This window comes from Bufo gargarizans, chromosome 4 (genome assembly GCF_014858855.1).
Source record: "Bufo gargarizans isolate SCDJY-AF-19 chromosome 4, ASM1485885v1, whole genome shotgun sequence".
NCBI classification, from domain to species: domain Eukaryota; kingdom Metazoa; phylum Chordata; class Amphibia; order Anura; family Bufonidae; genus Bufo; species Bufo gargarizans.
This window is the reverse complement of record NC_058083.1, coordinates 516,342,914-516,415,002: the sequence shown is the minus strand read 5'-3', so window position 1 is coordinate 516,415,002 and position 72,089 is coordinate 516,342,914. Positions and strand designations below refer to the sequence as shown.

General features: G+C 44.4%; 2 protein-coding genes across 3 annotated transcripts in view; both read left to right on the top strand.

The window, feature by feature from the left end:
- LOC122934035 (gastrula zinc finger protein XlCGF49.1-like) overlaps positions 1-11,979 on the top strand; it is a 179,858-nt gene extending 167,879 nt beyond the window's left edge. The window contains exon 6 of one of the 2 annotated variants that reach the window (XM_044289177.1): positions 9,693-11,979. In XM_044289177.1, coding sequence (XP_044145112.1) covers positions 10,264-11,028 — 765 coding nt within the window. In that variant the 5' untranslated portion in view covers positions 9,693-10,263 and the 3' untranslated portion in view covers positions 11,029-11,979. The remainder of the gene's footprint in view (positions 1-9,692) is intronic. The other variant, XM_044289178.1, reaches the window with a different exon arrangement.
- A 9,790-nt stretch (positions 11,980-21,769) lies between these two features.
- Positions 21,770-67,947, top strand: LOC122935528 (zinc finger protein OZF-like). The gene is made up of 3 exons (XM_044291298.1): positions 21,770-21,831; positions 23,357-24,304; positions 67,551-67,947. The coding sequence occupies exons 1-3, from the start codon at positions 21,770-21,772 to the stop codon at positions 67,945-67,947; spliced, it is 1,407 nt and encodes a 468-aa protein (XP_044147233.1).
- The last annotated feature ends 4,142 nt before the right edge of the window (positions 67,948-72,089 follow it).

Genomic DNA, 72,089 nt, shown 5'->3' with positions numbered 1-72,089 from the left:
CTGTGCTGGATTCGTTGTCTGGATACAATGTCAGAGCCGGATGATTCACGACGCGCTGATCCCTTGGAACCCTCGAGGCCTACAAACCCGGTACTGGACCTGATACTGGAGTGGGGAGGTTAGCTCTACATATGGTGAGAGATATCCTCGTCTAATATTTATGGATTGTTTGCTTTTGCTGTTATAGGTATCAAAAACACCTAAGAAGTCATCTAAGCATAAAGAATGTAGTGGATATAGAGTAGCTTTACCAGCATCCTATGTTACACCACTATGTCAGGCTGTGTGGATCTGGTTCTGGAAGAGTCACAATCTTTATCTAAAAGTATTAAGGCTTTGGTGAGATTGCAAGTTAAATCATCTGTTGTCCCTGAAACGAAATCGTCCACGGTCACCAGAAAGGGCCGGTTACAGTAGAAAGACTGATTCTGAAAACTCTGGGGAGGATTATTTAAATTCTGAACTTTTTTTAAAGCCTGTTTATAGCTACCATGCAGTTAGAGGATGTAAAACGGCCTAAAACAATAACTGACCAAGTTTTTGAGGGACTGTGTCCCTAAACATCATAGAGTATTTTCAGTGCATAAAAATATGGAAGCTCTTATTATAACAGTGGAAAAATCCTAATAGGACATTTTTTATACCAACTACAGTCAAGAGAAAGTATCCCTTTTAAGAATTTGTATCTGAGGTATGGGATAGGGCTCCCACAGTGGATGCACCAGTTGCTAAGATAGCCAAAAAATCTGCACTTCCATTCGAAGACCTGGGATGCCTGGGAGATCCGTTGGATAAAAAGCTGACATTTATCTTAAAAGAACATGGGATTCAGCATCCACTAGTCTTAGGCCTGCTATTTCCGCCTCCTGGGGCTCTAGGTCTTTAAGGTTATGGTTAGATCAGCTTTAGTCTCATATTAAGGACAAGAATCCTAGAGAAGAATTACTTTCTTCTCTTCCTACCTTCCTTAAAGCGGTTGTCCTAGCAGATGCATCCACTGGTGCAGTGCATTTTTTGGCCATGTCAAATGCTGCCAGACGCACTATCTGGTTAAAGTCGTGGAAAGGAGACCAGGGCTTTAAGGCTAGACTTTGTGTAGTCCCCTGTGTCGGTTCTCTGCTTTTTGGTTCTGGTTAGATGATATTCTGGAAAGAGCTTCTGATAAAAAGAAGGGGTTGCCAGTTCCCCAGAAGCCTACATTTTTTGTAAACCCCAGTCCAATTTCAGAAAATAAAGGGAAAGGCAGGGTGATACAATAGAGAGATTTCCTAAAAGATCTAGCTTTTTTTTTTTTGTTCAAGCCCCAAGAAAGTAGACCTAAGGACAAACAGCAATGACGCCAGGAGTCAGGTAGGGAGGAAGGTTGTCACAGTTGTCGCTGGGGGTCCATTTCCCAGAACAGATGGATTCTAGAGGTTATAAAACATGAGTATCGAGTAGAATTCCTTTCTCGTCCACTCGACTTTTTTGTTCAAACAATATGCTTCACGGATCTCCAAAAAATAGATACTTTATAATTGGAAGTTATGGCTCCATTAAGAAAAGGGGTGGTTTGCCCGATTCCCAAAAGAGAAGTAGGAAGGGTTTCTATTCCCCTCTTTTCTTAGTAAGAAAGGCAAATGGATCGTTCAGAGTAATACTACATCTGAAGAGACTAAACAGATCCCTAACTTACAAGAAATTCCATATGGAAACAATAAAGTCAACGACAAATTTAGTTTTCCAGAATTGTTGGTTGGCGAGCTTGGATCTGAAGACTCTTATTACCACATTCCGATTCATGCCTCGTACCAGAAATTCTTGAGAACAGCAGTTTGGATCAGAGGAAAGTTGTTACATCTTCAGTGCAGGGCGCTCCCCTTTGGCATATCTCAGGCTCCAAGACTTTTTACAAAGGTGGTAGCAGAGATAGCGGCCTTTGTAAGAGTAAGAGGTGTACCCTTAGTACCTTATCTAGACGATTTTGTTGATTTCCCATTCAAAGGAAGAGTTGGAGAGAGACATAGATCTTCTATGTTCCACCTTAGGAGATTTGGGTTGGAAAATAAATTGGGAAAAATCAAACCTTGTTCCCTCTCATATTTGTGTGTTTTTAAGAATCCAGTTGGACTCCTGCCAACAAAAGAATTTCCTTCCCCTAATAAAGAGGGAATCAATCAGGGACCAGATTTTGTAAATTTTTCACTCCTACCTGTGTACTTTTAGAGAAAGCAATGGCTGTGTTGGGTCATATGACGTCCACTATTCCAGCAGTAACATATGCACAGATTCACTCCAGAGAGCTGCAGACGGATATTCTGTGATCCTGGGACGGCTCCCCTTACTCTTTGGACCGAAAATTCCACCTTTCATCAAAGGCCAGGTGTTCCCTGTTATGGTGGACAATACCAAAGAATCTGTCTGCAGAAGGCCCATGGTCTTTCATATGGGTAAATTACCACGGACCCCAGTCCTTGGGGTTGGGGAGCTCATTCTACAGCATCCTGGAGAATAGATGAAAAGCTAATACAATTCCATGGTAGTTTCAAGGGTCACAAGGCTTCTACTAGTGCCATTGCTAGATGGGTCAAAAATGCCATTTCCCTTCCCTATTCTTTTTTGAACTTGTCTCCCCCAACTGGGGTTGGAGCATATTCAATAAGAGCAGCCACTTGGAGTTCTCCTCATACCTTTTTTAGACACTATATGATGCATCTAAATTCAGATTCAGCCTTCGGGAGGAAAGTACTACAGACTGTATTCCCCTTTGGCTCCAAAAATAGTGATTTATTGGTTATTTAAAACATAACTTTTACTTTTGAAATTAAGAAAATAGGTCCAAAATATAAGTATAATAAATTATCAGAGCGGCGGTATAACAGGTCAATGTACACGGCGGCACCCAAACAATATGTGAAAAAGAGGTACCCGGCGGCACCCAAATTGAAACCCGTACTCCTACCGCTCTGTCGTCAAAGTCCAGGGTGCAGGATGCGTCCAGATGACACTGAAGTGAATGGCTCCAAGCCGGATTTGACCCTATGAAAAAGTGGTCTAAGGCTTGCCCTAATAACTAATTAGGGGTAGCAGCCTAACCACAGGGCACTCGTCCTTATAAGGGCAACCCCGTCCGGAACCTCTCCCTGTGACCTGGCCCTATGTGGCCCTAATCTAGTCCCGCTCCCTACATGCACGTTTCAAAGAAATCATCAGGGGAAATTTAACTAGGACTTGTTTAAATAAGACGATCGGGTGATACCAAGTATAACACACCCATATAATCGTCTATGAACTATGTGGACTGCTGGAGGGAGTACTAGATGACGCTCCTCAACCATAGTAAGGGCATCCTCTGAATAGCCGCGGGCAATAGGTTGCACCTGCGCTAAGTTTAGCGCCAGTTTTTAAATGCCAGGTAAGGCAATCACCTGTCCTGCGTGCCGCGTCATCTCCTCGGAGCGTATGACGAAACAAAGACCTCTGCGCATGCGCACCGGCCCAGCCGCTCGGCAGGGATCACTAAGGACGCCGCTCAAGCTAGATGACGTAAGCGTGTCCTAAGTGCCACCGGGATAGAACTAGTAAGACAACCAATAAGAGGAGGTGACTGGGACTGTACACTCTTGCAGCACGAGACCCAATGGATCTTTAGGCTGCGTACAGTATCACTTACAGGTTTGAACGAGCAACTCAATTTCAGTTGTTTCGTTTGAAATCTCCTAGTCATCCCTACAGTAATAATGGAAGTAGAACCAGATGTCCAACTATGCCTTAACAAAGAGGCATCATAAATGCACGTATTGTTATCCTATACATCTCTTATTCACACTATACGTGCATACATACTATCATCTCCTTCTATAACGGACACTATAATGTTCAACTATAATTCATATTTGAGTGTGTTATGTCACTGTACCCCACTTTCAGTTTGACCCTCTATAGCAGTGATGGCGAACCTATGGCACGGGTGCCAGAAGGCGGCACTCAGAGCCCTCTCTGTGGGCACTTGCACCCTGGAAAAGTCTATGGTGTACCAATATGCCTTAGGCCTCCTGCACACGAACCCTGTGGCCGTGCATGCGGGCCGCAATGCAAGAACACTGACCATGGGGCAGCTGCAGAGGATCACGGACCCATTCACTTTAATGGGTCCACGATCTGCAAAAAGATAGGACATGTTCTATCTTTTTTCGGAATGGAAGTACGGGATGAAACCCCATGTAACCTCTCCGAAGGGTTCCGTTCTGTGCTTCTGTTCCGCACCATTCCGCATCTCCGGATTTGGCAGACCCATTAAAGTGAAAGCGTCCGCATCCGTGATGCGGAATGCACGTGGAACGGTGCCCATGTATTGCGGATCCGCAAATGCGGTCCTCAATATGGCAACGGGACACCTACAGTCATGGGCAGGAGGCCTTAGACTTTTCCTGCCATTCATCAGCGCAGGCGCTACTATGAACACCACAGGCAGCGCACTGAGTGTAAACAGGCTTTTATAGCGAAAAGTACATGGAAGATATACTATACTGGACTGTAGTATTCAGGGGAAATTCCCATGTTGGCACTTTGTGATAAATATGTGGGTTTTGGGGTGCAGTTTGGGCACTCAGGTCTCTAAAAGGTTTGCCATCACTGCTCTATAGGATCTGAGTCTTGTGTGTCCTGGGTTTTGTGCAGACTGGTTGCTAAGGGCTGAATCTTATTAAATATGGGGTAAGTAAATCTAATGGTTATTGATTCGGGAATATCCTGTTATTAGTAACTACATATCTGAAAATTGAAATTTTGGTCTAAATGTGACAGTTATCCTTTAAGCTCGATGTTTCTTATGAAAGAAGCGCAGGCACAAACTGTAATGGCAATTCACATGCGCAGTAACTATTAGAATGCAGGCGGCCATCTTTCATGTTATTCTCTATCTGTATATGCAGCTCACGCTGTGATGTGTATACATGGTGGCGGGGCATGCGCAGTGAAAATACAGGGATGGCAGCAGAGTGATAGATCCACATGGAGTCCGGGACAGGGGGAGCCATGTACATGATTGTTTATTAATCAGCACAGATGCACTTTATGTATTACCACTAATCATGCAATTTACCCATATACTGAGATGACAAGATCAAGATATGAATTTCACGGAATTATGGACAATGATATATGTCTGTATAGTTTGTGCACTGATTGAATCATGATGACTTTTGTTACTGTACTATTCTTACCACACTTTATTAACCCTTTAAAGACCGGCCCTATTTTTATTTTTGCATTTTGAATTTTTTTCTCCCTATGTTCCAATAGCCATAACTTTTTTTTTTTTTTTTCCATTCACATAGCCTATTTTTTGCGGGACAAGATACATATTTTTTTTTTTTATGCCACCTATGTGTTGTATTGGCAGACGGGATAAAAATCTTTGTGCTGTGAAATTGAAAAGAAAAACAACAGAGTTCCACCAAGGTTTTTGGGGTTTTGACATCACGGCGTTCCCTGTGCACTAAAAATGACCTGACGTCCCTATTCTGCGGCTCAATATGATTGCGGCAATACCAAACTTGTATAGTTTTTTTTAGTTTTTTTTAAAGAAATTAAAATAAAACTTTTTTTCTTTTTTTAATAACATTTTCTTTGCATCGCCATATTCTGACAGCTTTAACTTTTGTTATATTTTGGTCTACAGAGCTGTATGAGGGCTTGTAGTTGTTATTGATACCATTTTTGTGGTATGTGCGACTTTTTGATCACTGTTATTCAAGCAATTTTTTTTATATTTTAATAGTTCAGACATTTTTGGATGCGACGATACCTATTGTTTATTATTATTTTTTTTCTTTGTATATTTTTATATGTAAAATTGGGAAAGGGGAGTGATTTAAACTTTTTAACATTTTGGTGTATTTTATTTTTCTTTCACTTTTTTTTCTTTCACTTTTTAAATAAAAATAAAATTATTCCCCCCCCCCCCTTCCCCTTAGGGGACTAGAACGTGGTATCTTGTGATCCCTTCTCCTATACACCCTAGTAGAGCTCTATTAGGGTGAATAGGATTTTTACACCGTCCATTCTGAGCTGTGCCTCGTGCATAGCTCAGCACGGAGATTACCATGGCAGGCCTGGAACACTTCCAGGCTGCGATGGCAACCGATCGGAGCCCCATGATTTCACTGCGGGGGCTCCGATCCGAAGGCAGAGGGAACCGCATTTGTCTGCCTTAACTCACAGGTGCCACAATCAGCAGTTGATAGCGGCACCTAAAGGGTTTAGTGACGGATGCGACCACTGCTCTGTCATTACAGCCGGGTGTCGTCCGCGTATGGAGCAGGGTCACTGCAGAGTGTTAAGGGGTTAATTTAGAGGATAATTACCACGTGTGTTTTTATATATATAAATATAAATATATACTGTTTGGCACATGACACTTTGCTTGACAAAGGCTCCATTGAGTTGAGCTGAAATATTGCAATAGCATGGGCGAATAGAAAGTCCACATTTTTTACTATTTTGGAGTGCTGCCTCTTTTTCAATTTTTTTTCAAACTTTGTGGATTCTGGTCAATGATCCTGAGAGGGATTGTGCCTTCCACTTTTGATTGTGCGGCTTTCCTTCTTTTCTTTATACTATATGTGTGTGTGTGTGTGTGTGTGTGTGTGTGTGTATACAGTATTTTTCGCCCCATAAGACGCCCTCCCCCCCCCCCCCCAAATGTGAGGGGGAAATGGCAGTGCATCTTATGGGGCGAATGCTGCCATTTTTACTCTGCTAACACTGAAACATCGCCGTTCACGATGCTTCACAGCGCGGCCTGTGATGTATCAGCGGAGAGGGAGGAGGGGCTGGAGGCAACTCGCGGCGGGGCCCAGTGCAGTCACTGTACTTTATTACACCAGGCCCCGCTCACACTAGTATTCATATATAAAGTGTGGCCAGTCCATATGTAAAGTGTAGGCAAGGTAGCACAATCCACTACTCACTATGAAACTCCCGTACTAGCAGGCACTGCAGGCTGGCCGGTCACTCACTTTGTCACGGCGCATGCTCCACCTGCTTCATTGAGACAGTAGGAGGAGCATGCGCGTGAGGAAGTGAGTGACCGGCCAGCCTGCAGTGCCTGCCAGTACGGGAGTTTCATAGTGAGTAGTGGATTGTGCTACCTTGCCTACACTTTACACATAAATACTGGTGTAAGCGGGTCCTGGTGTAATAGAGTACAGTGACTGCACCGGGCCCCGCCGCGATTTCAACACCAGTTGCCGGCCTCCACCCCCTGTATTGGGGTCACTATACACAGGGACACTGTTATGGGGGGAACTGTGGATGACACTATAGCATAAGATGCTATATCTGTCATCCACAGATCTCCCCCCCCCCCATAACAGTGTCATCCACAGATCTCCCCCCCATAACAGTGTAATCCACAGATCCCCCCCCCCCCATAACAGTGTCATGTGTCATCCACAGATCCCCCCCCCCCCTTTACAGGGCGTCATCCACAGATCACCATTGGTTCAAAACTCGCCAAAAGCACACCTTTTGGGTTAAAAAAAAATTTCTTCTTATTTTCCTCCTTAAAAACCTAGGTGCATCTTATGGGCAGGTGCACAATGTTGTGTGTGTGTGTGTGTGTGTGTGTATATATATATATATATATATATATATATATATATATATATATACACACACACACACAAACAGTATAAGCATGTAATGTGTATGAGTAGTGCTCATGTGTACAGTATATTTATGTAATTTGTGTATGTGTCTATGTAGTATGTACTTACATGTGTGTAATTTAATGACGGACCTTCATGTGTGTGAGTGAATCTATCTTATTATATAGGCTGGGATCACATCATGGTTGTGATATATGTTTAGTTTGTACATTGGGAAAACTGCCAACATAAAAGGTAAATGTGTCCAGAGGCTTTTGGTCTCCACCTGGCTTCTATACATCAGTATTCCATACAACTGTATCCAGTAAAAAAGTTAAATGTCACTGTCTGGTATCTGCCATACACATCAATTCAATGTATACCTCCTGGGTGTATATATTAGAGCCCATAAGTGTGATATGAACAGAGCATTATATGTACAGTACATGCCGGTATTATTTATATGTATGTGGTATATGAGCAATAATATATTTACTACATCTGTGAGAAAGATAGAAGGTGGGCTTTCAGCTTCAATTTCTGGTGTGTTTTGTGCTTAAGTGCAGTTAGTGATCAGTGTGTGAGACGGACACCAGCTTATAGCACTGACTCACAGGTCCCTTGTGAACCTATGAAGATGCTGGCTTCAGCACAAGAGAATACAAGTGACCAGCCTGGTGACATAACATCATCATCTATTGGTCCAGGCTACTTATCTACTTAGGAATATGTGAGGAATATGGATTAATATTTATTGTCAGCCATGTCCTCACACCCCCATTTGCTGACAGATAGCAGAGGTAGTGAACTCCACAGGAGGGCCCTGCTTCAAAGCCCCAGCCCTGATTGTCATTTGATTCACCCTTTGGCATGTTCATCAGTGTACATGCAAAATAAGTTCCCACCCCCCAGCCATCTGATTGTCAGCTGGCAAGGAAGAAAGGCCCATGGGTCCAGGCTTCAAGGAGGCCCCAGGTGGAGAAGGTCACGTGCCCGTGTACGTGCCCATGTGCTTTGTTTGATGGGGGCATGCCAGGGAACGGAAATATCCATATCTCCCCACAAAAACCAAATACCGGTACCATGTTTGGACTCTAGTTGTAGCCGGAACTCAGGCGGATCAATTGGGCCCGGAACCATTTTCCTGCGACATTCTGGTCTGGGGCTATGAGCCCTATGGATCATTTGCTCCTAGCACCAGAGAAGGAGGGGTGGACCCTACCCATAGGCGGGGAGGGGAGCAGCCGGCTACAGGTCATAAGCCCATGCAAGCCAGAGGGCGGTCTCTTTTCTGAAGGGGGTTACATCGTGCCAATGTGTTTGGAGAGACCAGGAACCAGCTGACCTCACTGCCCCCACGTGACTGCAGCCAAGGCCTATTCCACCCTTATGACCCAAAGGAACTTTCATCTACCCGGTAACTGACTTTTACTCTGCTTAACCCTATTGTACTCATATAACCTGTATCTGTAACCTCAGACACCTGTATATATTCCCTGTGTATATTGTGTTATATCTAGTGTGCCCTTACGGGGATTAAATATATAATTTAATCTTGTGCTGTCTTGTATCTCGATCGCGAATCCCCACGTCCGTGTTTTGGCCTAGTTATAAGCTACCGCGGGTTGGTTTCTCACCCTGTATAATCCCGTTAGCGGACTGGGCTTTTATCAAACCAGAGCTGGTGGCAGATACCCAGGAGGAGACGGCGCTGTTTTCACTGCAGCAGTGAAAAGGCTCTCTCAGCTTGTTGCCTCTCTGTGCCCGCATGGACAGGAGGTGTATGTGTAAACTGTACCACCCTGACCTTACCTGCTCCTCTGGAGGGCGTAACGTCACGTTTTTGGTAACTCGTGACCATACCGCGCCTCGAGTTCGACGTAGGCGACGTTAAGCAGGCATGAGGTGTGGTATTCGTCACACCATAGTTAGTTGATATTTGAATTTTGCTCCATGATTTGTAATTTGTATGGATTTTTTTTTAATATAGAACTGTTGTAAAATATATATAATTTTAAGGTTCTATTATTTAAAAATGATAAAAGTCAGATTTATTGGCAGATGACTGTACCAGGAGCTCAGAAAAACACGTGATGTCAGATTTTAGAACAGATGATTGGGGTGTCACAGAAGATACACATGAAGAGCATACCATTATCTCAGATGTACCCTCAGCTGTTCACAGCAAAGATCTATCATCTGATCCTTTGGATGGATTTCAATCTTCTGATTCATCACAGACCTGTTAAGCAAAATAAAATTCACAGAAGAAGTGTTCATCATCAAAGAAGTCACACAAGGGGAGAATGCTATTTCATATTCAGAATGTGCGAAATGTTTTCAGCAGAAATCAGATCTTAACCATCAGAGAATTCACAGAGTTGAGAAGCCATTTTCTTGTTTAGAATGTGGGAAATCTTTCATAAAGAAATCAAATCTAGTAGTACATCACAGAATTCACACAGGGGAAAAGTCATTTTCCTGTTCAGAATGTGAAAAACATTTTAACTCTAAATCACATCTTGTTAGACATCAGAGAATTCATACAGGGGCGAAGCCATTTTCTTTAGAATGTGGAAAATCTTTTATAAATAAATCAAGTCTAGTTGCACATCAGAGAATTCAGACAGGGATGAAAACATTTTCTTGTTTAGAATGTGGGAAATGTTTTACTGATAAAGCAACTCTTGTTAGACATCAGAAAATTCACACAGGGGAGAAGCCATTTTCTTGTTTAGAATGTGGGAAATCTTTCATAAATAAATCAAATCTAGTTGCACATCAGAGAATTCACACAGGGGAGAAGCTATTTTCTTGTTTAGAATGTGGGAAATGTTTTACTGATAAATCAACTCTTGTTAGACATCAGAGAATTCACACAGGGGAGAAGCCATTTTCTTGTTTAGAATGTGGAAAATCTTTCAAACGGAAATCATATCTTACTATACATCTGAGATATCACACAGGGGAGAATCCATTTACTTGTTTAGAATGTGGGAAATCTTTCATAAAAAAATCTAATCTAGTTGCACATCAGAGAATTCACACAGGGGAGAAACTATTTTCATGTTTAGAATGTGGGAAATGTTTTACTGATAGATCAAATTTAGTTGCACATCGGAGAATTCACACAGGGGAGAAACCATTTTCTTGTTTAGAATGTGGGAAATGTTTTACTGATAAATCAACTCTTGTTAGACATCAGAAAATTCACACAGGGGAGAAACCATTTTCTTGTTTAGAATGTGGGAAATCTTTCCCACGGAAATCATATCTTACTGTACATCAGAGATATCACACAGGGGAGAAGCCATTTTCTTGTTTAGAATGTGGGAAATCTTATGCACAGAAATCCGGTCTTGTTATACATGAGAGAATTCACACTGGAAAGAAGTGATTTTAATGTTCAGAATGTGATAACTAGAGATGAGCAAACTTTTGAAAATTCAATTCTGCAGCTTTGTCAAAGTTCAACAAGAAATTTAATTTGTTCCAAATTAATTTGTCACGGATCAATAGGTTAAAACCCCATTTAGCCTATCAATCAATGAGACCATTTTTAACTGCCTTTGACAGAAGTGCACCCGTCTAACAGCCATTAAACATGTTAATACACTTATATGCACATATGGCCTTTTGGATAAAAATGAATAAATATCTCACCTTATCTGTAATGACCCGGAGTGCCATTACCACTCCTTGGCACCTCACTACCATTTCCTATAGGCTAACATAAATGTAATCTAATGCAGTAGTGTACTTATCTTCACCATGTGCATATGTATTTCCTGTAGCTGTTAAATGTTAATGTAATTACCTGGTCTGCCAGCAGGTGGAAGCAAACACTTGGCAGTGCTAGTTGCAGGGAATGGACTGGATTGTCCATTCCCTCCCTCTAGAGGGAGAAGGAGAGGAGGAGTTTAGCTAGTTAGCAGGCAGTCTAGCTTTCCCCCTCCTGGGGAGAGGTTGTGTGAGGAGCCTGAGAACCCCCTCCTATGGGAAGGCAGCAGGCATAGTCCTGTCTGGACAGGTTCTGTTTGTCCTGGCCAACCTTATCACTGGAGGTTGTGCATATTGGTTGCATGTCCCCTTCTGGGCTTGTATTGCCGAAAACCAAGCTAGAGCTTGAGGTACTGACAGCCAGGACAGAGTTTCCTAGGATTATCTATAGTAAGAAACTCACATAGCTGAGATAAGAGAGCTACAGAGAGGATACAGCAGAGAGGAGTTTGTTGCAGAGAAAGTATTTGCCTGCCATTCGCCTGCTGAAACCTATTGGAAACCAAGACAAGTCTGGAAACTGTTTGGATTACCGTTTATTAGATATAAAGCAACTGTTTAACGTTTGACCAAGTCTGGACTCCATGACTCCATTTATTCTACTTATTTATCATCCACGTTACCCACCCCTTTAGCACTTGCTTTAGACCACCACGTCTGAGATTCCAACCATAGCCAAAGGTAGGAGCACTGTGACACATGCTACATAACATCTTCAGGGATATAGTGGCCTATTTAACACCACTCTGGCCTTCCTACATTTGGGTACATTCCATCATCTAAATGGAGCCCTGTGCTACCGCAGCTGGCGTCACAATTCTTTGCTCTATAAGAGGGACATATTTTGTAGAAACCTCCTATGGGGCAAGGGATACCCAAGACGTTGCTAGTGGGCCACTGCACATCCATTTGCTCGCACAAAGGCAGTCTGCTCCTCTGTTGATTAAAAAAGACCTGCTTAAGTACCTGCGCTTAGCGTGATGACTTTACCATGTGATCATGCTGAGAGAGCACGATGACATTATCACACTGAGCGCAGGTCCTTCTACTTGTCTTTTTTAGTAAAGTGCGGACTGCCTCTGTGCGAGCAAGTGGATGAGGTGGATTCCCGTTTTTTCTAAGACAACTCCAGCCGCCTTTTTAGGAAAAATGATTCATTATAATGAAGCCCAAGGAAATTTAGCTTAATTTAAAATCGATTATTTTTATTTTTTTCCTAAAATTCTGACTGAATTCCACTTGGTTTACTTCGCTGAAAACTAGTGCTAACCATATTGTTAGACATCAGAGAATCCACACAGGGAAAAATTATTTTCATGTTCTGAATGTGGAAAATGAAATAGAATGCAGTCAAGTCTTATCACACATAAGTGAATTCACACAGGGCCGAAGCCGCTGTCATGTTCAGGATGTCATCTGTAATTGCACAGCACAGAGCCTACAGAGGAAAAATTTTAATTTGTCAACTTCCAAGAGCTACAACTTTGATATATTTTATGTAGCCGTATGAAGATTTGTTTTTTGCGTTCCAAGTTATAGTTTTTATGGTGCCATTTTGGGGTACACATGAACCCCTGATTAACTTTTATTAACTCTGTCTAGGAGAAAGATGGGGGAAAAAGATCAGTACTGTTTTTATGCTATAAAATTTGTGGCGTTTATTTTTGGCAAAAATTACATGATATCTGGCATCTCTAGTGACAATGGAGTGGGAGCTGGAGCAGGACTGCCAATACCTTCTCAGCTCAATTCGGCCCCAATATACACTGCAGGAGAGCTTGGTGGCAGTCCCAGACCTACAAACCTACAGCTGGGAAGACCCGACTGAGGTATCCCCTGCTTCACTACCAGCTGCGAAGGTAGGGGACCTCATAGACTGGTCCTAGGAGGACCCCCAGTCGGAAGGTGGAGATGGGACCGAGGTCTCTCTACCGTTCCTTCAGGGATGCTGGGCAGCCGGCCCAGATCCCCAACTACAGCCAGAGTTCCCGAGAGTAGGGACAGTCTGTCCTACTCCCCAGCGGCCAAGTATGTTCTTGGGAGAGCAGACAACCAGTCTCTCTTCCCAGCAGCAGTCTGCGTTACAGGGAGGGGAGATTGTAGGTCCCTCGCTCCTATAGCAACAAGTATCACTGAGAGTGGAGACGGTCCCTTGCCCCTATAGCAACTAGCATCACTGAGAGTGGAGACGATCGTACCACTACCCAGCACCAGGCAGCATTACCGGGAGTCGGGATGAGTCAGCTTACCCTACAGTGAGGAGACAACTGGTCTCTCCCCCTAGCGGCAGCCTGAAATCTCAAAAGAGAAGACAGTGGTCCCTCTTCTCAATTACAGAGGGACCTCATAGACTGGTCCTGGGGAGAACCCCAACTGGCAGGTGGAGATGGGACTGAGGACCAACTGCAGTTGGAAGTATCAGGAGGGAGGACAGTTGGTCCTACTCCTCAACAGCAGCTGCCCAACCGGGTTCTGGGGGTAGTGGAGGAGACTGCAATACCCACTGACCCCATTCCAGTGGAAAAGCTGACATCTGGGCAGAGAGCAGTTGGCCTCTGCCCACCAAGTAGCCACAGCTCCAAGCTAGCAAGCAACAATGCAGCAAGGAGTAGCAGACGCCCACTAAACAGCTTGGGACATACAGAACAGAGCTAGGCCTTAAAGTTCAACAGGACCAGTGTTTGTTTATGGGTGGGTGTCATGGATGAAGTAGGGGAGAACACCAAAAGACAATCAAGAAGCAATGGGAAAGACACTAGGCCTCACCACTAGGGAAGGAAAAGGGTCACCACCTATAAAACCCTGCTCTTGGCCCTAACTCCCATCCGTATGGGCACCTCTCGATGGTAGAGATACCCATACACGGGAACCTAGATAACCTTGGTGACTCTCGGATGCCCTAAAGATAATGACTGGGCAGAGACCATCTGTTCCTTCCCTGGTGAAGGAACTAGCGTCGCACTGAGGCCTAGTAAACAATCGGGAAGGGGGGAAATACAAAACACGACAAGGATAATACTTAACTTCAGAGGATGGAGGATGAACAGGACTTCAACACGAACCACACTCCAGCTCTTCCAAGACTAAATGAAGCTATCCCAAGCAAGGAGTGATGGGAAAAGTCAGACTAAATAGGGTGTGGTAGAGGTCACATGATCCACACCTAAACAGGAGGTGTGAACATACCAGCAACACACAGACAAAGTGAAACCAAAAGAGGCTGTCAGATTACTAATGCATAGATAATCTTTCAGTCCTTCTGGGACCTGTCACAGATGTAACAGTACCCCCCCCCCTTCTACGGGTGATCTCCGGGCACCCAGGACCAACCTTATCAGGATGAGCTCTGTGGAATGCTCTCACCAGACGACTAGCATTAACATCGGTTGCTGGAACCCACATCCTCTCCTCTGGTCCGTACCCTCTCCAATGAACGAGATACTGGAGGGATCTCCGGAGAACTCGGGAGTCCACAATCCTGCTGATCTGAAATTCTAAATTGCCGTCCACCATTACAGGAGCGAGAGGCAAGGAGGACGGCTCAACAGGTTCGACACATTTCTTTAGCAACGATTTATGAAATACGTTATGGATTTTCAATGCTTGAGGAAGTTCAAGACGGAAAGCTACAGGGTTAACAATGGCAGTGATCTTATATGGACCAATAAATCTTAGGCCCAACTTCCAAGAAGGTACCTTAAGTTTAATGTTTCTTATAGACAACCACACAGAATCACCCACTCTCAGGTCCGGACCACTCATACGTCTCCTGTCAGCCACACGCTTATACCTGTTGGCCATCTTTTTCAGGTTATCTTGGATTTTCTACCAAATAGAAGACAAAGAAGAGGAAAATCGTTCCTCCTCCGAAATGCCGGAATTTTGAGCACCAGAAATTGTACAAACCGGATTCCAAAAAAGTTGGGACACTATACAAATCGTGAATAAAAACTGAATGCAATGATGTGGAGGTGCCAACTTCGAATATTTTATTCAGAATAGAACATAAATCACGGAACAAAAGTTTAAACTGAGAAAATGTACCATTTTAAGGGAAAAATATGTTGAATCAGAATTTCATGGTGTCAACAAATCCCCAAAAAGTTGGGACAAGGCCATTTTCACCACTGTGTGGCATCTCCCCTTCTTCTTACAACACTCAACAGACGTCTGGGGACCGAGGAGACCAGTTTCTCAAGTTTAGAAACAGGAATGCTCTCCCATTCTTGTCTAATACAGGCCTCTAACTGTTCAATCGTCTTGGGCCTTCTTTGTTGCACCTTCCTCTTTATGATGCCCAAATGTTCTCTATAGGTGAAAGATCTGGACTGCAGACTGGCCCATTTCAGTACCCGGATCCTTCTCCTACTGCAGCCATGATGTTGTGATTGATGCAGAATGTGGTCTGGCATTATCTTGTTGAAAAATGCAGGGTCTTCCCTGAAAGAGATGACATCTGGATGGGAGCAGATGTTGTTCTAGAACCTGAATATATTTTTCTGCATTGATGGTGCCTTTCCAGACATGCAAGCTGCCCATGCCACACGCACTCATGCAACCCCATACCGTCAGAGATGCAGGCTTCTGAACTGAGCGTTGATAACAACTTGGGTTGTCCTTGTCCTCTTTGGTCCGGATGACATGGCGTCCCAGATTTCCAAAAAGAACTTCAAATCGTGACTCGTCTGACCACAGAACAGTCTTCCATTTTGCCATACTCTATTTTAAATGATCCCTGGCCCAGTGAAAACGCCTGAGCTTGTGGATCTTGCTTAGAAATGGCTTCTTCTTTGCACTGTAGAGTTTCAGCTGGCAACGGCGGATGGCAAGGTGGATTGTGTTCACTGACAATGGTTTCTGGAAGTATTCCTGAGCCCATTCTGTGATTTCCTTTACAGTAGCATTCCTCTTTGTGGTGCAGTGTCGTTTAGGGGCCCGGAGATCACAGGCATCCAGTATGGTTTTATGGCCTTGACCCTTACGCACAGAGATTGTTCCAGATTCTCTGAATCTTCGGATGATGTTATGCACAGTTGATGATGATAGATGCAAAGTCTTTGCAATTTTTCGCTGGGTAACACCTTTCTGATATTGCTCCACTATCTTTCTGCGCAACATTGTGGGAATTGGTGATCCTCTACCCATCTTGGCTTCTGAGAGACACTGCCACTCTGAGAAGCTCTTTTTATACCCAATCATGTTGCCAATTGACCTAATTAGTGTTAATTGGTCTTCCAGCTCTTCGTTATGCTCAAATTTACTTTTTCCAGCCTCTTATTGCTACTTGTCCCAACTTTTTTGGGATTTGTTGACACCGTGAAAATTTGAATCAACTTATTTTTCCTTTTAAAATTATACATTTACTCGGATTAAACGTTTGATCTGTCATCTACATTCTATTACAAATAAAATATTGACATTTGCCATCTCTACATCATTGCATTCAGTTTTTATTCACAATTTGTTTAGTGTCCCAACTTTTTTGGAATCCGGTTTGTATATACTGTTTGGCACATGACACATTGCTTTAGAAAGGCTCCATTGAGTTGAGCTGAAATATTGCAATAGCATGGGCGAATAAAAACTCCATATTTTTTACTATTTTGGAGTGCTGCCTCTTTTTTTCTATTTTTTTCAAACTTTGGATTCTGGTCAATGATCCTGAGAGGGATTGTGCCTTCCACTTTTGATTGTGCTGCTTTCCTTCTTTTCTTTATACTATATGTGTGTGTGTGTGTGTGTATACCGTATTTTTCGCCCCATAAGACGCCCTTTTTCCCCCAAAAAGTGGGGGGGAAATGGCAGTGCATCTTATGGGGCGAATGCTGCCATTTTTACTCTGCTAACACTGATACATCGCCGTCCACGATGCTTCACAGCGCGGCCTGTGATGTATCAGCGGAGAGGGAGGAGGGGCTGGAGGCAACTCGCGGCGGGGCCCAGTGCAGTCACTGTACTCTATTACACCAGGCCCCGCTCATACCAGTATTCATATGTAAAGTGTGGCCAATCCATATGTAAAGTGTAGGCAAGGTAGCACAATCCACTACTCACTATGAAACTCCCGTACTAGCAGGCACTGCAGGCTGGCCGGTCACTAACTTCATCACGGCGCATGCTCCACCTGCTTAATTAATACAGTGGGAAGAGCATGCGCGTGAGGAAGTGAGTGACCGGCCAGCCTGCAGTGCCTGCTAGTACGGGAGTTTCATAGTGAGTAGTGGATTGTGCTACCTTGCCTACACTTTACACATGAATACTGGTGTTAAGCGGGTCCTGGTGTAATAGAGTACAGTGACTGTACCGGGCCCCGTCGCAATTTCAACACCAGTTGCCGGCCTCTACCCCCTGTATTGGGGTCACTATTACACAGGGACACTTTTATGGGGGGAACTGTGGGTGACACTATAGCATAAGATGCTATATCTGTCATCCACAGATCTCCCCCTAAAACAGTGCAATCCACAGATCCCCCTTAACAAAGCGTCATCCACAGATCCCCCTATAATAGTGTCATCCACAAACCACCATTGGTTCAAAACTCACCAAAAGCACACCTTTTGGTTCAAAATATTTTTTGGGTTATTTTCCTCCTCAAAAACCTAGGTGCGTCTTATGGGCAGGTGCACAATGTGGTGTGTGTGTGTGTATATGTGTGTGTGTGTGTACAGTACAGACCAAAAGTTTGGACACACCTTCTCATACAAAGAGTTTTCTTTATTTTCATGAATATGAAAATTGTAGATTCACACTGAAGGCATCAAAACTAGGAATTAACACATATGGAATTATATACATAACAAAAAAGTGTGAAACAACTGAAAATGTCATATTCTAGGTTCTTCAAAGTAGCCACCTTTTGCTTTGATTACTGCTTTGCACACTCTTGGCATTCTCTTGATGAGCTTCAAGAGGTAGTCCCCTGAAATGGTTTTCACTTCACAGGTGTGCCCTGTCAGGTTTAATAAGTGGGATTTCTTGCCTTATAAATGGGGTTGGGACCATCAGTTGCGTTGAGGAGAAGTCAGGTGGATACACAGCTGATACTCCTACTGAATAGACTGTTAGAATTTGTATTATGGCAAGAAAAAAACAGCTAAGTAAAGAAAAACTAGTGTGCTTTGCACACTCTTGGCATTCTCTTGATGAGCTTTAAGAGGTAGTCACCTGAAATGGTCTTCCAACAGTCTTGAAGGAGTTCCCAGAGATGCTTAGCACTTGTTGGCCCTTTTGCCTTCACTCTGCAGTCCAGCTCACCCCAAACCATCTCGATTGGGTTCAGGTCCGGTGACTGTGGAGGCCAGCTCATCTGGCGCAGCACCCCATCACCCTCCTTCATGGGGTCATTGTCCTGTTGAAAAATAAATGATGGTCCAACTAAACGCAAACCGGATGGAATAGCATGCCGCTGCAAGATGCTGTGGTAGCCATGCTGGTTCAGTATGCCTTCAATTTTGAATAAATCCCCAACAGTGTCACCAGCAAAGCACCCCCACACCTCCTCCTCCATGCTTCACGGTGGGAACCAGGCATGTAGAGTCCATCCGTTCACCTTTTCTGCGTCGCACAAAGACACGGTGGTTGGAACCAAAGATCTCAAATTTGGACTCATCAGACCAAAGCACAGATTTCCACTGGTCTAATGTCCATTCCTTGTGTTCTTTAGCCCAAACAAGTCTCTTCTGCTTGTTGCCTGTCCTTAGCAGTGGTTTCCTAGCAGATATTCTACCATGAAGGCCTGATTCACACATTCTCCTCTTAACAGTTGTTCTAGAGATGTGTCTGCTACTAGAACTTTGTGTGGCATTGACCTGGTCTCTAATCGGAGCTGCTGTTAACCTGCGATTTCTGAGGCTGGTGACTCGGATGATTTTATCCTCCGCAGCAGACGTGACTCTTGGTCTTCCTTTCCTGGGCCGGTCCGCATGTGAGCCAGTTTCTTTGTAGCGCTTGATGGTTTTTGTGACTGCACTTGGGGACACTTTCAAAGTTTTCCCAATTTTCCGGACTGACTGACCTTCATTTCTTAAAGTAATGATGGCCACTCGTTTTTCTTTACTTAGCTGCTTTTTTCTTGCCATAATACAAATTCTAATAGTCTATTCAGTAGGACTATCAGCTGTGTATCCACCTGACTTCTCCACAACGCAGCTGATGGTCCAAACTCCATTTATAAGGCAAGAAATCCCACTTATTAAACCTAACGGGGAACACCTGTGAAGTGAAAACCATTTCAGGTGACTACCTCTTGAAGCTCATCAAGAGAATGCCAAGAGTGTGCAAAGCAGTAATCAAAGCAAAAGGTGGCTACTTTAAAGAACCTAGAATATGACATATTTTCAGTTGTTTCACACTTTTTTGTTATGTATATAATTCCACATGTGTTAATTCATAGTTTTGATGCCTTCAGTGTGAATCTACAATTTTCATAGTCATAAAAATAAAGAAAACTCTTTGAATGAGAAGGTGTGTCCAAACTTTTGGTCTGTACTGTATATACACACACACACACACACACACAAACAGTGGAAGCATGTAATGTGTATGAGTAGTTCTTATGTGTACAGTATATTCATGTAATTTGTGTATGTGTCTATGTAGTATGTACTTACATGTGTGTAATTTAAAGGATAACTATCACACTTAGACCCTAATTTCAATTTTCATATATGTAGTTACTAATAACATGATATTCCAGAATCAGTTACTATTAGACTGACTTACCCCATATTTAATCAGAATCAGCCCTTAGCAACCAGTCTGCATAAAACTGCAATTTCACTATTCAGTTAAGATGGCCGCCACTGCCCTCACCCTGAGGCTAATCCCGCCTGCCCTCACTAGCCAGTAACAATAGCCCCCCAAAAGTGTCAGTAACCAGAGCCCTCCCCCCTAAAGGGTTAATCTCCTGCAGCACAAAGGGGTCCTCTTACTACGTTGCTTTCATTTATACACTGAAGCAGACGGCAGATCTCCCTTCCCTGGTCTGCGCTGCTTCAACTCTGCATTCTCCAGCTCTGCTGAGTGAGGGAGCGTCTGCCAAGCGCAGGGACAGGGAGAAGTGCACACAGCCCAGGCACTGTTATCAGCTGCTGGGGAGGACCTGGCTTTAATCATTTACACACAGTCCCTGGCTGTCAGTAATCTGACCTTGCAGGCTGCGTGCTCCGTCTATGATAGACGGACCATGCCTACCAACCCTATTTTAAGTACAGGTAAAAGTAGGCAGTACAGGGAACAAAACTGTGGAATTAAGGGGTAATTGAATACACAGTGAAAAGTTGAAATAGGGCCACCAAGGAGATATTAATCACCACAATCTAATACTCAAAAAAAAATATATATATATGACAGTTATACTTTAATGATTGACCTTCATGTGTGTGAGTGAATCTATCTTATTATATAGGCTGGGATCACATCATGGTGGTGATATATGTTTAGTTTGTACATTGGGAAAACCGCCAACATAAAAGGTAAATGTGTCCAGAGGCTTTTGGTCTCCATCTGGCTTCTATACATCAGTATTCCATACAACTATATCCAGTAAAAAAAAAAGTTAAATGTCACTGTCTGGTATCTGTCATACACATCAATTCAATGTATACATCCTAGGTCTATATGTTAGAGCCCATAAATGTGATATGAACAGACCATTATATGTACAGTACATGCCGGTATTATTTATATGTATGTGGTATATGAGCAATAATATATTTACTACATCTGTAAGGTAGATAGAAGGTGGACTTTCAGCTTCAATTTCTGGTGTGTTTTGTGCTTGAGTGCAGTTAGCGGTCAGTGTGTGAGACGGACACCAGCTTATAGCACTGACTCACAGATCCCCTGTGAACCTATGAAGATGCTGGCTTCAGCACAAGAGAATACAAGTGACCAGCCTGGTGACCTAACATCATCATCTATTGGTCCAGGCTACTTATCTACTGTCAGATTGGTATCAGTTTTTTCATATGTGAGGAATATGGATTAATATTTATTGTCAGCCATGTCCTCACACCCCCATTTGCTGACAGATAGCAGAGGTAGTGAACTCCACAGGAGGGCCCTGCTTCAATACCCCAGCCCTGATTGTCATTTAATTCACCCTTTGGCATGTTCATCAGTGTACATGCAAAATAAGTTCCCAACCCCTAGCCATCTGATTGTCAGCTGGTAAGGAAGAAAGCCCCAGCGGTCCAGGCTTCAAGGAGGCCCCAGGTGGAGAAGGTCACACCTCAATCAACCAGTTTGGAGGCAAGCTAAATTCTGCAGGAAAACCCCCCAGCAGGAGGTATCAGCCCTTGTCAGGATCAAGGATACCTTCCAGACATGTTGGCACCTACATTTCATAAGGAATTATGAATCGCTCGGCCATTGCAGGTGCAAACCGGAGACATATTTGTGTCCCGGTGGCCACGATGTACGTGCCCATGGGCTTTGTTTGATGGTGGCATGCCAGGGAAAGGAGATATCCATATCTCCCCACAGAAACCAAATACCGGTACCATGTTTGGACTCTAGTTGTAGCCGGAGCCCAGACGGATCAATTGGGCCCGGAAGCATCTTCCTGCGACATTCTGGTCTGGGGCTATGAGCCCTATGGGTCATTTGCTTCCAGCACCAGAGAAGGAGGGGTGGAGTCTAACCATAGGCGGGGAGGGGAGCGGCTGGCTACAGGTCATAAGCCCATGCAAGCCAGAGAGCGGTCTCTTTTCTAAAGGGGGTCACATCGTGCCAATGTGTTTGGAGAGACCAGGAACCAGCTGACCTCACTGCCCCCATGTGACTGCAGCCAATGCCTATTCCACCCCTATGACCCAAAGGAACTTTCATCTACCCGGTAACTGACTTTTACTTTGCTTTACCCTGTTGTACCCATATTACCTGTATCTGTAACCTCAGACCACTGTATATATTACCTGTGTATATTTTGTTATTTCTAGTGTGCACTTCTGACGATTAAATATATAATTTAATCTTGTGCTGTCTTGTATCTCGATCGCGAATCCCCACGTCCGTGTTTTGGCCTAGTTATAAGCTACCGCTGGTTGGTTTCTCACCCTGTATAATTCCGTTAGCGGACCGGGCTTATATCAAACGAGAGCTGGTGGCAGATACCTGGGCGTAGACAGCGCTGTTTTCATTGCAGCAGTGAAAAGGCTCTCTCAGCTTGTTGCCTCTCTATGCCCGCATGGACAGGAGGTATATGTGTAAACTGTACCACGCTGACCTTACCTGCTCCTCTGGAGGGTGTAACGTCACGTTTTTGGTAACTCATGACCATACCACGCCTCGTGAGCTCGACGTAGGCGACGTTAAGCAGGCATGAGGTGTGGTATTCGTCACACCATAGTTGATATTTGAATTTTGCTCCATGACTTGTAATTTGTATGGATTTTCTTTATATAGAACTGTTTTAAATATATATAATTTTAAGGTTCTATTATTTAAAAATTATAAAAGTCAGATTTATTGGCAGATAACTGTACCAGGAGCTCAGAAAAACACGTGATAGCAGATTTTAGAACAGATGATTGTGGTGTCACAGAAGATACACATGAAGAGCATGCCATTATCTCAGATGTACCCTCAGCCGTTCACAGCAAAGGTCTATTATCTGATCCTTTGGATGGATTTCAATCTTCTGATTCATCACAGACTGTTAAGCAAAATAAAAGCCACAGAAGAAGTGTTCATCATCAAAGAAGTCACACAAGGGAAAATGTTCTTTCCTGTTCAGAATGTGGGAAATGTTTTCAGCAGAAATCAGATCTTAACCATCAGAGAATTCACACAGGGGAGAAGCCATTTTCTTGTTTAAAATGTGGGAAATCTTTCATAAAGAAATCAAATCTAGTTGTACATCACGGAATTCTCACAGGGGAGAAGCCATTTTTCTGTTCAGAATGTGAAAAACATTTTAACTCTAAATCACATCTTGTTAGACATCAGAGAATTCATACAGGGGCGAAGCCATTTTCTTTAGAATGTGGGAAATCTTTCATAAATAAATCAAGTCTAGTTGCACATCAGAGAATTCACACAGGGGATAAGCCATTTTCTTGTTTGGAATGTGGGAAATCTTTCTCACAGAAATCATATCTTACTATACATCAGAGAAATCACACAGGGGAGAAGCTATTTTCTTGTTTAGAATGTGGGAAATCTTTCCCACGCAAATCATATCTTACTGTACATCAGAGATATCACACAGGGGAGAAGCTATTTTCTTGTTTAGAATGTGGGAAATCTTTCTTACAGAAATCATATCTTACTATACATCAGAGAATTCACACAGGGGAGAAGCTATTTTCTTGTTTAGAATGTGGGAAATCTTTCCCACGCAAATCATATCTTACTGTACATCAGAGATATCACACAGGAGAGAAGCTATTTTCTTGTTTAGAATGTGGGAAATGTTTTACTGATAAATCAACTCTTGTTAGACATCAGAAAATTCACACAGGGGAGAAGCCATTTTCTTGTTTAGAATGTGGGAAATCTTTCATAAATAAATCATATCTAGTTGCACATCAGAGAATTCACACAGGGGAGAAGCTATTTTCTTGTTTAGAATGTGGGAAATGTTTTACTAATAAATCAACTCTTGTTAGACATCAGAGAATTCACACAGGGGAGAAGCCATTTTCCTGTTCAGAATGTGATAAACAAATTAACTCTAAATCACATCTTGTTAGACATCAGAGAATTCATACAGGGGAGAAGCCATTTTCTTGTTTAGAATGTGGGAAATCTTTCCCACGGAAATCATATCTTACTGTACATCAGAGATATCACACAGGGGAGAAGCCATTTTCTTGTTTAGAATGTGGGAAATCTTTCATACATAAAGCAAGTCTTGTTAAACATCAGAGAATTCACACTAGAAAGAAGTGATTTTATTGTTCAGAATGTGATAACTAGAGATGAGCAAACTTTAGAAAAATTCTATTCTGCAGCTTGATCAAAGTTCAACAAGAAATTTGATTTGTTCCGAATTAATTTGTCACGGATCAATAGGTTAAAACCCCATTTAGCCTATCAATCAATGAGACCATTTTTAACTGCCTTTGACAGAAGTGCACCCGTCTAACAGCCATTAAACATGTTAATACACTTATATGCACATATGGCCCTTTGGATAAAAATAAATAAATATCTCACCTTATCTGTAATGACCCGGAGTGCCATTACCACTCCTTGGCACCTCACTACCATTTCCTATAGGCTAACATAAATGTCATCTAATGCAGTAGTGTACTTATCTTTACCATGTGCATATGTATTTCCTGTAGCTGTTAAATATTCATGTAATTACCTGGTCTGCCAACAGATGGAAGCAAACACTTGGCAGTGCTAGTTGCAGGGAATGGACTGGATTGTCCATTCTCTCCCTCCCTCTAGAGGGAGAAGGAGAGGAGGAGTTTAGCTAGTTAGCAGGCAGTCTAGATTTTCTCTTCCTGAGGAGAGGTTGTGTGAGGAGCCTGATAAACCCCCTCCTAGGGGAAGGCAGCAGGCATAGTCCTGTCTGGACAGTTCTGTTTGTCCTAGCCAACCTTATCACTGGAGGTTGTGCATATTGGTTGCATGTCCCCTCCTGGGCTTGTATTGCCGAAAACCAAGCTAGAGCTTGAGGTATTGACAGCCAGGACAGAGTTTCCTAGGATTATCTATAGTAAGAAACTCACATAGCTGAGCTAAGAGAGCTACAAAGAGGATACAGCAGAAAGGAGTTTGTTGCAGAGAAAGTATTTGCCTGCCATTCGCCTGCTGAAACCTATTGGAAACCAAGATAAGTCTGGAAACTGTTTGGATTACCGTTTATTAGATGTAAAGCAACTGTTTAACGTTTGACCAAGTCTGGACTCCATGACTCCATTTATTCTACTTATTTATCATCCACGTTACCAACTCCTTTAGCAGTTGCTTTGTACCACCACGTCTGAGATTCCAACCATAGCCAAAGGTAGGAGCACCGTGACACATGCTACACAACATCTTCAGGGATATAGTGGCCTATTTAACACCACTCTGGCCTTCCTACATTTGGGTACATTCCATAATCTAAATGGAGCCCTGTGCTACCGCAGCTGGCGTCACGATTCTTTGCTCTATAAGAGGGACATATTTCGTAGAAACCTCCTAAGGGGCAAGGGATACCCCAGACGTTGCCAGTGGGCCACTGCACATCCATTTGCTCGCACAAAGGCAGTCTGCTCCTCTCTTGATTGAAAAAGACCTGCTTAAGTACCTGCGCTTAGAGTGATGACTTTACCATGTGATCATACTAAGAGAGCACAATGACATCATCACACTGAGCGCAGGTCCTTCTACGGGTCTTTTTTAGTCAAGAGCGGGCTGCCTCAGTGCGAGCAAGTGGATGAGGGGAGTAAAAAAAATTAATTCCCGTTTTTTCTAAGACAACTCCAGCCGCCATTTTAGGAAAAATGATTAGTTAACATGAAGCCCAAGGAAATTTAGCTTCATATAAAATCGATTATTTTTATGCTTTTTCCTAAAATTCAGACTGATTTCCACTTCAGATGGTTTACTTCGCTGAACACTAGTGTTACCCATATTGTTAGACATCAGAGAATCCACACAGGGAAAAATTATTTTCATGTTCTGAATGTGGAAAATGAAATAGAATGCAGTCAAGTCTTGTCACACATCAGTGAATTCACACAGGGCCAAAGCCACTGTCATGTTCAGGATGTCATCTGTAATTGCACAGCAGAGAGCCTACAGAGGAAAAATGTTTTTCTACCATGGAATTTTTTAAAATTTTCAATTGTCAACTTCCAAGAGCTAGAACTTTGATTCATTTTATGTAGCCATATGAGGACTTGTTTTTTGCGTTCCAAGTTATAGTTTTTATGGTGCCATTTTGGGGTACACATGACCTCCTGAATAACTTTTATTAACTCTAGGAGAAAGATGGGGAAAAACATCAGTACTGTTTTTACGCTATAAAATTTGTGGCGTTTATTTTTGGCACAAATGACATTATATCTGGCATCTCTAGTGACAATGGAGTGGGAGCTGGAGCAGAATTACCAATACCTTCTCAGCTCAATTCAGCCCCAATATACACTGCAGGAGAGCTGGGTGGCAGTCCCAGACCTACAACCCTACAGCTGGGAAGACCCGACTAAGGTATCCCCTGCTTCACTACCAGCTGCGGAGTTATGGGACCTCATAGACTGGTCCTGGGAGAACCCCCAGTTGGCAGGTGGAGATGGGGACGAGGTCTCTCTACCGGTCCTTCAGGGATGCTGGGCAGCCGGCCCAGATCCCCAACTACAGCCAGAGTTCCCGAGAGTAGAGACAGTCGGTCCTACTCCCCAGCGGCCAAGTATATTCTTGGGAGAGCAGACAACCGGTCTCTCTTCCCAGCAGCAGTCTGCGTTACAGGGAGAGGAGATTGTAGGTCCCTCAGCCCTATAGCAACAAGCATCACTGAGAGTGGAGACGGTCGGTACCACTAGCCAGCACCAGGCAACATTACCAGGAGTCGGTACGAGTCAGTTTACCCTACAGTGAGAGGAGACAACTGGTCTCTCCCCCCAGCGGCAGCCTGAAATATCGGAAGAGGAAACAGCTGGTCCCTCTTCTCAATTACAGAGGGACCTCATAGACTGGTCCTGGGGAGAACCCCAACTGGCAGGTGGAGATGGGACTGAGGACCAACTGCAGCTGGAAGTATCAGGAGGGAGAACAGGTGGTCCTACTCTTCAGCAGCAGCTGCCCAACTGGGTCCAGGGGGCAGTGGAGGAGACTGCAATACCCACTGACCCCATTCCAGTGGAAAAGCTGACATCTGGGCAGAGAGCAGTTAGCCTCTGCCCTCCAAGTAGCCACAGCTCCAAGCTAGAGAAAAACAATGCAGTAAGGAGTAGCAGATGCCCAATCAACAGCTTGGGACACACAGAACAGAGCTAGGCCGTAGAGTTCAACATGACCAGTGTTTGTTTATGGGTGGGCTACTCAACTAACCCAGGCACCGACCGACAGGAGGTCAGGTACCAGGTTAGTCTACTGTTGGGAGGGGAGAAACGTGACGGACTAAACCGTCACTGGGGCTGCTGGAGAAGTTCGAGGGCTAGCCTCCTTCCTACGGACTATGGACCCAGAACTATGGAGACCCCTTCTGACCTTTTTGGGTTACAAGGAACTATGAACTCTGTTTTATGTGTGGAGTTTATATGCCACAGGTGCTGGGTGAGCATCCAGCAACACAAAAAGGGTTAAACTTTGCACTGAGACTCCCAATGACTGTGTTAGTGATGGGATTAAGATAGCTGACTCTAGGAGTAGCCGACTCTGGTGTAGATGAGTAGATCACTGTCACGGAAGGTGTACAGAAACTAGAAGACACAAAATGAAGATCCGACTGACTGGATCCAAAACTAAGGAACCAGAGGGTAAGCCCTGTAACAGACCTGGCTCTCTCCCTTACTGCTCAGCCTATGCAAAAATCTCTATGGTAGATAATTGCATATCCTCGTTCCTCGACTGTATAACACCTGAACACCTATAATAGTGAGGGGACACGACCACCGGCTCCCTACACTTAATACGGAGGGAGTCAGGGTCACCTAGGATCCAGCAAACAGGAAAACACAAATGAATGAACAAACTTATCTGTAGAAGACTCAGTAGTAGCATCCAGCATGCACACACTCCAGGAAGTTGTATAAACCGCAAAGTGATGCAGTATGGGAAGGGATTTAAAGGGATGCAATCAGTGCAACTACATGACAGCTGAGAGAGGCTAACGAGATGAGAAAATGAAAGCAAAACAAAAGGAACCTCAAACAGGAGGTTCTGAAGAACGTCTGTCAGAGCTTCTCAGATGTCTGGTGGTGACAGTACCCCTCCCTCTATGAGTGGACTCCGGACACTCAGAGCCCACCTTCTCAGGATGGGACCTATGGAAAGCCCTGATGAGACGAGTGGCCTTAATGTCCGTCACTGGGACCCACATCCTCTCCTCAGGACCATAACCCTCCCAATGAACGAGGTACTGGAGAGAACCGCGGACAACACAAGAATCCACAATCCTAGAGACCTAAAATTCAAGATTACTATCAACCACAATCGGAGGAGGAGGCATAGACGAGGGTACAATAGGTTGGACATAAGGTTTTAATAAGGACTTATGAAAAACATTATGGATCTTCCAAGTCTGAGGAAGATCAAGACGGTAGGCAACAGGATTGATGACAGACAGGATTTTGTAAGGCCCAATAAACTTAGGACCCAACTTCCAGGAGGGAACTTTCAATTTGATATTCTTAGTAGACACCCACACCAGATCACCAACATTCAGGTCCGGACCAGGCACACATCTCTTATCAGCCACAAGCTTATATCTCTCACTCATGCTCTTTAGATTATCCTGAATCTTTTGCCAAATAGATGACAAAGACGAGTTTACCTGATGAGGAATCTGTCCTCATCAGGTAAACCAGAAGACCCCTCTCCAGAGAATGTCCCAAACTGGGGATGAAACCCATATGCACCAAAAAATGGTGACTTATCAGAGGACTCCTGACGACGGTTATTTAAAGCAAACTCAGCAAGGGACAAAAAAGAACACCAATCCTCCTGATTCTCCGCCACAAAACAGCGCAGATATGTCTCCAGATTCTGATTGACGCGCTCTGTCTGTCCATTCGACTGCGGGTGAAAAGCAGAAGAGAATGACAACCGAACCCCCAAGCGAGAACAGAAAGCCTTCCAGAATCTGGAAACAAACTGCGTGCTCCTATCAGAGACTATGTCTGAAGGAATACCATGCAATTTGACAATGTGATCAATAAATGCCTGCGCCAGCGTCTTAGCATTGGGCAAGCCAGGAAAAGGAATGAAATGCACGATTTTGCTAAAACGGTCCACCACCACCAGAATCACAGTCTTCCTCGAGGAACGAGGCAGGTCCGTAATGAAGTCCATGGACAGATGTGTCCAAGGACAGGAAGGAATGGGTAACGGAAGGAGAGGACCTGATGGCCGTGAATGAGGGACTTTGGCACGAGCGCAGGTCTCGCAGGCTGCCACAAAACCCTCAACCGACTTACGAAGCGCCGGCCACTAGAATCTCTGAGCGATGAGATCCACTGTGGCTCTTGCCCCCAGGTGCTCAGCAAGGACAGTATCGTGGTGTTCCTTAAAAATCTTGTGTCTTAAAGCGAGAAGCACAAACAACCTCCCAGGAGGACAAAGATCAGGAGCCTCTGACTGGGCTACCACACCTTCAGCCAAAATGGAAAACAACGTCACAGGGCATCCGCCTTCACATTCTTAACCCCAGGGCGGAATGTGACAACAAAATTAAACCTTGAAAAGAACAAAGACCATCTGGCCTGTCTCGGGTTCAGACGCTTGGCTGATTCCAAGTAGGCTAGATTCTTATGGTCAGTAAACACGGTAATAGGGTGTCTGGCTCCCTCTAGCCAATGGCGCCATTCCTCAAAAGCTAACTTGATGGCCAACAACTCCCTATCTCCCACATCGTAATTTCTCTCTGCGGAGGAGAGTTTCTTCGAGAAAAAGGCACACGGTCGCCCTTTGGCAGGAGGGGGACCCTGAGACAAGACCGCACCCACACCCACCTCAGAAGTGTCCACCTCAACTATGAAGGACAGAGAAATATCAGGTTGTACCAAGATGGGAGCGGAAGCAAAACTCTCCTTGATACTAGAAAAGGCCTTGCGCGCCTCTACCAAACAAGAGGAAAAATCTACCCCCTTTCTAGTCATATCAGTGACTGGTTTAACAACAGAGGAATAATTCAAAATAAACTTCCTGTAATAATTGGCAAAACCCAAAAACCGCATCAGCGCCTTCTGATTCTCAGGAAGCTCCCACTCAAGCACAGCGCGGACCTTCTCGGGGTCCATGCGAAAACTAGAAGCGGAGAGAAGAAACCCCAGAAATTGAATTTCTGGAACCGCAAACACACATTTTTCCAGTTTAGCGTACAATTTATTCTCCCGCAGGATGAGCAAGACCTGACGTAGGTGGTCCTTATGAGTTTTGAAATCAGGAGAAAAAATCAAAATGTCATCTAGATACACTAATACAAATTTCCCCATTAAATGATAAAAAATGCTGTTCACAAAATGCTGAAAGACGACTGGAGCATTCATCAAACCAAAAGGCATAACCAAATTCTCAAAATGGCCCTCAGGGGTATTGAAGGCCGTCTTCCATTCGTCTCCTTCTCTGACCCTGACCAGGTTGTATGCCCCTTATAGATCCAACTTGGAAAAAACTTTAGCCCCAACAATCTGGTTAAACAGGTCCGGGATCAGAGGAAGCGGATAAGGGTCACGAATTGTGATACTGTTCAGCTCCCTGAAATCCAGACGGTCTTAAAGAACCATCTTTTTTCTTAACAAAGAAAAAACCAGCGGCAACAGGTGACTTCGAGGGTCGTATGTGTCCCTTTCTCAGACTCTCAGAGATATAAGCACGCATAGCGACCCTTTCAGGTTGGGAGAGATTGTATAAACGAGATTTAGGCAGCTTGGCGCCTGGGGTGAGATTAATAGGGCAATCGTACTCCCTGTGAGGGGGCAAGTTCTGAACACCACTCTCAGAAAACACATCCGAAAATTCAGAAAGAAAAGATGGTACAGTCTTAGTAGAAACCTCAGAAACAGATGTCGTGAGGCAATTCTCTCTGCAAAAGTCACTCCAACCATTTATTTGCCTCGCTTGCCAATCAATGGTGGGGTTATGTTTAGTGAGCCAAGGTAGCCCCAACACTAGAGGAGTAGGCAACCCGCTTAGGACGAAACATGACACATCCTCAACATGAGTATCACTCACAATCAAACGGATATTGTGAACTATGCCCTTTAACGATTTCTGAGAAAGTGGAACGGAATCAATAGCAAAAACAGGTATATCCTTTCCCAAAGTGCATACCTGGAAACCATGAGTTATAGCAAATTGATTATCAATGAGATTGACAGCTGCTCCACTATCTACAAAAATCTCACAAAAAATGTTCTTGCTCTCTAGCTCCACCCTTGCAGGTAGGACAAAACGGGAACTACAAGCAAACGGAAAACCTTTAATTTCCGCATCAACCTTGCCAATTGTAACAGATAGAATGTTTTTAGAGGATTTTTTTCTTTTTGTTTCTTTATTACTCTGAAAAAACTGCCTGAATCTCCTAGAGGGACAAACATTTGCCAAATGATTTATACCTCCACAACAGAAACAAACCTTCCTATGAGAGCTGAATCTTCTATTGTCAGAGGCAAGCAAACCCCAGCTGCATGGGCTCCTGCTCAGAAGGGATTGAGAGCGACTGAGACCCCTGCGCACTGAATGAGACCGCCGCACTGTCCTTGGACTGAGTATGACAGGAAGGAGTGATCTCTCCTCTCTCTCTAAGACGCCTGTCAATACGAACGGCCCGAGACATGGCAGAGTCCAAGGAGGTAGGTCTCTCATGAAAGGCAAATGCATCTTTCAATCCCTCTGAAAGACCATGGCAAAATTGACTTCGGAGTGCAGCATCATTCCAACCAGTATCAGCTGCCCATCTCCGAAATTCTGAACAGTATATCTCTGCGGACTGTTTACCCTGGCATAAAAGACGTAGTCTAGACTCAGCCAGAGCAATACGATCCGGATCATCATATATCTGACCCAGGGCTAAAAAAGAATCATCCACTGAACAGAGGGGCCGTGCCCCCACCGGCAACGAAAAGGCCCAGGACTGACCGTTATCCCTGAGCAGCGAGATGATGATTCCCACCCTCTGCTCCTCATCACCCGAGGAATGGGGAAGTAGGCGAAAATTGAGTTTGCAAGCCTCTCTGAAAAAAAAACTAAATTCTCACTACCCCCGGAGAACGTATCCAGGAGCGAGATCTTAGGCTCAGAACAAACTCCATGAACGCAAGCTGAATCCGGTACACCTGAAACTGAGAAACAGTTTTACGGAGATCTGCTACCTCCAATGAAAGACCCTGCATGTGTTCAGTCAAATGTGAAACCGGATCCATGCTTGAGATGGTTTTGGCGGTTTATAATGTCACGGAAGTTGTATAAACCGCAAAGTGAGGCAGTATGGGAAGGGATTTAAAGGGATGCAATCAGTGCAACTACATGACAGCTGAGAGAGGCTAACGAGATGAGAAAACGAAAGCAAAACAAAAGGAACCTCAAGCAGGAGGTTCTGAAGAACGTCTGTCAGAGCTTCTCAGATGTCTGGTGGTGACAATCACCCTATGATACACTCAGCAGATAATCCCATCACATGTGTCTCCTCTCTCCCTATAAATTTATTAAGATACTGGGGAGGGAGGATGACTGCCTTCTGTTCATGTTTTGATTGCGTTATGTTGTTGGACTTCTTGAACTGTATACAATACAGACTAAAAGTTTAGACACACCTTCTCATTCAAAGAGTTTTCTTTATTTCCATGACTATGAAAATTGTAGATTCACACTGAAGGCATCAAAACTATGAATTAACACATGTGGAATTATATACATAACAAAAAAGTGTGAAACAACTGAAAATATGTCATATTCTAGGTTCTTCAAAGTAGCCACCTTTTGCTTTAATTACTGCTTTGCACACTCTTGGCATTCTCTTGATGAGCTTCAAGAGGTAGTCACCTGAAATAGTTTTCACTTCACAGGTGTGTCCTGTCAGGTTTAATAAGTGGGATTTCTTGCCTTATAAATGGGGTTGGGACCATCAGTTGCATTGTGGAGAAGTCAGGTGGATACACAGCTGATAGTCCTACTGAATAGACTGTTAGAATTTGTAATATGGCAAGAAAAAAGCAGCTAAGTAAAGAAAAACGAGTGGCCATCATTGCTTTAAGAAAGTCCGAAAAATTGGGAAAACTTTGAAAGCGTCCCCAAGTGCAGTCACAAAAACCATCAAGCGCTACAAAGAAACTGGCTCACATGCGGAACGCCCCAGGAAAGGAAGACCAAGAGTCACCTCTGCTGCGGAGGATAAGTTCATCCGAGTCACCAGCCTCAGAAATCACAGGTTAACAGCAGCTCAGATTAGAGACCAGGTCAATGCCACACAGAGTTCTAGCAGCAGACACATCTCTAGAACAACTGTTAAGAGGAGACTGTGTGAATCAGGCCTTTATGGTAGAATATCTGCTAGGAAACCACTGCTAAGGACAGTCAACAAGCAGAATAGACTTGTTTGGGCTAAAGAATACAAGGAATGGACATTAGACCAGTGGAAATCTGTGCTTTGGTCTGATGAGTCCAAATTTGAGATCTTTGGTTCCAACCACCGTGTCTTTGTGCGACGCAGAAAAGGTGAACGGATGGACTCTACATGCCTGGTTCCCACCGTGAAGCATGGAGGAGGAGGTGTGATGGTGTGGGGGTGCTTTGCTGGTGACACTGTTGTTGTTTTTTTCAAAATTGAAGGCATACTGAACCAGCATGGCTACCACAGCATCTTGCAGCGGCATGCAATTCCATCCGGTTTGCGTTTAGTTGGACCATCATTTATTTTTCAACAGGACAATGACCCCAAACACACCTCCAGGCTGTGTAAGGGCTATTTGACCATGAAGGAGAGTGATGGGGTGCTGCGCCAGATGACCTGGCCTCCACAGTCACCGGACCTGAATTGAGATGGTTAGGGGTGAGCCGGACCGCAGAGTGAAGGCAAAAGGGCCAACAAGTGCTAAGCATCTCTGGGAACTCCTTCAAGACTGTTGGAAGACCATTTCAGGTGACTACCTCTTGAAGCTCATCAAGAGAATGCCAAGAGTGTGCAAAGCAGCAATCAAAGCAAAAGGTGGCTACTTTGAAGAACCTAGAATATGACATATTTTCAGTTGTTTCACACTTTTTTGTTATGTATATAATTCCACATGTGTTAATTCATAGTTTTGATGCCTTCAGTGTGAATCTACAATTTTCATAGTCATGGAAATAAAGAAAACTCTTTGAATGAGAAGGTGTGTCCAAACTTTTGGTCTGTACTGTATATACTGAGTTGGTAAAGCAGTTCTTGATTTGTTTCACCCACAACATAGAGTCTAATCTCATGTGGGGGGGGGCAGCTATATTTACTCTGGGGATTGCTATCGGTATCATACTCCCCTGGGATTACAACACGGTTCTACCCACTGGAAGCTAGATCCTGGTCTTGGGCCCAGGGTGCATTGAGGACAGCGAGACCCCAGCCAAGCTGTAATACTGGAAGTTATTTAAACTAAATGCGCTGCACCGAGCAAGTTTCCACAATGCTTCACATGCTTACTTCCAAGTTTCCACACTCAGTTCTCCATTTGAATCACATCCTGTAATCACCCACAGTCCAGCTGCATATGTCTCTACTGTCTCTTTTCTACTCTCTCTCTCTCTCACTATTTGTCTGGCAGTTTTCTTCTTTTGCTCCCTGAACTTACTTAGTATGGTCCCCATGGTCTGTCTCAGTCCAATCCCAGGATTTGGGTCTGGCTCACAAGGCACTTTAACACCCCAAATCCAGATTTACATAATTCGCCGGCCGGGCTTTTCCTAGGTCCTCCTCCCTCGGACAATCTTTCCATGAAGGCAGACGTAAGAAGTTTTTCTCCTATTTTCCCCATGGCATCCCACCTCATGTCAGTCCAGACAGTTCTTAGTCTTGACTTAAAGGAGACTACATCCTCTTTAGCCTCCTGCACTACGTCCTTCAGGCTCCGTGAACTCTCATCCTCCTTTGTCCTGGCCCATCTACCAAAAGTCCTGCAGTATTCTGTCTCTGAATGTCCTGTGTTCTTCCCAATCCCTCCAGGCCACATTTGGGTCATTTTTATCTCAGTCGCCCTCTAGGGTATTCTTAACCGGGTTATACTGTGCCTCCCCTAACTTCAAGGCTACCATGTCATTTAAGTCTGTCTATGTTATACATTCGGGATGTGGGCATGGGTCGCGTCAGTGGGTCAGGTATACTTGACAATAGTCCCAGTTGGTCCTTAGGACTCCATGGAACATACTGTATAAGGTGCTGTTGAAAATAATGGGGAGCCTGAGAAGGTTGTGCTGCCTGTTGGCTGTCTTGGCCATTTCCACCACCAGCTCCATCGGTGGCAGCAGGCACCTGAGAGACTTGTGGTATCATCCCTGTTCTTAATAGCACTGGATATAATCCAGTATGGTATCTGGGGGCACCACACACTCTGCAGGTTTCAATCCAATCTGGAGTCTGATTCCTGCAGGTTCTGCATACCTATCACTCTGGTCCCTGTGCATGGGCTGTGGGAGAGGCATGCACCATTGGAGGATTATAAAATGGTGGACCTCCAGATTTAAGCTTTTCACTTTCCTCTTCAGGGGGTTTGTAGTACAACTTTCCCCTGTAAATTTGTGGCTCCCAACCTTCGGTTTCTATCTTTCTTGCTACCTTAAAGGGGTTGTCCGGATTCAGAGCTGAACCCGGACATACCTCCATTTTCACCCAGGCAGCCCCCCTGATTTTAGCATCGGAGTAGTTCATGCTCCGATGCTCTCCTTTGCCCTGCGCTAAATCGACATGGCAAAGGCATTTTTGGAGATCCGGTGACGTGCCAGTAAAACGGCTATGGCAGCGCTAAAGCCCGCCCAACAGATCCAGTGACGGCACTGAACACACTGCCGGGCGGAAGCTTCCGCCCGGCAGTGTGTTATAATAAACAAAAGAGCCAATGAGTGCATCGGAGCATGAGATGTTCCGATGCTAGCCTCCAGGGGGCTGCCTGGGTGAAAATAAGGGTATGTCCTGGTTCAGCTCTGAACCCGAACAACCCCTTTAATCCAGATGCTAACTATATCTTCACATGCATCCTTAATCCACCCACTGTGGGTGTGCTTGAACCTTTCTCAAACCTCTAAATTGAGGTTTCCATGCTTCATACCTGCTTTTTCAACACTTTGTCAACTTTCTTTAACCCATTTTTGCCACCTCTATTTTTATCAGTTGTTTAGCTGTCTCATAATTTTCGGGAACGCTGTTCTGGTTACCCATTGTCTATTCCTGGATCTGTGCTTACTAGGGGGAACCTAGACGTCTATTTTCTCCACAAACACTTCCCCACCCTATCCTCAGGTGTACCTACAGTGGCCTTCCCCACCTATCTTGTCAGGTGTACCTACTAAGGCTTCCCCTCCCTATCTTTAGGTGTACTTCTGTGCTACTATAAAGCCAAAGCCTCTCTGGACTTCTAGCCCCTTCCCCTAGCTTCCTGCCAGATTCTACACAACAAACAATGACAAATACATAAACAGCTGTTCCCAGGAAAATCCCAAGCAACTCTGAGCTAAAATCCTGGTTTGATTCCATCCACCACTCATGCGCTTATCTGCTAGCCCTTTATTAGAGTCGCAGATTCTTAAACATAAATTAGGCACGACTGTAATGATACCTTATACTCTGCCGGACCCTCGAACAAGACAAATACCAGACAGGGAGGTACAGACTACTTATAAGAAAAAGCTCTTACCTCAGCGCTGATTTTCGTCTGTTTGTCCCGATATGGCATGTCCAGGCATCGGGGGTCTCAGCAGGAAGGACTTAGTCGTGCCCCACGTATAGGGCAACAAGTTTCTGTTGGGGCAAAGACCCCAATGCTGGATGAGCAATGGATTCCTGAATTAGAAGTTATGGGTACCCATAGAGAAAAACCAACACAGGCATAGAGCTGTGTATGAAGTGTTTTCTGACTTTATTGAAAGTAAGTAGAGGATATATAGCAAATTTCTGGATCATTTTCAACTGGAGGCATAGTTAACGATTTACATCATATAACTCTATAGGCTATGGCTATACGCCCGAAGTGTCTCCCTAATCTTAAGTGTGGGTGTTAGTCAGGTACCAGTCTTTCTAGCAATTGTAGAAATCCCTTACTAGACCAGGTTGGTGGGAGCTAGAAGTGACCTTGAGGTTATAGCAACCTTAGCAAAGAAGCTCACAGTTTATAACATAAAATGGCAATAGTAAGCACAAGATGGAGTCACAAGGCACAATATCGAGTCTCAACCCTCACAATGTATGTAGTGCAGGGTGTGATGTACAGTGGATATACAAAGTCTACACACCCCTGTTAAAATTTCAGGTTTCTGTGATGTAAAAAAATGAGACAAAGATAAATCATTTCCGAACTTTTTCCATCTTTAATGTGACCTATAAACTGTACCACTCAATTGAAAAACAAACTGAAATCTTTTAGGTGGAGGGAATAAAACAAAAAAAAATAATAATAATGTGGTTGCGTAAGTGTGCACACCCTCTTATAACTGGGGATGTAGCTGTGTTCAGAATTAAGCAATCACATTCACAATCCTGTTAAATAGGAGTCAGCATACACCGGCCATCATTTAAAGTGCCTAACCCCAAATAAAGTTCAGCTGCTCTAGTTGTTCTTTCCTGAAATGTTCTTAGTCGCATCCCACAGCAAAAGCCATGGTCCACAGAGAGCTTTCAAAGCATCAGAGAGATCTCATTATTAAAAGGTATCAGTCAGGAGAAGGGTACAAAAGAATTTCCAAGGCATTAGATATACCATGGAACACAGTGAAGACAGTCATCATCAAGTAGAGAAAATATGGCACAACAGTGACATTACCAAGAACTGGACCTCACTCCAAAATTTAGAAGAAAACTGGTCTGGGAGGCTACCAAGAGGCCTACAGCAACATTAAAGGAGCTGCAGGAATATCTGGCAAGTACTGGCTGTGTGGTACATGTGACAACAATCTCCCGTATTCTTCATATGTCTGGGCTATGGGTGTCAAGTGGCAAGACGAAAGCCTTTTCTTACGAAGAAAAACATCCAAGTCAGGCTACATTTTGCAAAAACACATCTGAAGTCTCCCAAAAGCATGTGGGAAAAGGTGTTATGGTCTGATGAAACCAAGGTTGAATATTTTGGCCATAATTCCAAAAGATATGTTTGGCGCAAAAACAACACTGCACATCACCAAAAGAACGCCATACCCACAGTGAAGCAAGGTGGTGGCAGCATCATGCTTTGGGGCTGTTTTTCTTTAGCTGGAAATGGGGCCTTAGATAAGCTAGAGGGAATTCTGAACAGTTCCAAATACCAGTCAATATTGGCACATAACCTTCAGGCTTTTGCTAGAATGCTGAACATGAAGAGGAACTTCATCTTTCAGCATAACAACGACCCAAAGCATACATCCAAATCAACCAAGTAATGGCTTCACCAGAAGAAGATTAAAGTTTTGGAATGGCCCAGCCAGAGCCCAGACCCGAATTTGATTGAAAATCTGTGGGGTGATCCGAAGAGGGCTGTGCATAGGAGATGCCCTCGCAATCTGGCAGATTTGGAGTGTTTTTGCAAAGAAGAGTGGGCAAATCTTGCCAAGTCAAAATGTGCCATGCTGATAGACTCATACCCAAAAATACTGAGTGCTGTAATAAAATCAAAAGGTGCTTCAACAAAATATCATTTTAAGGGTGTGTACACTCTTGCAACCATATTATTTTATTTTTATATGTTTTCTTCCCTCTACCTAAAAGATTTCAGGTCGTTTTTCAATTGAGTTGTACAGTTTATAGGTTACATTAAAGGTGGAAAAAGTTCTGAAATGATTTATCTTTTTCAAAAAAAATTACAGCACAGAAACCTGACATTTATATATATCTTTTTAACTTTTCTTTTTTATTTGTCATGACTCTGCTTTTGTGAATTTATTAAAGTTTTATTTTTTTGTGTTTTTTTTCCTTCCCTGCATTCCTAGATCCATAACTTTTTACTTTTCTTTTCACACAGCCTTATTATGTCTTATTCTTGAGCGACATGTACTTTTTAATAGCACATTAAAAACATTTTTTACTTTTTCATTTTGATAGTTTGGACATTTTTGGACTTGAAGATACCCTTTATGTTTAATTTTATTATTGCTTCTTATATGTAAAAATAGAAAAGGGAGTGTTTTGAATTGTTAATATATATATTTTTTAAGTAATTTTATAGGGGACCTGTACTGCGATTTTCTGATCTCTGGAACTAGGATTGTGACAGGCTGCAGATGAAGCTGTGTCTCAGGTTAAGGCCATATTCACACAAATGTGTACCGGCCGTGTCCGTGCTGTGGACCGTAATTTGCAGTCCGCAATGCACAGGCACCATCTGTGTACCCACCGTTTGCAGATGCGGACCCGCTCACTTGAATGCAGTCCGTCATCCTCCTCTAGGTTCCACAATGCCGAAAATATAGGCAGTTCACTTTTGCAGTTACAGTTGCAAGAAAAATTATGTGAACCCTTTGGAATGATATGGATTTCTGCACAAATTGGTCATAAAATGTGATCTGATCTTCATCTAAGTCATAACAATAGACAATCACAGTCTGCTTAACCTAATAACACACAAAGAATTAAATGTTACTGTGTTTTTATTGAACACACCATGTAAACATTCACAGTGCAGGTGGAAAAAGTATGTGAACCCTTGGATTTAGTAACTGATTGAATCTCCTTTGGCAGCAATAATTTCAAATGTTTCCTGTACAGTCGTGGCCAAAAGTTTTGAGAATGACACAAATATTAGTTTTCACAAAGTTTGCTGCTAAACTGCTTTTAGATCTTTGTTTCAGTTGTTTCTGTGATGTAGTGAAATATAATTACACGCACTTCATACGTTTCAAAGGCTTTTATCGACAATTACATGACATTTATGCGAAGAGTCAGATTTGCAGTGTTGGCCCTTCTTTTTCAGGACCTCTGCAATTCGACTGGGCATGCTCTCAATCAACTTCTGGGCCAATTCCTGACTGATAGCAACCCATTCTTTCATAATCACTTCTTGGATTTTGTCAGAATTAGTGGGTTTTTGTTTGTCCACCCGCCTCTTGAGGATTGACCACAAGTTCTCAATGGGATTAAGATCTGGGGAGTTTCCAGGCCATGGACCCAAAATGTCAACGTTTTGGTCCACGAGCCACTTAGTTATCACTTTTGCCTTATGGCACGGTGTTCCATCGTGCTGGAAAATGCATTGTTCTTCACCAAACTGTTGTTGGATTGTTGGAAGAAGTTGCTGTTGGAGGGTGTTTTGGTACCATTCTTTATTCATGGCTGTGTTTTTGGGCAAAATTGTGAGTGAGCCCACTCCCGTGGATGAGAAGCAACCCCACACATGAATGGTCTCAGGATGCTTTACTGTTGGCATGACACAGGACTGATGGTAGCGCTCTCCTTTTCTTCTCCGGACAAGCCTTCTTCCAGATGCCCCAAACAATCAGAAAGAGGCTTGACTTTGCCCCAGTCCTCGGCAGTCCATTCCCCATACTTTCTGCAGAAGATCAATCTGTCCCTGATTTTTTTTTTTGGAGAGAAGTGGCTTCTTTCCTGCCCTTCTTGACACCAGGCCATCTTCCAAAAGTCTTCGCCTCACTGTGCGTGCAGATGTGCTCACACCTGCCTGCTGCCATTCCTGAGCAAGCTCTGCACTGGTGGCACTCCGATCCCGCAGCTGAATCCTCTTTAGGAGACGATCCTGGCGCTTGCTGGACTTTCTTGGACGCCCTGAAGCCTTAACAAGAATTGAACCTCTTTCCTTGAAGTTCTTGATGATCCTATAAATTGTTGATTGAGGTGCAATCTTAGAAGCCACAATATCCTTGCCTGTGAAGCCATTTTTATGCAACGCAATGATGGCTGCACGCGTTTCTTTGCAGGTCACCATGGTTAACAACGGAAGAACAATGATTTCAAGCATCACCCTCCTTTTAACATGTCAAGTCTGCCATTTTAACCCAATCAGCCTGACATAATGATCTCCAGCCTTGTGCTCGTCAACATTCTCACCTGAGTTAACAAGACGATTACTGAAATGATCTCAGCAGGTCCTTAAATGACAGCAATGAAATGCAGTGGAAAGTTTTTTGGGGATTAAGTTAATTTTCATGGCAAAGAAGGACTATGCAATTCATCTGATCACTCTTCATAACATTCTGGAGTATTTGCAAATTGCTATTATAAAAACTTAAGCAGCAACTTTTCTAATTTCCAATATTTATGTAATTCTCAAAACATTTGGCCACGACTGTAGTTGCAGATCAGACGTGCACAACTGTCAGGAGTAATTCTTGACCATTCCTCTTTACAGAACTGTTTCAGTTCAGCAATATTCTTGGGATGTCTGGTGTGAATCGCTTTCTTGAGGTCAGGACTCTGACTGGGCCACTCCAGAAGGCGTATTTACTTCTGTTTTAAGCCATTCTGTTGTTGATTTACTTCTATGCTTTGGGTCTTTGTCCTGTTGCAGCACCCATCTTCTGTTGAGCTTCAGCTGGTGGACAGATGGCCTTTAGTTCTCCTGCAAAATGTCTTGATAAACTTGGGAATTCATTTTTCCTTCGATGATAGCAATCTGCCCAGGCCCTGACGCAGCAAAACAGCCCCAAAGCATGATGCCCCCACCACCATACTTCACAGTTGGGATGAGGTTTTGATGTTGGTGTGCTGTGCCTCTTTTTCTCCACACATAGTGTTGTGTGTTTCTTCCAAACAACTCAACTTTGGTTTCTTCTGTCCACAGAATATTTTGCCAGTACTGCTGTGGAACATCCAGGTGCTCTTGTGCAAACTGTAAACGTGCAGCAATGTTTTTTTGGGACAGCAGTGGCTTACTCTGTGGTATCCTCCCATGAAATCCATTCTTGTTTAGTGTTTTATGTTTCGTAGATTCGCTAACAGGGATGTTAGCATATGCCAGAGACTTTTGTAAGTCTTTAGCTGACATTCTAGGATTCTTTTTCACCTCATTGAGCAGTCTGCGCTGTGCTCTTGCAGTCATCTTTACAGGACGGCCCCTCCTAGGGAGAGTAGCAGTAGTGCTGAACTTTCTCCATTTATAGACAATTTGTCTTTCCGTGGACTGATGAACAGCAAGGCTTTTGAAGATACTTTTATAACCCTTTCCAGCTTTATGCAAGTCAACAATTCTTAATCGTAGGTCTTCTGAGAGCTCTTTTGTGCGAGGTATCATTCACATCAGGCAATGCTTCTTGTGACAAGCAAATCCAGAACTGGTGTGTGTTTATTATAGGGCAGGGCAGCTGTAACCAACACCTTCAATCTCATCTCACTGATTTGACTCCAGTTGGCTGACACCTTACTCCAATTAGCTTTTGGAGATGTCATTAGTCTAGGGGCTCACATACTTTTTCCACCTACACTGTGAATGTTTACATGGTGTGTTCAATAAAAACATGGTAACATTTAATTATTTGTGTGTTATTAGTTTAAGCAGACAGGTCGCAGCAGAGTAAGGGAGCGTGGCAGCAGGGGTCACTTCGAGAGGCCTGAGCTCCCAGTGTCAGTTAGCAGTCGTGTCTTGACCAGCAACCCAGTGGTTCTTGATTTGTTGACTCGATCTTCGACTTCGTCGCAAGTGACTAGAGTCTAGAGTCGCTGATGAGCAGCTTTCTTCACCCGCATAGTGAAGAAACTACTCACCAGCAGCTAAACATAGAGCAGAACCTGAACCAGCAGGTGGTGGCATACTTCGACAGCACCCTGCCAGCCGTCATTGAAGATCCGCTGGACTACTGGGCAGCCAAACTGGATTTGTGGCCACAACTGGCAGAGTTTGCCCTGGAAAAGCTGTCCTGCCAGGCCAGTAGTGTGGCATCAGAGCGGGTGTTTCGTGCGGCTGGGGCCATAGTTACCCCAAGAAGAACTCGCCTGTACACCCAAAATGTGGAGAGACGGATCTCAGGTGAGTTAGCCAGGATTTTCACCCACCAATGCCTGATACATCAGATTAGATCATCCATGCCGCCTCAACCAAACCTTGACAAAAGAGACTGGATTCTTTTGGATACCTGCCTCAGCTACTACTCTGATGATGCTACACATCTGATGCCAAATGCTCCTTCGTTAAACCACATTCATCAACGGGTACTGGTATTGCCACCCACTCTCTCACTGGGTCAACTTGCGGTACCCTGATGCTGCTGCCATCTCCACACTAGGTGTCACCACCAGACATCTGAGAAGCTCTGACAGATGCCTTTCAGAACCTCCTCCTTGAGCTTCCTTTGTTTTGATTTTCAGTTCCTCATCTCGTTAGCCTCTCTCAGCTGTCATGTAGTTGGACTGATTGCATCCCTTTAAATTCCTCCCCATAATGCATTAGTGTGCGGTTTATACAACTTCCTGGAGTGTATGTGCATGCTGATCCTATTTCCCAGTCTTCTACAAGATAAGTGTTGTGCATTCTTTTGTGATTTTCTGTTTGCTGGATCCCAGGTGACCCTGACTCCCTCCGTGTCTAGTGTAGGGAGCCGGTGGTCGTGTCCCCTCACTATTATAGGGTGTTCAGGTGTTATACAGTCGAGGTACGAGGATATGCGATCATCTACCATTGGGATTTTTCGCATAGGCTGAGCAGTCAGGGAGAGTGCCAGGTCTGATGCAGGGGTCTCCCTTTTTGTTCCTTAGTTTTGGATCTAGTGAGTCATATATTCATTTTGTGTTGTCTTGTTTCCTGTACACCTTCCGTGACACTAGGTCACCTTGCCACTCTGTGGTCTCTGACTGATGCTGCTGCCGCCACCTCCAGACTCTGACATTGTGCCAATCGGTGGCCTCCTCATACTGCTACCACCTCCAGACCCTGTCATTGGGCCACTCTGTGTTCTCCTCATGCTGCTTCCACCTCACCACTATGTCATAGGGCCACTCTGTGGACTTCTTATGCTGTTCCCACCCTTCACACTTCATGACTGGGCCAATACTGATGGATTACTGAGCAAATGCTGACCGAGTGAAGGTGGATGCTCCACAGACAGGATCATTTTTTTGTGGGTTATTGTTCTGACTGATCAGTGGAGGGGCAAAATAATCAGTGACTTGAACACAAACTGCTGACACCCTCTCCATTATGTTGGGGGGCTCTATTTGTATAAGCGTTTGATAGAACAGGTTCTGTAGACATCTATGTGGAAACAGCTGATGAGGGCGTAAAAGGAGTGTGCTTCTTGACGCTAACATCAACCTGTATTGCTGAGTTCATACTTTACTTATTTGGGTAGTCACAGGGCCAAAACTGACCAAATAACTCAAGTGATTCTAAGAGCGACGCCTGTCATCTGCATGTCATACTGACTCACAGTATTATTTCACTACCACAGCAGACTCCCTATGCGTGTACTGCAAGGCACAGTGTTCTAAACCACTATCAAGGCTCTCAGCAGCCTGGAAATAGCCATTTTTAACGCGATTCATGTAAAATGAATTTGTATCGAAGCAAATTTTTGCCACAAACTGGCCAAATCGAATTTTTTAAAAATTTGCTCATCTCTAGTCCTTAGCATCGCAATCTGCAACTTTTTTTCACTCATGCCAGGTCTAAAAAAGTCGGCGTGGGCAGAGAAGGGGATACAGTTATTGGATAACACCACCATACAGTAACTGGAAACCACCGCCATACAGTAACTGGATACCACCGCCATACAGTCACCAGATAACACCTTTATACAGTAACTGGATAACACTGTCATAGTGTCACCGGATAACACTGTCATAGTGTCACCGGATAACACCGCCATACAGTAACTGGATAAAAGGGTATCAGAAGGCACAGTACAGGTAATGACAAGGGGCACTGTACAGGTTATGGTAAGAGGGCACAATGCAGGGTATAAGGGGGGCACAGTACAGGGTGGATGGCACAGTCACGTGACCCTGTGACGTTAAAATGTCCTTATCGTGCATGTGGTTTACACACCGCCATAATGAGAGGTGAAGGAGTGAGACAGGTGACTAGGACACTGTATGGACAGGAGGGGTGAACACAGGTAGAAGGTGGAAGGGGCTCTGAGGGGGATTCATACAAGAAGTAGTGGCAGGAGGTCTGTGCAGGGCAGCAGTAGGTGATAGGAGGGTGGAACAGGGGCTCTGGATAATTGAGGGAGGAAAGGAGACAGCAGGGACTCCATGAGGATGGGATAAGAGAAGGACAGGATATTTGGGGGGGGGGGGCAGGTGTCAAGGAGGCAAACTGCTTAGGCCAAGTTCACACCAGCGTTCAGCCTTTCCGTTCTCCTGCTCCGTTATAGGAGCAGAATGGAAAGGACCGATTCGGCACATAACTGAGCCGAACGGAGCCTACGGACCCCATAGACTATAATGGGGCCTGTTAGATTTCCGCTCAGAGAAATATTTTTTAAGCTGAGACAAAGTTGTGCATGCAGGATTTTTGTCTCCACTTAATTAGACTTACCGGTAATTCTGTTTCCTTGAGTCCACCATGATGGCTTAACCATGAGATTGACCCCTTGACCTCTGCAGGGGCAGGAACACAGAGAGTTTAAAAGGCCACCACCCATTCTCGCCCTCAGTGTTCACAAATTACCAAGTGGGTGCAGCCCTGAAAATTTTTTCATTTTTTTATTTTTATATACAGTACAGACCAAAAGTTTGGACACACCTTCTCATTCAAAGAGTTTTCTTTATTTTCATGACTATGAAGGCATCAAAACTATGAATTAACACATGTGGAATTATGTACATAACAAACAAGTGTGAAACAACTGAAAATATGTAATATTCTAGGTTCTTCAAAGTAGCCACCTTTTGCTTTGATTACTGCTTTGCACACTCTTGGCATTCTCTTGATGAGCTTCAAGAGGTAGTCCCCTGAAATGGTCTTCCAACAGTCTTGAAGGAGTTCCCAGAGATGCTTAGCACTTGTTGGCCCTTTTTTCTTCACTCTGCGGTCCAGCTCACCCCAAACCATCTTGATTTGGTTCAGGCCCGGTGACTGTGGAGGCCAGGTCATCTGGCGCAGCACCCCATCACTCTCCTTCATGGTCAAATAGCCCTTACTTTCAAAGTTTTCCCAATTTTTCGGCTGACTGACTGACCTTAATTTCTTGAAGTAATGATGGCCACTCGTTTTTCTTTACTTAGCTGCTTTTTTCTTGCCATAATACAAATTCTAACAGTCTATTCAGTAGGACTATCAGCTGTGTATCCACCTGACTTCTCCTCAACGCCACTGATGGTCCCAACCCCATTTATAAGGCAAAGAATCCCACTTATTAAACCTGACAGGGCACACCTGTGAAGTGAAAACCATTTCAGGTGACTACCTCTTGAAGCTCATCAAGAGAATGCCAAGAGTGTGCAAAGCAGTAATCAAAGCAAAAGGTGGCTATTTTGAAGAACCTAGAATATGACATATTTTCAGTTGTTTCACACTTGCTTGTTATGTATATAATTCATAGTTTTGATGCCTTCAGTGTGAATCTACAATTTTCATAGTCATGAAAATAAAGAAAACTCTTTGAATGAGAAGGTGTGTCCAAACTTTTGGTCTGTACTATATATATATATATATATATATATATTTGATATTTTATATATATATATATTTTGTGACAGGACCAGGGGAAAAGTGGTAGAAGGAGTCTACATTTCACCTAGGTTCCTGTCTTATACGTTCTAAAAAGCAGCCAGGGAATTGACAGCAAGGAAAACTAGGTTTTCTCTTTGCAAGGGTTTTGTTAAAAACCTGGTTAGAAGGGCCTGGCTGCTTGGAGCAGGGAGAGATGGGTGGGTCCCTGCTCCAATTAGCCAGGTAACTGTGGCTAATCACCTTGGAACCTGGATGTGCTATAAAAGGTCAAACAGCTCACTAGCTGAGCTCTCTGCTCCTGGGAAGAACCCTGCTGGGTGAGTGAAAAACAACAGTGTGTTTTGTTGATGGAGCTGGGCACAAGGCTCAGTTTCATGTAGTTAGGGACTACTGCCTGTTTCGATGTAGTGGCCAGACGGCCAGGTATTTCATTTGTTTTGAACTGTTTTGTTCAATATTTATTTTTCTGCAAAAGTCAATAAAACTGGCTGAGGCCAGGTGCACCATACTTGCTTGGACTGGACTGTGTTTTATGTGCCTATAGCGCCCGCCCAGACATATGAAAATCTGTCAAAGTTTTGAGTCCAGCGTTAATGGCCAGGTTTTTAAAATACAATCTTTCCTTAACTGCAATACTACCTATGCAATTTATTGTATAACATGCACAAGGTGCAAGTTGCAATATGTAGGATGTACGACTAATGCAATAAAAACACGCATCAGAAAACATATATCAGACATACCGCACCATGAGAACCGCAATATACAGACGTGGACAAAATTGTTGGTACCCTTTGGTCAATGAAAGAAAAAGTCACAATGGTCACAGAAATAACTTTAATCTGACAAAAGTAATAATAAATTAAAATTCTATAAATGTTAACCAATGAAAGTCAGACATTGTTTTTCAACCATGCTTCAACAGAATTATGTAAAAAAATAAACTCATGAAACAGGCATGGACAAAAATGATGGTACCCCTAGAAAACACAGAACATAATGTGACCAAAGGGACATGTTAATTCAAGGTGTGTCCACTAATTAGCATCACAGGTGTCTACAACCTTGTAATCAGCCATTGGGCCTATATATATGGCTCCAGGTAATCACTGTGTTGTTTGGTGATATGGTGTGTACCACACTCGACATGGACCAGAGGAAGCAAAGGAAAGAGCTGTCTCAAGAGATCAGAAAGAAAATTATAGACAAGCATGTTAAAGGTAAAGGCTATAAGACCATCTCCAAGCAACTAGATGTTCCTGTGAGTACAGTTGCACATATTATTCATAAGTTTAAGATCCATGGGACTGTAGCCAACCTCCCTGGACGTGGCCGCAGGAGGAAAATTGATGACAAATCTAAGAGACGGATAATCCGAATGGTAACAAAAGAGCCTAGAAAGACTTCTAAAGAGATTCAAGGTGAACTTCATGCTCAAGGAACATCAGTGTCAGATCGCACCATCCGTCGTTGTTTGAGCCAAAGTGGACTACATGGGAGACGACCAAGGAGGACACCATTGTTGAAAACGAATCATAAAAAAGCAAGACTGGAATATGCCAAACTACATGTTGACAAGCCACAAAGCTTCTGGGAGAATGTCCTGTGGACAGATGAGACAAAAATCGAAGTTTTTGCCAAGGCACATCAGCTGTATGTTCACAGACGAAAAAATGAAGCATATCAAGAAAAGAACACTGTCCCTACTGTGAAACATGGAGGAGGCTCTGTTATGTTCTGGGGCTGCTTTGCTGCGTCTGGCACAGGGTGTCTTGAATCTGTGCAGGGTACAATGAAATCTCAAGACTATCAAGGAATTCTAGAGAGAAATGTACTAGCCAGTGTCAGAAAGCTTGGTCTCAGTCGCAGGTCATGGGTCTTGCAACAGGACAATGACCCAAAACACACCGCTAAAAACACCCAAGAATGGCTAAGAGGAAAAAATTGGACTATTCTAAAGTGGCCTTCTATGAGCCCTGACCTCAATCCTATTGAGCATCTTTGGAAGGAGCTGAAACATGCAGTCTGGAAAAGGCACCCTTCAAACCGGACACAACTGGAGCAGTTTGCTCATGAGGAGTGGGCCAAAATACCTGCTGAGAGGTGCAGATGTCTCATTGACAGTTACAGGAAGCGTTTGATTGCAGTGATTGCCTCAAAAGGTTGCGCAACAAAATATTAAGTTAGGGGTACCATCATTTTTGTCCATGCCTGTTTCATGAGTTTATTTTTTTACATAATTCTGTTGAAGCATGGTTGAAAAACAATGTCTGACTTTCATTGGTTAACATTTATAGAATTTTAATTTATTATTACTTTTGTCAGATTAAAGTTATTTCTGTGACCATTGTGACTTTTTCTTTCATTGACCAAAGGGTACCAACAATTTTGTCCACGTCTGTATCTGCGGCAAGCCTTCATTTTGCTACAATACATGGTGGTGATGTCTCCTATATGTCAGTACAGGGTATTGAAAAGGTTAAAAAAACAATAAGAGGTGGCGATAGAAAAAGGAAACTCTTAAATAGAGAATCTTATTGGATTTTCCGATTAAAAAGTCGCCAACCACAAGGCCTAAATAAAAGTCTGGATGTCATTCTACAGTATTAATTGTACATCCAGCTTTTTATTTATTTACTAAAAAATTATATATATAATTTATTTTTATTTTTTCTTCCTCTTCCTTCCTTCCCTGTTTGCTCTATTCCTTTAAACCCTTGTTTTATACAGACTATATTATCTAATTTTGGTATGTTTTTACTTATGTGCACACTTGTGGAGAGGAGGGATTGACTCTCAGCCTGATTGCTTTAGGTGTGGGAGCCTCTCCCTCCTCCCTATAAGAACAACTCACAGTGTATTTGAAATTTGTCATGAGTAAGGGCTAAAATTGAATTGAGCCCGAAACATGTAGACCTGCTTTCTTGTACCTGGATTTTATATTCACGTGATTATTGAATAAAAGCCTTTGGATTACCACAACTACAAGCTGGACAAAATTCCCTTTTTTCTTCATATAGCGCCCGTCTATCCCAGGAGACGGCGGTCCCGTGAGCTAATCCCGTCACAATATATATATATATATATATATATATATATATAAATAAAATAGAAAAAATGGGCAGCATGTCACGGCTGAGGATGGGGGAAACCCTCAGCCGTGCGATGCCTGGAAGATGGTCGCTGCTTGACCAGGACGACAGGATTAGGGAGCAGGTCACCTCCTATCGCGTCCCTAACCTGACCCTAACTCCTAGCTGCATGGGCCGACCTTTAAGGTAGGAGGACCCATGCTCAGGAACCTCAGAGCCCTAACTCACCCTCCGACCGGTCCGTGGACTAGGAGTCAGGGTAAGACAACCTGTTTCTTCTGGATACGGAGGAACAGGAGTCTCACTGGCCAAGCTGCAAGGAAGGGAGAACAAATACAACCTATGGCAATGGCAGGTACTTGCCACAAACATAACTCTCACCTGCCACAGACAAAAAAGCTTGGAACCCATGTGGCAGTACAGCCCACAGACAACAGGACTCAGCACACAACACACGGGAACCCAGGACCATAGGTGCAATAAACAAGCATAAAACCAAAACACATCTTCAAGACACCAAACGACATTATTATTTTGCTATGACCAGAAGGATGGCCCCCACTGGCAGTTGGTAAGTAACCAGGAGGATGTCTCCAGCCAGCATGGCTGAAGCACCCTCTCTGACTACTGCCTACAACTGAGGCTATATAGGGCCAAGAGGCCACACCCAGCAGTCAGACACACCCCGTGACTCACACACACAGAAAGGGAGTTAACCCTTCCAAAACCACAGAAGGGAAAACACAACTTAAAGGGGAAGTGTCCAAACAACAAACACACTGTGGCTGTTGCCGCAGGCAATGACATGGGTGGCAACCGTGTCCTGGGAGTCAGCCCGAAGGCCGGAACACTGCCACCACATGTACACCATACAACCAAACGTTGCCACGGACAGCCACAGTGAAGGGAAGATGTCAGTGCACACCAAACATAAACAAAGTGCACACAGACATACAAAAGTGCTTACAAACACGCACACAACTCCAAGGGAACCGCACACATAGCTGTTGTCCGCGGCAACCGCACCTGAGGCCAACAACATTATGCCTCCAGCTGCGGTTGAAACTACAACCCAAACCGCGGGCAACTGTATGCGGCTCCCAAGGAGTCACGGCCATAAACATGGTCATGACACAGCACTCCAGAAAGTAAAAAAGTACAAAAGTCATGCGAGACGTTTCGGCTCTAGACAGGAGACTTTCTCAAGCGGTGTACAGAGACAAAATGCCAACAATATATAGCAACATACTCATTCATTACAATTAGCAAAACATGTGCAATTGATTAAAATTGAAAAAAACAAGTGCAATGAATATATAATAATTAATAACAAATCTCATAAAATATGAAATACAAATATATAACAATATAATCCAAATTTAATTTAACCCACATTGTATATATTTCCCTAGTGATGTATACATAATTACATATAATAAAAGAAAAACTTCCATACAATATTGATTACAATAATTATCGTGATCAGTGCCATATGTGAATGATAATCAAAAAGTGCCAAGTGCTTACTATGAGGTATTGCGAGAGGAGGGTGAAGGAGGAGTAAGAGGGTGAATGGCTGCCATCTAGGATACCGCATGTCGTTCGGCATGTCTGGGGCGTCTCTGCGCATGTCAGGATGACGTACATAAAGCGCTTCCGGTTGTAGCCACATACATCATTGCGCGGCTGCGCATTGTAACTCCAATACCGTGTCCACCATATTTGATAAGGGAACCAGACATCCACCGCGGACGTCACATACCAATGCCAATGCCGTCTGTTGCGCACAGGATCAAGGTGGCGCCAGCACCAATTCATGCCGACATACCATAGATGGCAGTGATGACTAGCCCCATAGGACATAGGTGCAGTCTCCACCCGTGACCCGCGGTCAGTAGCGCACCCGCATGTTAATGCAGGGTCGCACTGCACCCCCGGTTAAAAACCCGCACATCACCACCATTCAAGAGGGTTCTCCTCAATACTACCTCCCATGTGGGCAACAGACTATGGCCATATACAAAATAAACAAAAAATTAATAAAACAAAGACAAACACAGACATCCTCTACATAATGTGGATCTTGACCGCACGCATTCAAATATCTCCTCGTACTTCCTCTCACCATGCTCCATTGCAAACCATCTGTGGTAAAATAGAATAGAAAAAAAACATTTAAAATTTGGCAATCCATAAGGAACTACTATTTTGTCCCATACAATTGATCACCAAATATACGCAGGTACAATATAACGTTTCCATATGTTGGTCAAGGGCAAGCCGCTAACCTATATTGCCCCAATATTATAGTCCACATTCAGACCATGTGGTTTAGTGAGAGGCAAATGCGTTTGCCGTATTTGTGGGAGGGGAAGCTGGTTACCTTATATAAACTCCCCTCCCCCTGACAGCGTTCTCGGCGGCGAATGCTTAGAGTAGTGTTTCCTCAGCTGACAGGCACTTCCGGTTGCACGAGCAGGCTGGGTCCGCGTTCATTGCAGGAAGCAAGCGGCAAGACGGTGGTAGGATCGGGGCCAGGGTATGGGGGGGGGGATGATGTTGGACGGCTACCGGCATGTGTTAGTTGGGGGCGAGAGGGCGCGCAGGCAAGCCCGATCCTACTGGGGTCTGTCGTCGGCACCAGCGCTGTGGTGAGGGGGCGTGTCAGGGGCTGGGGCATCGTACCCTCAACCTCTTATCGAGGCTTGCAGTCTATTAGTTAATATATGAGTTCAGGTACTAGTAGTTGCGTGTCATGGAGGCTTCCACAACTGTGGGTTGCCATCTATGAGACACAAACACGCTTTTAGGTACAAACATTTTTTGTACGGCATAATCAATGTAAAGGGTACCTTACGTGGTGGTCAGTCTCTGCTGTTTTATGTCATGTTCCTTCCAGTGTCATAGCAACCAAGTTGGGAATACAGATCCAGTAATTATTTGTTAAGTATCTAAAATTGGATGGCGATGACACATAAGTTTGTATTTGTGAATATTAACCAGGGCACGCTGCAATTCCTGCCTGTTAAATTATATTGTTTAAACAGGGTCTTTCTTGAGAGTCTTTGGAGGTTAGTGGGGAGAATTAGGTTCCGGAGCTGATGCTGTAGTATAATAAAAAAGGAAAAAAAAAAAAAAAAAAGGTGGGGGGGAGTGATTTAGAGTATTTCAAGGAGGGCATATTAGGCAGGGGAGGGGAAATATATGTGAAAAGAAAAAGGAAAAAAAGAAAAAAAAAGGGGGAAGAGAGAGAGAGAGGGGGAACGGGGTATAGGTACACAGGGGGGTTGTCCATTTGTTCAGGTAGGTTCGTGGTTACGCTGTAAGCATAAGTCTATAACATGATGCATTTTTAGGTGCAAGATTGGCGGTTGGGAGAGTATACGGTTGTCACTCCGGGGCTAGAAGCTGTATAGCAGGTAAAAAAAAAAAGGGGGGGGGGGATGGGGGGTACAGTCAAAAGGGGTCAGTGGGTATATTAAATAGAGTTCTACATCTTTATTTCAGCATACGGGCACGTACAGCATAAGATCTGAGCATCCGTGTAGTTCTACTTCAAGCAAAAGTCTGTCACGTCTACAGACTCAATGTAAGTCCTGTCACGTCTTCAGGCAAACTCACGTGCTGCCACGTCTGCAGCTAATTAAGACCTGTCACGTCTTCAGGCAAACTCACGTGCTGCCACGTCTGCAGCTAATTAAGACCTGTCACGTCTTCAGGCAATGGGTTCGGTCTGATACGTTTTCAGACTCATAAGTCCTGACACGACTTCAGGCACTACGCATGGGGACCTCACACATCACACGGTGGTGTCATTTAAGTTAAGGGTGTTACTGGTACTGTCACGTGTGCGGTTCATGGGTTAAGCATAGAATGGGGTTCAGAGCACCAGCTGCAGTATAACTATTTAGTCCTGTCATAGGGGAGTGGTCTGCTTTATACAGGGTCTTTTCCATGGTTTCACCTATCAGGTTGGCGGTGGGCTAATGGTGACGGTTCATTTAGTGAGGCTACAAGTTCAAGGATATAAAATTTGTTTTGTGTTTCTTTTCTTTACCGTTCCAGTGCAAGATGTCTAATACTTCAGAAATTGGGGACACTCCCAGTTGTCATGGCAGTATTGATCAGCAGTCCGAGAGTGGAGGACCTTCCTACAGGGCATGGACCGTGCCCAAATTGATGGCAGAACTAACAAGAAGAGGGGTTCCGTTTTCCACCTCAGCCAGGAAGGCTGAACTGTATAGACTTTTACAATCTGAGTCTGCAGGGCCAAGTCAGGAAGTGGTCTCTATGAACACAATTCAGACATCCCTGACACAATTGCATACCTTGATCAATTTAATGGCGACGTCATTGTCCGACGTGCAAGTTAGATTGGAGTCTGTTGAGAATAAGGTCATCTCAGTGGTTAGGCTCAATAGGAAGCTTTCCGTTTCTGAATTTGTATTAGCCTTCAGTTTATGGCGAGATGTTGTTTGTTCAGTCAGTCCACAGAGAAGGGAGGAACTGGACTTGTATCTATATAAGGTTGTGGAACTTGGGTATAAGTATGGAGGTACAGCGTTTTATGAGTACCACAGATCTTTCTCGGCTAAAGCAGCAGCTGCGCTATCCCAATTTAATCAAAAGATTGACTGGTCTAAAATGGATACTGAACTATTCTGCCGACACTTTGCAGGCTTGAAAGCACCGGCTTGTTCGTTATGCAACTCTTATTCCCATACGACTGCTTGGTGCACCAGTAGCAATGGGTTGGTAGAATTCCAGCAGGTGAAGAATTTTCAGTTCCCCTCCACCAGTAGAATGGCTTCGGGTTTGGATAAATTAGGTCGACCGATCAAGTTCCTGGGCAGATCACAACTGTGTAATAACTTTAATTTTGCAAATTGTAATTATAGTCAATGCAGGTTGCTACACTTGTGCTCCATTTGCTTCAGGGCTCACCCAAAGGCGGCCTGTCCACAGAGAGATGTCAAGACCACATGACTAGGAGTGGTGAATATAGATCTGTTCAGGCTGTTGCTGGCGGATCACCCACAGGCAGGTTGGGTTCAATTCGTCCTGGAGGGCTTAGCGAACGGGTTTCATACGGGTTTCATGGCACTTCCACAGGTCCCTTATGAGTGTAGCAATCTACGGTCGGCAGATAGGAATCCATCAGTTGTGTCAGGTTTAATCCAGCAGGAACTTGATAAAGGTTATCTGATTGGGCCACTGAGTCAGTCACCATTTGATTGCTGGCGCGTCAATCCGGTGGGGGTTGTGACCGGTAAATTCAATCCTAATAAAAAAAGGCTGATTTATGATTTGTCAGCGCCTCATTCATCACCCATTCCCAGTCTAAATGCGTTAATACCATCAGAAGAATTTACCATGAAATATTCCTCAATAGACGAAGCTATTCAGGTAATATTATCCTTAGGCCATAATACGTGGCTGTCAAAAGCAGACATTACTGATGCCTTCAAGTTACTCCCCCTACAACCACAGCTTTGGCGGTGGCATGGCATTAAGTGGCAAGACTCTTATTATTTTTCCAATAGACTCACGTTTGGCTCAAAATCTAGCCCCTGGTTGTTTGACCAATTTGCGAAGGCCTTACACTGGGTGTTGACAGACAAATTCCGGGTCAATCATGTCATACACTACCTGGACGATTTCTTGCTAATTGAGCCATCATGGCAGGTTCCGCAGGATTTACAGGTTCTACAGTCAGTCTTCAAGGATCTCAACGTCCCCGTTGCAGCCAGTAAAGTGGAAGGGCCTAGCACTAGAATTACCTTTTTAGGTATACAATTGGATACACAGAAAATGGAGGCTAGTTTGCCAGCGGATAAACTAGTCAGAATCAAGGAGACGGTATCGAACGTCTCTCGGGCAACAGCTATTTCCAAAACAGAGTTACAGTCTCTCCTGGGGACTCTGAATTTTGCCATTCGGATAATCCCACAGGGGAGATCCTTTATATCTAGATTGTTGAGATTACTCTCTTTGGCACCGGAGCAGGACAGTCTGATTCGTTTAGACCAGCAGGCCAGGGGAGACTTAAGTATGTGGGACAAATTCCTGTCTCAGTGGAATGGGGTCTCATTGTTTTCCCAGCAGCATCCAATCAATCGCCAGTGGTATACTCTGATGCGGCTGCCACTGTAGGGTTGGCGGCTATCTGGGGTCCTCACTGGTTGGCAGATGGTTGGCCTCCAGAGATTGCTAGTTCCTCTGCCAGCATGCGGTCTTCTCCTCTTTTGGAGATCTATCCTATAGTGGCAGCAGCACAGGTCTGGGGAGCGCAATGGACCAATAAAACGGTCTTGTTGTTGACAGATAGCGCAGTAGTGGTGGAGATTCTAGCGAAAGGTAGATCGGCTGCGTTAGAAATCATGTCTTTTGTGCGGAAACTGGTATGGTTATCCTTACTACATCAGTTTAATTTTGTTTGCTCGCATATTAGTGGTCGTGAGAATATGGCAGCCGATGCGTTGTCCCGCTTTAATTTCCCTCTTTTCTTCCAGGTTTCCCCAGAAGCAGATCCAGTTCCGTCAGTTACACCACAATACGCAGAACTGAGGATGGATTAGGGCACCATCTTGAAACAGCACGTAGGCTTATGCGCCAATCGTTATCCAAAAATACGGTTAAACTCTACAACACAGCATGGGCATGGTTCACGAAGTTCAGTGAATCGTACCCGGCGGAGGGTATGGGGCATATCTCCTATATAATGGCATTCATCGGGTTTTGCAACTCTCAGCGGAAATTGGCTTTCAGTACAATCAAAATATATCTGGCAGGGATTCAGCATTTTTCCATTTACTCCGCCCTGAGGAACCGTCTCTCTTTTCAGCGCACCCTATTAGGGCAGTTCTGAGAGGTATCCAGAAAGAAGCAGTCAAAACTCAGGTCACCCGGCAACCTCTATCAGGCCTGACATTCAAGTTACTGTCTGATTCTCTAGATAAAAGACCCTTCGGGTATAATATCAGTCTTGCCATCAAAACCGCATTATACGTGGGTTTCTTTGGGTTCCTTAGGCCGGGGGAATTTACGTGTAGTGCGACCTCCTCCACGTATTTAAGGAAGAAGCACTTCAGTCGGGACGGTGATACTTATGTACTGAAGTTACCTCACTCCAAAACAGCTTTACCAGGGGAAATAATAGAAATTAGATATTTCCCTACGAACAATCAGTGGTGTCCTGTTAAGACCATTCAGGAATGGTTGACGTTTATCTCAGACAGGCCAGAGGATGCAGCATTGTTCACAATAGCCCGCAAACCCCTCAGTTTATCGGTGTTCATCAAATATATACGCATGTCGCTAGTCAATACCGGCATTAACCCTCGGTCTATTACTGGTCACTCTTTTAGAATGGGCGCAGCTTCCGCTGTGTCTAGCAATGGGGTACCGGTTCATGTTATTAAAAGGCTAGGTAGATGGAAGTCTTCATGTTATGGTCGTTATATTCCAAATATGCATAGTGAGCTGTCCATGGCTTTTCACAAACTGTTAATGTAACTCAATAAATCTACTGTGTATCGATTAGTTTGGTTCCTCTTTTTGGCCCTCTTTAGGTTTCTCTTCCTACAGCAGTTACGGCACAATTCTACTGCTTTAGAGATAGATAGGTATGGTCATCATGTTCTCGATACGTTTCTGATAGCTGAGCCGAGCACAAGTGAGAGGCAAATGCGTTTGCCGTATTTGTGGGAGGGGAAGCTGGTTACCTTATATAAACTCCCCTCCCCCTGACAGCGTTCTCGGCGGCGAATGCTTACCCACCCTCCCTCCTACTTTTTCGGATGGGCAGTATAAGAGAGGCCCTCTTTAGGTTTCTCTTCCTACAGCAGTTACGGCACAATTCTACTGCTTTAGAGATAGATAGGTATGGTCATCATGTTCTCAATACGTTTCTGATAGCTGAGCCGAGCACAAAGGGAATTAAAGGGGTTATCCCATCTTAGACAATGGGGGCATATCGCTAGGATATGCCCCCATTGTCTGATAGGTGCGGGTCCCACCTCTGGGACCCGCACCTACAACGAGAACGGAGCCGGGGAGAGTTGTGGCTGGAGGACCCCGGGTTTCCCAGGGTCCGACCACCACCAGGCGCAGCTCCCCGCCTCTCCCATTGAAGTGAATGGGAGCGCACCGCACATGCGCGGCCAACGCTTCCATTCATTTCTATGGGGCCGACGGAAATTTTCGGCGGCTCCATAGAAATGACTGGAGGGCGACTGCGCATGCGCAGTGCGCCCTCCTCCACTTTCTCTGCTCCGTTCTCCTTATAGGTGCGGGTCCCAGCGGTAGGACCCGCACCTATCAGACAATGGGGGCATATCCTTGCGATATGCCCCCATTGTCTAAGATGGGATAACCCCTTTAAGTACATGAATCCACTTAAGTTCCCTTTTTTTTTTTAAATACTGGCTCTATCACCGCCTCTCCTCGGCATTGGAACCAAATCAATGATACAACACTTCATGTCTCTCTCAACATGTTTATACTCTGCAAAGTGTTTTGAAACCGGCAGGTCTAATCTTGTCTTCCTTATGCTTAACCTGTGGTTGTTGAGACGCGACTTAAAATCTGTACTCGTCTCTCCAACATACAACAGGTTGCATGGACAGGTCAGTACATAGATAATAAAACTGGAATCGCACGTCAGATAGTAACCTATCCGATGCACAGGGTGTACAAACGTCCCACGTGCTCACAGAGGCGGCGGTGTTTGAATCTTTCAGAGTGTGGAGTAGCTGCAAAGTCCGAAGATGCCGGTTCCCCAAGGTCCTTAGGAGCGCTCCAAGTATTCATTTGATGCATCACCCTCTGCTACTTACAGCTGTGTGAAACGAACCGGCACCTTCGGACTTCGCAGCTACTCCACACTCTGAAAGATTCAAACACCGCCGCCTCTGTGAGCACGTGGGACGCCGCGGCCACAGCGACAAACAAATATCAGCCTGCAGTTACAGAGTGGAGGTACCAAGCCGTCTACACTACAACCTACAATCAGGGTCAACTAATCGTGAGTAGCAGATATAATATATTAACCTCTAGGTGAACTAAGTGGCCCGTCCATTGACTGTGATCATGAGCTCGTAGAACGGCATCTATATTTCAGTAATACGGCAGGCCCCAATTCCTGATATATCGACACAATTGCTAAATATTTGAAAGGAAGATATACAGCAATCTATTTAGAAGCAATTAATCGCAACATATCGAGACTATAACAAAGCTGGATAAGCCTGTTGAATGAATTAACCCTTGCTATACTTCAGTGCGGTTTCTTTATTAGTGCTGCCTTTCTGAAGGAACTATTTCTCAACAGCAGCACTGCTGGATCAGAACTACAATACTGTTGGATACAACAATGTCCAATACAGTATAGTTCATCTCAGTTGACACATTGCCGCAAAACCGTGGACTAGTATTCTCTCCATTTGACTATTGGGGTGATTGAATTTAAGAACTTCTTGAATAGATGGTTCCTTTTTGAAGATTCTATTACTGTTGGATGGAATGTTATTGTCCATTGTGGCGTGGTGTGCCTAACCGCAAACTCCCTGGGCACAGCTCACCATAGAAATATACTTCCATTGTGCTTTTAATAATTCCCTACTACATTTGTACTACACAATTTTCATTCAGTATATTTATTGCATATTTTAATGAGTGTCAATTCACCTTGGATAATTTAACTTTTTGTTTATAGGTCATGTTTTTCGACTTTTTGATATTACATTTTTTGAAATGATAGTGTGAATCACATATACTCACCTACAATATTTGATATATGTTTTTTATTTTTGCATCTTGATATTTTACAGATATTTTTACAGATCACATCAAAAAATCACGTTAGGATTGAATCTTTCCTGTTGACACATTCCTCAGCTATCAAGTGTATTTATATAACCTTTTATAACCTATGTACAATAAATATTGAGGACCTATCTAAACAAGTCCTGATATATGCTATATTCCATATGAGGTGTGCACAACCAATCCATTACATTATACTATTAACGGTGTAAAATGGCGGTCTTAGTAAAAGTGCCCCCATTGAGTGTGCGCCTCATCATAAACTAGGCACATGTATGGCAGTCCTGGTGAGACTATTTATAGACGTAGATTGCTGTGCTATGCTGTTTCCGTACCTCCCACACGTCGTAATAGGAGCTTCTGAAACAGCGAGCACCAACGCGCTCCACTGCTTCTCGGCCGGTTGACGGTTGGAACCGTGTTCTGATCTCGCCTTAGTAACGGCGAGATGAGGAAACCCCTCACATCTCCGACCACATGTACATACCATGATTTTGTTCCCCCTACAACTCCCTAAAAGCCACCCTTCACAGACTACACCCCTTAAGCACCCACTACATGACACAGCCTGACAACTGCTCTGGGTGCCCACACCCTTCACAAACTGCACCCCACAGCCACTAAAACCTCACCTCATGCTGCTCAAAGCCTGCTCCCTAAATCACATTTTCTCACGAAGGGTCCTATTACACCTGGAGATTCTGCAGGCGATTATCGTGAGGGAAGCATTCCTTCCCGGCAATCAGCTGCTCGTTAGTGGAGGAGACATTTACTGTGATCTCCTCCACTGTGTGGGAAGCCGTGATCACTAACATCATCGCTCGTCTCCATACAGAAGCTTTCCTTCCCAGCAATTACCTGGCTCGCTAGCGGAGGAGACTGCTGCTATTACATGCAGCCATGGGAGGAGGGGTGATCGCTAATGCCATTGCTCGTCCCCATACTGAATCACGGTTTGCTGACAGCAGAGTGCCAATTACACTGCACAATCTGCCGCCAGCAAACTATTATTCTTAAATCTGTTGAAAGACTCTGATTACACGATGAACGAGGTAATCGGCAGCTGTACTGCAATGCCAGATCATGACTAACGAGCATACGAACGCTTAGCAATGATCTGCACGATTATCTGCAAGTGTAACAGGACCCTACCACTGATGTGCAAGGTTCCCTTAGACCCACTTTCTCATCCTGAAAACCCAGACCCAGATAAGTGAACAGCTCTCTCTAGAGTATCCTTACATCAGACAGAATGCACCTCCATGACCACGCACACACCGCCTCCTGACTGCTCTCCATTCCGCCCACCCCCTCACATACTGCACTCTCCACCGATGTTTGCACTCTGTCAATGAGTATTACACTCACCGGTAATCCTGTTTCCTGGAAGTCTCCATGACATCCTGAGACTGAAACACAGAGAGGATTAAATTCCCTCCCCAACCATAGTATTTTCAACAGACACCAGGATAAAGAGGTAAATTTACATAGAAAAAATAAATGAAAAAAGGGATGGGATAAATGTGCGGTCATGGAGACTTCCAGGAACCCGGATTACCGGTGGGTGTAATACTCATCTCCCCAGTCATCTCCATGACAGCACATCCTGAGAATTAACAACGAAAAATTATTTTAGGGAGGGACTACAGCACATAGGACCTTGTGTCCAAAGGCAGGGCCGGCGCCACCCATAAGCAGAGTAGGCAACCGCGTAGAGCGCACTCTGCCTGGGGGCGCCGGCGCCCCGCACCCTACTTGTGTCATCCATCTGACATCATCTCATCTCCTTCCGTTCTTGCCGGCCAGATGCGCTCCGATGAGTTCACTACGGGCAGAGAGAGCGGCACGCAGCGCCCCGCCCCCTACTTGTGTCATCCATCTGACATCATCTCATCTCCTTCCGTTCTTGCCGGCCAGATGCGCTCCGATGAGTTCACTACGGGCAGAGAGAGCGGCACGCAGCTGAGACACCCTGGTGTATTTAAATCTCATCTAGGCTTTCTGTCAGAAAAGTTTCTCGTGGGATTCGAACTCACGACCTTGACACATCTGAGCCAAGGCATTTACCCTCACAGCCATGAAAGCTGTATTACTAGATGCTTAAAAAAAAAAAAGTAATAAGACTTCTACTGTAACTTTGATACCTAGTGTACATCCCAACACACCCAGCTCTAATACATCCATACACAGTGTACTGGGGCAGCTGTCATGTGTATGGATGTACACTATCAAAGTTACCTACAGTAGAAGTCTTATTTTTTTTTTTTTTAAGCAATTGATAATACAGCTTTCATGGCTGTGAGGGTAAATGCCTTACCTCTGATGTGTAAAGGTTGTGAGTTCGAATCCCAGAAAAACTTTTCTGAAAGTGTTTTTTTTTTTTTTTTTTTTAATACCGGACTGTTACTTTACTGCCACGGGGGAGGGGGGGGCTATTGGCACCATGATACTGGCACATGGAGGGGGGAGGAGAGAGGCACTTTATACTGGCACATTAGGGGGCAGGGGGAGAGGATGGCACTATGATATTATCACATGGGGGGCAAGAAATGGACATGAATCATGAGGGGCAGAAATGTGAAATGATGGGGAGGGGGCAAGAGATGGACATGAATTATGAGGGGCAGAAAAGTGAAATGATGGGGGGGGGGGGGCAAAATGTACATTTGCTTCTGTTGACAAAAATCCTTGCACCGGTGCTGACTTCGGGCGCGCAATCCCACGATATTATATATAAATGACCATAGTCGGACTGGCACAGGGTACACGACCATAGTTAAATGTTGCATGCAATAGGTGGCTGAAAAAGGGGCGGAAAAAGGGGTGTGGTCAATGGGCGGAGTCAAGGGGGCGGCAAAATTAGCTTTTGCCTAGGGTGGCAAAAATTCTTGCACCAGCCCTGTCCAAAGGCCATATCCTCATTTGCAAATACATGTAACTTGTAGTGCTTTGTGAAAGTATGGGCCCTCTTCCAGGTAGCGGCCCTACAAATTTGTTCTAAGGAAGCCGAAGATCTTTGTGCCCAGGAGGTTGCTACAGCCCCGGTAGAATGAGCTCTAAGAGAAGTAGGGGCCTCCATTCCTACTGCCATATATGCTTCAGTAATAGCTGTTCTTATCCAGCGGGAAACGTTTTGCAGCTATATACAAATAACCAAAAAGATTGTTATCTATCCTCCAATTTTTTGTGACCTCAAGATACCGTAGAACTGAACGTCTGACATTTAAATTATGATAGGCCGCCTCCTGGTCATTTGTGGGGTTGGCGCAAAATGATGGTATCACAATGTCTTGGGACCTGTGAAAAGAGGCGACCACTTTTGGTAAAAAACTGGGATCTAGTTTGAAGACTAACTTATCTTCAAAAACTCTTAGATAGGGTTGTAAAGAGCTTGGAGCTCACAGACCCATCTAGCTGAAGATATGGCTACTAGGAAAATGGTCTTAACCCCTTCACGCCCAGCGTTGGGGGTCTTTAAAGATGGCGTCCGCTCCTGCTCGATGCGGGCGCCATAGCCTGCTTCTTATAGCAGACACCCGCAGCTCATGTCCGCAACTGGCAGACATTTAACCCCTCAGATGCCATAGTAAATCCTGACCACGGCATCTGAGCGCTCTAAAACCGAAAGCACGCACTTCCGGTTATGCTCCGGCTCCCCCGTGTGGCGATCAGAGGAGCCGGAGTGTGCAGGCAGCAGCCCCTGTCTTTGTAAATGACAGGAGGCTGCTGCATAGAATTTCCTATGGAGCCTTTGACTGTAATAGGGCTTCATAGGAAAGTTATAAAATCATCATAGACTCCAATGCAAGTGCATTGGAGTCTATGATAATAGCAATCAGATGATTGCATGTTATAGTTCCCTATGGGAGCTATATAAAAAAGTGTAAAAAAGTAAAAAAAAAAAAATTATAATTAAAATCACCCTCCTTTTCCCTAAATAAAAACAAAAAAAATAAAAAAAATACACATCATGGGTGTCGCGATGTGCGAAAACGCCCATAGTATAAAAATATATTCAAACGCCCATAGTATAAAGAAGTTATAGGGGTCAAAATATAGTGACAAAATAACAGATTTTTTTCCCCACTTTCAATATTTTTTATCACTATCAAAACGCAAGAAAAACTATACATATTAGGTATTGCCAGATTCATACTGACCTGTAGAATAAAAGTAAATGGTCAGTTTTATTATACATCAAACGTCGTAAATAAAAAAAAAAAACGTAAAACTGTGGTGGAATTTTTTTATTTTTTTTTTATTTCACCCCATTTGAAATTTTTTGCCCGCTTCCCACTACATCATATGCAATATTAAATATACCCTCATTCTGCGGTTTACAGAAACACCCCATATGTGGTTGTAAACTGATGTAAGGGCACACGGCAGGACGCAGAAGAAAAGGAGCGCCGTATGGTTTTTGAAAGGCAGATTTTGCTGAACTGGTTTTTAGACACCATGTCCCATTTGAAGCCCCCCTGATGCACCATTACAGTACAAACTCCCAAAAAGTGACCCCATTTTGGAAACGAGGGGATAAGGTGCCAGTTTTATTGGTACTATTTTGGGGTACATATAATTTTCTTTGTGAGGCAAGGTAACAAAAAAATGGCTGTTTTGGAACCGTTTTTATTTTTAATTCTTTACAATGATGCAATGATATCAAATATGTCTACTTTCTTTGTTTGTTTTACATATTAAAGCATTTTTGGAAAAAAAATAGGTTTTCTAAACGCCATTTTTTTATATTTTTCTGCTAATCCTTTTATGGAGGGGCTCGCTTTTTGCAGTAAGAGTTGACTTTTTTATTGGTATCATTTTGGGGTACATATAATTTTTTGATCATTCATTATTACACTTTATGGTTAAGGCGACCAAAAAAAATTGTAATTTTGGCACCGTTTTTATTTATTTATTTTTACAACGTTAACCTGAGGTGTTAAGTCATGTGACATTTTTATAGAGCAGATAGTTACAGACATGGCAATACCTAATATGTATACTTTTTCTTATTTATTTCAATAAAAATTTTGAAACAAACAAAAAAATGATATTTTGGTGTCTCCATAGTCTGAGAGCCATAGATTTTAATTTTTTGACCTATTGTCTCAGGTAGGGTCTAAATTTTTTCCGGAATGAGGTGACGGTTTGATTGGTACTATTTTGGGGGGCATACGCCTTTTTGATTGTTTGGTCTTGCACTTTTTGTGATGTAAGGTGACAAATTGGTGATACCCAATATGTGTGTAATATATGTGTGTAATATGTTTCTATGTTTTATTATAAAATCAGGGTAAAGTAGCGTTTTTTTCTTTTTTTTTACTTGAAACTATTTTTTTTTAACTTTATTTTTAACTTTAATTCTGACTAACTTTTGGGGGTCTGATCCCCTCTGCAATGCATTACAATACATCTGCCATGGGGCAGAGGTGTTGAACAGGTTTATGATGTCTTTGATTAGAAAGCCCCCTGACAAACGGTGCCAGAGAGTCTGATTGTTTGGGGCCTGAACAAAAGAGGACTAGATACTAATCAGCTGTTATCCTACAGGCTATCAGCACAAGTTTTACTCTAAACATGGGGGATGAACTGTTGATAAGAGTTGAATTGAATACACTTCCCTCTACATATATATATATATATATATATATATATAAATACTTATTTGGGGGGCACATATTTTCCACAGGGGCCACAATGAGTCCCTGTGGACCACTAGGGGCAAATGTGCGCAGGTGCTGGGCACACCTGCGCACATCATCCTATCATGTGGCAGTCAGTGCATGCATATATATCACACATGCACGCACGTATTTGCATGCATGTATGGATATATATATATACATACGTCTTAACCCTTCCTCAACAGTTAGCCACGAAAAATGTGTCTCTTGGAGCGAGATCTGCCCTCCGGAAACCCCCTTTTTCTATCAGTGGCATTCTCCAAGATCTTGTCAAGGTCTGGACTGAACACATATTGACCGTGGAAGGGTAGAGAAATTAGCTTATTGTTAGACGCCATGCAACCCGACCAGGCCTTGGTATTGGATAGTACTGCCATGTGGGCAGAAAGGCGAACAGACTTCGCTGAGGCATCAGCTAAAAAACTGGTCGCCATCTTTAGTACTGGGAGGCTACCTAATATCTGATCCCTCAGATTTTTTTTTACTAGAAGAAGCTCCACCTGTTCTAGCCAGACATTCAGAGTTCAGGATACTGAAGTCGCAGCTACCTCCGGCTTCAATAATGCTGCCGTGGCCTCCCAGGTTCTTTTTAGAAGACTCTCCACTTTTCTTTCCATGGGGTCTTTTAGCTCAGCCGCATCTTCAAAGGGAAGCACTGTGCGCTTAGCTACTTTCGCCACAGGTGCGTCCGACCTAGGGATGGTTTCCCAGTCAGTGCAATCCTCCTCCTCAAATGGGAAGCGTTTTTTAATCCTAAGGGGAATAAAGGAACCCTTTTCTGCTTTAAAGGGGTTCTGCACTTTCATTTAACTGATGATCTATCCTATGGATAGATCATCAGCTTCTGATCGGTGGGGGTCCGACACCCGGGTCCCCCGCCGATCAGCTGTTTGAGAAGGCAGCGGCGCTCCAGCAGCGCCGCGGCCTTCTCACTGTTTACCGCCGGCCCACTGATGTCACGACTAGTATGAACTAGCGTGGGCGGGGCTAAGCTCCATTCAAATGAACAGAGCGTACGCTAGTTGATACTAGTCGTGACGTCAGTGAGGCTGGCGGCCCGGCGGTAAACAGTGAGAAGGCCGCGGTGCTGCTGGAGTGCCGCTGCCCTCTGAAACAGCTGATCAGCGGGGGTCCCGGGTGTCGGACCCCCGCCGGTCAGGTGCTGATGATCTATCCAGAGGATAGAACACCAGTTAAATGAAAGTGCAGAACCCCTTTAATTAATGTTTACACATTATCAGGCACTGGAAATACTGATCTGGATCGCTCCCCCAGTCTCCCCAAAATCTCTTCCTGTGCGGATTTAGGTTTCCTAGGAATTTCCATTTGGATAGTTGCTCCGATTGCTTTAATAAGCTCTTCAATATCATCTGGGTTAAAAAAGAACCTTTTATACTCATTATCTTTTGAACTAACCTCAGGATCAGGCAGATCCGGGTACAAAGAGTCACTATCCACGTTTAGAGTTTCCCTCTAATTACTTCAGCTGTACACTCTTTACAGAGGGGCTTAGACCCAGATGAAGGTAAACGTTTGGAGCATAACCCACATTTCCTGGATTGTAATTTAGCCGAGGAGGATGACTACTTTTCTCCTTGAAAATACAAAGGAGAGAAGGGTCAGCCACAGCGGGGTATCTAGCACAAGAGGGGGCCTGAAGTCAGGCTACTCACTGTTCCCTGTATAGTGGCAGGCTCCTGTCCTGAGCCTGGCGTGGTAGGGGGGCTCATTGCAGTAGTCCCGTCCACGCTGCTTTCACTAATTGTGTTGCACTCTCAGAAGACTGTGCGCTATATATCCATGTGGCCCGCACCAGGGCCTGGGATGCTGGACATGACGTCACCACTGCCCATGCCGCTGTGCATATAATCCGCCTAGGCCGCCGCAACAGGGAGCTTCCCTGGGGACCCCACAGTTGGGTCCCGGGCACAGGCCTTGATGGAGGGAGAGCCAGGCCCTGGATCCGACCCCCAATCTGATAAAAGTAAGCGGATCCATGAAAAAATTAATATAGTTATAGTAAAAATAAAGTTCTGCCAGTAAACCCCAGAGGGTCTCCCAGCACCTCTCTGAACTTCGTTCCCTGGCAGGACAGGAAAAACACTGGTGATGGATGGAAGGAGAGGAAATGTAAACCTCCCTTTAAACCTCTCTCCGCCTGTACAGGACCCAGCGCAGGAGCGCCCCTCTCCGCCTGTACAGGACCCAGCGCAGGAGCGCCCCTCTCCGCCTGTACAGGACCCAGCGCAGGAGCGCCCCTCTCCGCCTGCACAGGACCCAGCGCAGGAGCGCCCCTCTCCGCCTGTACAGGACCCAGCGCAGGAGCGCCCCTCTCCGCCTGTACAGGACCCAGCGCAGGAGCGCCCCTCTCCGCCTGTACAGGACCCAGCGCAGGAGCGCCCCTCTCCGCCTGTACAGGACCCAGCGCAGGAGCGCCCCTCTCCGCCTGTACAGGACCCAGCGCAGGAGCGCCCCTCTCCGCCTGTACAGGACCCAGCGCAGGAGCGCCTCTCTCCGCCTGTACAGGACCCAGCGCAGGAGCGCCCCTCTCCCCAGGCTTTAATGACTGGACCCCCCTCTCTTGTGCCATTCAGCTCCCAGTAATACGATCTATGGGGTGCAAAAACACAAACATGTCACCACACAGCCACATAAGTAGAACATTTAAGATGAGCCAGTAAACCCCAGACCACATGAAGCCCAAACCTAGGAGCCGCACTCCAGACATACATGCCATACAACTCCCTGTAACTGCCTTGAGTGAGTTCACAGCAACACCCCCTACTCCAGACGGTGTAGATCCTATACCCCATAAACATACAAACCGGATTCCAAAAAAGTTGGGACACTATACAAATCGTGAATAAATACTGAATGCAATGATGTGGAGGTGCCAACTTCTAATACTTTATTCAGAATAGAACATAAATCACGGAACAAAAGTTTAAACTGAGAAAATGTACCATTTTAAGGGAAAAATATGTTGAATCAGAATTTCATGGTGTCAACAAATCCCCAAAAAGTTGGGACAAGGCCATTTTCACCACTGTGTGGCATCTCCCCTTCTTCTTACAACACTCAACAGACGTCTGGGGACCGAGGAGACCAGTTTCTCAAGTTTAGAAATAGGAATGCTCTCCCATTCTTGTCTAATACAGGCCTCTAACTGTTCCATCGTCTTGGGCCTTCTTTGTTGCACCTTCCTCTTTATGATGCGCCAAATGTTCTCTAGGTGAAAGATCTGGACTGCAGACTGGCCATTTCAGTACCCGGATCCTTCTCCTACGCAGCCATGATGTTGTGATTGATGCAGAATGTGGTCTGGCATTATCTTGTTGAAAAATGCAGGGTCTTCCCTGAAAGAGATGACGTCTGGATGGGAGCAGATGTTGTTCTAGAACCTGAATATATTTTTCTGCATTGATGGTGCCTTTCCAGACATGCAAGCTGCCCATGCCACACGCACTCATGCAACCCCATACCATCAGAGATGCAGGCTTCTGAACTGAGCGTTGATAACAACTTGGGTTGTCCTTGTCCTCTTTGGTCCGGATGACCTGGCGTCCCAGATTTCCAAAAAGAACTTCAAATCGTGACTCGTCTGACCACAGAACAGTCTTCCATTTTGCCACACTCCATTTTAAATGATCCCTGGCCCAGTGAAAACGCCTGAGCTTGTGGATCTCGCTTAGAAATGGCTTCTTCTTTGCACTGTAGAGTTTCAGCTGGCAACGGCGGATGGCACGGTGGATTGTGGTCACTGACAATGGTTTCTGGAAGTATTCCTGAGCCCATTCTGTGATTTCCTTTACAGTAGCATTCCTGTTTGTGGTGCAGTGTCGTTTAAGGGCCCGGAGATCACGGCCATCCAGTATGGTTTTACGGCCTTGACCCTTACGCACAGAGATTGTTCCAGATTCTCTGAATCTTCGGATGATGTTATGCACAGTTGATGATGAAAGATGCAAAGTCTTTGCAATTTTTCGCTGGGTAACACCTTTCTGATATTGCTCCACTATCTTTCTGCGCAACATTGTGGGAATTGGTGATCCTCTACCCATCTTGGCTTCTGAGAGACACTGCCACTCTGAGAAGCTCTTTTTATACCCAATCATGTTGCCAATTGACCTAATTAGTGTTAATTGGTCTTCCAGCTCTTCGTTATGCTCAAATTTACTTTTTCCAGCCTCTTATTGCTACTTGTCCCAACTTTTTGGGGATTTGTTGACACCGTGAAAATTTGAATCAACTTATTGTTCCTTTAAAATGATACATTTACTTGGATTAAACGTTTGATCTCTCATCTGCGTTCTATTACAAATACAATATTGACATTTGCCATCTCCACATCATTGCATTCAGTTTTTATTCACAATTTGTTTAGTGTCCCAACTTTTTGGGAATCCGGTTTGTACTACAACAGACGGCCCCCTGAGTTTACAGACTACACTAAAAAGTCCTAAGACCACTCCTCATGCCACTCTACTGTAGCTAACAGCAGGACATACCCACCCCCATCCCATATACCCACTCACCCCCACATTGCCAGGGCCACTCATCATGCCCCCCTTTCCCACAGACAGCAGCACGAGATCCCCTTGTTTGATCTGCATGGGTCCCACACACCATAGTCTCCTCACACACACACACTGCCCCCACAGAGCCTGGACTCCCCTACATGCCACCTCACTCTTGCACCTCTGATCTTAATGGCTCCCACACAATACTCCCTGCTGACCCCATAGGCCCCAAGACCAGGGACTGCACCCCCGGACACCCCATCTGGCTAGACTGCTCCCCCAGTACTACTGTCTGACCAGGTGTCCTACAGACACACAATTCTCACCATGTGCCCCTTCTCTCACACAGACCGGACATCAGATCTACAGACCATTGTCTGCACCCTGCACCCACCGACTGCTGCTCGAGCCCCTCCAGCGAACTGTTCCCAAGATACAGATAGTACTCCCCCCCGAACAGGTCGCCATCTGTGCCCTCTACCCATAGCTCTCCACAATGTGTGAGTAGCGAAGTCACGTGACCACTGACATCACACCTTACTTTACACGAAGACCCTCAAAGATCTACACCTTATGCCCCCTCCTCACAGATCTACACCCCATATTCCCCCCCCCCAACCTACACCCTCATGGCCCCCAGATTGCGTTCTGTACTGTAACCCCTGTAATTGCACCAGATTCCACTCCATGACTCCCACTGCCCCTGAGTGCTCCCCCTGCCCCTCATATATGAGCTCCATATGCCGCCCCTCCCCCGCTCCCCATGAGGCTCTGTGTACTCCAGGACTGCACCACATCCTGGCACACACAGCCCCTCCTCCTGGCACACAGCCCCTCCCCCTTCCACAAGCTCCTGCAGTCCGGGTTTGTCAGCACCTCCCACATTTGGTCATGTGACCACGAAGGAGCACGTGACCAGTGACGTCACTGACCTCCCTCTAACAGCTCCGTTCTAGCATCTACCTTTGGTGATGTAATGTGACTCTGAGATAGGTGATGGTGATAAGTGAGGTTTAGGTAAGTGTCCTGTGTGCTGGGCTGCGGGGCGTCCTCTCCGTGTTCTGTGCGGTCTCCTGTGGGGATCAGGATTAGGGACAGGTTTACAGTCAGGGAGGTTTTGTGGAGAACATTAGTTTCTAGAACAACTTGGGGGCGGGGCTACATCCTCTCAGAAGCCCATACATTCTAGGTGTGTACATGTTGTGTCCAGCAGGGCAGGTAGGTGTGTAGTCACCGCCATTGTCTGTCAGGATGACTGGGGCAGAGGGGGCATTAACCCCTTCACCGCCAGCTCTCTCGGCCAGGCACAGTCAGCCTCCGCCAGCACTCAGCCCACTAGGCACTAGGCTGCCCAGGGACTGACTGAGCTACAGGAGCAGCACCTGGGTCTATCTGAGTGTAATCTATATGTACAGCGCAGGTATATACATAGTCACCCTCCTGTGTATTATAGTATATACTATGCTGGTATAACCTGGGTCTATCTGAGTGTAATCTATATGTACAGCGCAGGTATATACATAGTCATCTCCTGTGTATTATAGTATAGACTATGCTGGTATAACCTGGGTCTATCTGAGTGTAATCTATATGTACAGCACAGGTATATACATAGTCATCCTCCTGTGTATTATAGTATATACTATGCTGGTATAACCTGGGTATATCTGAGTGTAATCTATATGTACAGCGCAGGTATATACATAGTCATCCTCCTGTGTATTATAGTATATACTATGCTGGTATAACCTGGGTCTATCTGAGTGTAATCTATATGTACAGCGCAGGTATATACATAGTCATCCTCCTGTGTATTATAGTATATACTATGCTGGTATAACCTGGGTATATCTGAGTGTAATCTATATGTACAGCGCAGGTATATACATAGTCATCTCCTGTGTATTATAGTATATACTGTGCCGGTATAACCTGGGTATATCTGAGTGTAATCTATATGTACAGTGCAGGTATATACATAGTCATCCTCCTGTGTATTATAGTATATACTGTGCTGGTATAACCTGGGTATATCTGAGTGTAATCTATATGTACAGTGCAGGTATATACATAGTCACCCTCCTGTGTATTATAGTATATACTGTGCTGGTATAACCTGGGTCTATCTGAGTGTAATCTATATGTACAGCGCAGGTATATACATAGTCATCCTCCTGTGTATTAT

Excerpts from the sequence above, each read along its gene's own strand:
- LOC122935528 (XM_044291298.1), top strand. The coding sequence starts at position 21,770 with ATGAATCGCTCGGCCATTGCAGGTGCAAACCGGAGACATATTTGTGTC. Across the intron at positions 21,832-23,356 it reads TGTGTCCCGGTGGCCACGAT|ACATCAGAGAATTCATACAG; the intron begins GTACGTGCCCAT and ends ACATCTTGTTAG. Across the intron at positions 24,305-67,550 it reads AGAATTCACACTAGAAAGAA|GACCCAGCGCAGGAGCGCCC; the intron begins GTGATTTTATTG and ends CCGCCTGTACAG.